The sequence below is a fragment of the Mesocricetus auratus genome, unplaced genomic scaffold (assembly GCF_017639785.1).
Source record: "Mesocricetus auratus isolate SY011 unplaced genomic scaffold, BCM_Maur_2.0 Super-Scaffold_4256, whole genome shotgun sequence".
Lineage (NCBI taxonomy): Eukaryota > Metazoa > Chordata > Mammalia > Rodentia > Cricetidae > Mesocricetus > Mesocricetus auratus.
In genome coordinates this window covers 23,500,514-23,570,317 of record NW_024429182.1, presented here as the reverse complement: position 1 = coordinate 23,570,317, position 69,804 = coordinate 23,500,514, and the positions used below count along the sequence as shown (strand labels likewise).

The following is a 69,804-nucleotide window of genomic DNA, read 5'->3' as shown; positions in this document are numbered from 1 at the left end:
GCAGAGGCAGGTGGATCTCTGGATCCGAGGTCAGCCTGGTCTACAGAGCAAGTTCCAGGACAGCCAGGGCCACACAGAGAAACCCTGTTTCAAAAAAAAAAAAAAAAAAAAAAAGACATGCATGTAGCCTAGAGGAAGCAGTGGAAAGGATTTTTTTTTTAAACCAGGAAACGAGGTTGTTCAAAAGAGAATCTCAAAAACCAATCAAACACATACAACTGGGACATTTAGAAAGTGGCACACACAGCTCCAGAAGGCAGAATCTACTGTCTGTGCAAGGAGGAAGTGACGGCAAAGGTAGATTGAAGTGGCCCTGTGAAGCACAGTTAGTCTGTCTCATCTTCAAGGAAACTGTTTGCATTAAAGATTTATTTCTTATGGGTGTGTATGTGCATATGCATGCGGTGCCTCTGGTGGCCAGAAGAAGGCGTTAGATACCTTGGAGCTGGAGTTACCGGTGGTTGTGAGCTGCCCAACATGAGTGCTGAACTCAGGTCCTCATGTGAGCAGCAAGTGCTCTTAAGGCTAAACCAGTTCTCCAGTCCCCTCAAGGAAATGTCTGTTGACAGTTTAGAAGAGTCACTAAGTCCCTACAGCATACACACACGCCTGCACATGCCATGGATCATGTAGAGACCAGAGGACAATTTGCATGAGCGGTTCTCTCCCTTTGCCATGAGGTTCTTAGTAATCTAACCAGCATCATTTACCTTGAGCCATCTTGCTGGCAGCACCCATGTTTTTCTAATGATGCCACCTTCCAAATGCCTTCACTTCTTTCAATTTTTCCATTGATTGTATCCTCTGGTTCCTTGCTAGCACAAAGTCTTTCCAACCTTTAGTCTGCTTCTGTGTCTTCCCGGTATTCTTCTCAGTGAAAAGATCCCAGGTAAGTATCTTATTTGTTACCCTGTTAGGTCTAACCTCATCTTACTTGGAAATTTTTTTTTTTTTTTTTTTTTGCTTGGAAGGGAAATTAAACTTTACTACTAATGCCTTGATTTGACAAACCAGCTAAGAGGCCAATGATTGTTTGAGATGGTCTTGTGTGGCCCAGATTGGCTTCCATGTAGTCAAGGATTATCTTGAACTATTTTTTTTCATGATTTATTTATGTGAGTATTCTATGTGCATGTACACCTTTATGCCACAAGAGGGCATCAGATCCCATTATAGGTGGTTGTGAGCCACCATGTGGTTGCTGGGAATGAACTTAGGACCTCTGGAAGAGCAGCCAGTGCTTTTAACCTCTGAGCCATCTCTCCAGCCCCTACCTTGAATTTTTAACCCCCCTTCCTTGACCTAGTGAGATTACAAGCAAGTGCTACATTGCTTGGTTTATCTGGGCACTGAATCAGGGCTTCATACATGTTAGGCAAGCACTCTGCCACCTCAACTACACCCCAGCCTCTGTGGCAAGGGTTTTTGTTTGGCTGGTGGCGGGCCACATCTGGGACATTTCCCCCTTGATTCCTTATTAAGTTATGGACAAGGTAATTGGATAAATAAGAATTAAAACAGTAAAAAGAAAAGACTACCTTATTTTTTTTTAATTTTATGTGTGTTTTGCCTGCATATATGCTCGTAAACCATGTATGTGCAGTGTCCTCAGAAGCTGGGAGACACTGGATCCCCAGAACTGGGGTTACAGGTGTCTGTGAGCTGCCATGTGGGTGCCAGGAATCAAACCCAGGTCCTCTGCAAAAGCAGCTGGTGCTCCTCAACCATCATTCCAGGTCCCTTAAGCTTTCTTTTTAAGAAAAGTCATTAGTACTATAATGAGCTGATAAGTATAGCAACCTTTTCCTGAATTCCATATAAAGACGAATGATGAGGCTATCTTTTTGAAATAATACAATCTCAAAAAAGGGGCTGGGGACTTAACTCAGTGATAGAGTCCTCAGCTCCATGTGTGTACATGTATATATGTACGTAAAGGTTGGAAAGATAGGCTAGCAAGGAACCAGAGGATACAATCAATGGAAAATTGAAAGAAGTGAAGGCATTTGGAAGGTGGCATCATTAGAAAAACATGGGGGCTGCCAGCAAGATGGCTCAATGTACATGTGTAAAGAGAAGCTTTTTCCTTGAGAGGAGCCTTCCCGCCAGCCTGGTTCTAGAGCTGCATCAGTCCCAAATAAACACACAGGAGGCTATATTAATTATGAAGCTGTTGGCCTTGCTTGTTTCTTATTGGCTAGCTCTGACTTAAGTAATTACCCCATAATTGTTAATCTAAGTATGTTTCTTACCGGAGAATAGTTCCGGGCTTCCTACCCCATGGCGTTACATCTTGACTCTCGTGTTTCTCTTACCCAGGGTCCTTCTGGACTCCTAGTCCCTCCTATCTAGATTCCCAATTGGCCAGACAGTGCTTTATTGACAAATGCACAGGACTTCCCCAACATACATGACATTGGTTAGATTACTAGGAACCTCGTGGCGGAAGAAGAGAACCACTCATTCAATTATATATATATATATATATATATATATATATATATATATATATATATATAGAGAGAGAGAGAGAGAGAGAGAGAGAGAGAGAGAGATATGGCTCAGCAGTTAAGAGAACTGGCTGCTCTTCCAGAGGTCCCAGGTTTGACTCCCAGCACCCACATGGTGGCTAACACCCACCTATAACTCCAGTTCTAGGCAATATGACGCCCCCTTTTTGACCTCCACAGGCAATGCACACACATAGCACACGGGCATACATGTCTGCAGAACATCTATACACATACAATAAAAATAAATACAACATTTTTGGGGGGGTGGATTTTTCGAGACAGGGTTTCTCTGTGTGGCTTTGTAGACCAGGTTGGCCTTGAACTCAAGGTGATCCACCTGCCTCCTGAGTGCTGGGATTAAAGGCAAGCACCACCACCTGGCTAAAATAAATACATCTTAAAGATACATATTATATAACACATTGGGCATTGTGGCACAAGGCTTTAATTGCAACACTTGGGAGTCAGAGACAGATGGATCTCTGTGAGCTTGAAGCCAAACCAGCCAGAGTTACAAAGTGAGACTCTGTTTCAAATAAAAATCAAACAACAGAGGGGCCAAAGAGATGGCTCAGTAGTTAAGAACACTTATTGCTCTTGCAGAGGACCTGGGTTCAATTTCCAGAACCCACATGGTAACTCACACCTATCTGTAGTTCCAGTTCCAGAGGGTTTGATGCCTCTTCTGGCCCAGGGGACTGGGAGAGCCTGAGGATAACTACACCATCCCAGCTGTCGTTGTCAATGGCAGTGGCAGACACTGTATAATCCCCATGAAAACTACCATTTATTGAGTCCTTACCATATGCAAGAAATTTACATCTAGCAATGTATTTAACCTTCACAACAATATCATATCATGAATATTCATCGTATCTTATATCCAATCCCATTGCTACATTTAAGGAAGGAGCCCAAAGATGCTAAGAACTAATCAGGACTGGGGGTGTCACTCGGTGGAAGAGTGTGGGGATGTGGGAGATGTCCCTGGCTTTGAGCCCCCATATCACAAAGCAAACAACATCAAAACTCACAATTAGGGCCAGCAAGATGGAGCAGTGGGTAAAGACACTGAGCTTCAAAATAACCTTAGTTTGATCCCCAGCCTACTAGAGGTTCGAAAATACCTATTAATTCCCTACTGTATGAAGATTGTTTAGGAACTGGATTCAAAATCCGGAAAGCACAAAATGGGGGCTTCATAAAGCCACTTCCTACTTCATTCTTCTAAGGAACATCCCAAGCTTCTTGTGAGACCTGTAATTTCAGCTAGGAATTTACCTTTAGGTCCAACCTAAGGGTGAGTAACATTTTCCCACCTCTCCTAACCATTCCAGAATCTGTTAATGAGCCAGTTTAAAATAATGTCATATTTCAAGTTCATTTCACAACTGGAAGAAATGTGACCCCCAAAAGTCAGACATTGCTTGACAGCGATGCAGTCCCTGCAGACCCAGTGGTAAACAGTGGGTGAGCTCACTGCATCTGCACCAGAAGCTCCTGCTTTCAGATGGCAACCCCAGCTCTCCCAGATCCCACCCTTCAGAGCCCCATAGTGTTTTCCTTCCACCTTCTTGAACTGATCTCCCTGTCTCTGTCTCTCTCTCTCTCACACACACACACATACATACACATATCTGTCTCTCACACACCATTACTGTCACACAAACACAAAAATCTGTCTCATACTCACACACACACACACACCTCTGTTAGTCCATCCATCTGTCCGTCCGTCTCTGTCTCCCTCTCTCTCTCACACACACACACCAGGAACCCTAAAGGACACAATCCTATGACTTCCTCGTGGCCTGACCTCTCCACATTGGTTGTCATTTTTCTTTTCTAAGAACAGAGTCCTTAGAGTCAAGGATACGGGAATCCAGTCCCTATAGTTTCTCAAATGACTTCATGAAATCTTAAAAATCAAGACCAGAATCTAGACTGGTCTTTTCCCCTCCAGGCATTTTGTTCTTTGGCAATGAAGTCCATCTTTCTCTGAAAAAGAAAAAGGAAACTAATGGATCCAGTGGGGCAGGTTGACATGCTGATCAGAAGAGGCCATGATTCAGAGAGCAAGAGTCCTGACCTATCATTTCTGCTACCTTTTCCAGTGCTGTCGCCTAGGAGTCTGCTTGTTCAGCCTCAGACTCAGATTATCTGTTAAGATATCACTTCTCATGTTGTAACCCTTGCTGAAACTCCAGGTTACACACATGAGGCTTCCAGAGGACATCATTTCCTCATTGCAACAACTACAAATGTGAGATGCTACTTTAGTGAAATAATTTGCATATTATACAACTTGCCCCCTAATTCCCCTTGGGCTGGGAAGATAGCTCAGTGGTTAAAGCACTTGCCAAGAAAGCACCTGAGTTCTGATTTCTAGAGCCTGCATAAATACTAGGTGGTCATGACATCCTACTTGTAATTTCAATAGAGACAAGAGATCCTCATAGCAAGTTGTTGTATCTATATGAGTGTTTTCCCATTTCATTTGACATTGCTGCCACCAAAATATGAGGGTTCCAAATATTACATCCCCATCAACACTTTTGTTTCTAAAACCTTCTCATAGCTATCCTGTACAAAGTGGTGTCTCATTGTGGTTTTGATTTGCATTTCCCTGGTGACTAATGATGTTGAACATCTCTTCACATGCTTACTGGCTACCTGTATCTAACTTTCTGGGGAACTGCAACTTCAGGTCTTGTACCCATTTTAAAAATCTGGTGCTCTGATTATTCATCACTTTTTAAAATGTGTTTTTTATTTTATGTGCACTGGTGTTTTGCTTGCATGTATGACCATGTGAGGGTGTCAGGTTCCCTGGAAATGGAGTTGAGAGCCACTATGTGGGTGCTGAGAATTGAACCCAGGTCTTCTGGAAGAGCAACAGCCAGTGCTCTTAACTGCTCAACCATCTCTCCAGCCCCTGGTTCAGTTCATCGCTTTTTAAACCGTACAAATAAGTACTATAAACTGGGCAATGGTGGCAGAGGCAGGTGGATCTCTGTGAGTTCCAGGATAGCCAGGGCTGTTACACAGAGAAACCCTGTCACAAAAAGCAAAAACAAAAGCCAAACAAGTAAGTACCATTAATATATAGTCCACACACAGTAAAATTCACGCACAGTAGAGTGCTGGACTGTACATGTGGTAGTTTAGAAAATGTGGAAAGGGAACATGGGTGAAGTTGCCAGAGCCCATCAATCACCTCTGCTATTTCAGTGTTTGATACCATTCACGACATGGACTAGTTTTTTTTTTTTTTTTTTTTTTTTTTGGTTTTTCGAGACAGGGTTTCTCTGTGGCTTTGGAGGCTGTCCTGGAACTCGCTTGGTAGTCCAGGCTGGTCTCGAACTCACAGAGATCCGCCTGCCTCTGCCTCCTGAGTGCTGGGATTAAAGGTGTGCGCCACCACCGCCCGGCTGGACTAGTTTTTTTATTTGATATATTAGTTTAAAAAAACTCCTAAAATTCTACTTAGCTTGGGTCAAATATTAAATAAGATAAAATATTTTGATATATGGCTTAATAAATTATTCATCCAACAACTGAAGATAACATAACTTTCAGTGCAAATGCAGACAGAATCAAGTCGTGACAGCAAAATCTACTGACTGGTGCCAGCTCAGCTAACTGGAAATGCTAACTCTACATATACTTAATTATTGAAAGAAAGTTACAGAAATTTACTTAAGCTCTCATTTGATAAATGAGAGGCCAGAACTTTTTCCTTTTGCAAAATTTGTTCTCTTGTACAATAACAATGGCTAAAATAAATGGCACCAAATTTTTGGCAAGTCTTGTTTAATTTAGCATATAATTAAAATCTCATGTAGCCTTATTGGTTTTAGTATCCAGCAGAGAGAAAATATTGAAACTCCAAGAGATTTTGAATTAAATAGCTACAGCAGTTTTGTTTTATTAGTTCTGACTGTGTGAAAAAAAATCATAAGGACAACTTTGGAAAAATTGAGTTCTTTTTAGAGCCCCAAATGACTTTTAAAACAATAAAACAAACTATAAACCCTACACAAGTGATATTAAAATTATGTAGTTCAAGAAATCTGACATTCACAAATGTGGTTGTAATTTTTTTTTTTAACTACAGCAAAGTGGCCATGGATCTATTGGGTTTTGAAAAGGCAGTGTTATACAGTTTAGCAGAATTAAGTGCTTCGGTTTGCTGGTGAGGGTTATGTAGTTGGGTTGGAATGTCAGAGTCAATGCCTCTAAGGTCTCCACCCACTTCCCAGGGTCTGTGGCTGCAGCAGGGGAAGTACAGATGCACCTTTAACTGGCAATTACTTAACAATCCTGCATTAGTGGTTATTTCTCTAGCATCTCAATATTTACTTTCAGAAGGGTTACAGATTTATGTCTTTTGGGCTGGCGTTTGCATCAAGCACAGACTAAGCCGGAACCATAAATCCACACATTCCGGAGGAGAAAGAACAAAATATTGGGGAGATATTTCATGAGGAAGACTGGTTCCCTGCTAGCTCACTGAGGTCCCAATGTTTTGGGTATTCAAATACCACATTTGAATTTCAGATAATACCGATCTGTCGTTGGTCCCCAGAGTCTGTGTCTTTCTGAGATCTAAAATACGGAAGTCTCCATCAGGCCAGGTGATGAGAAGGGTAGGTATAGTCACCTGCGGAGACGAAGATTCTGTGAGAACCCTTTCCTGAATGTCTCCAAAGACAAGATACTAGTGAAATTGTATATAGGTCTAATGAATAACTAAAAACCAAACCACACAAAACAAAAACCTTTAAAATTGAGTGGTACCAGGTGTGGTGGCTCAGGCCTATAACCTGAATTTTTGGAGACACTGAGGCAGGAGGATCTCAAGTTCACGTTCATCCTGGACAACTTAGCAAGACCCTGCCTCCCAATAGCAGAGGCGAGGCTGGAGCTGTGGCTCAGCTGATAGGGGTTTTTCCCCTAATGTGCATGAAGCGCTGAGTTTGATTCTTAGTACTGCATAAGCTGGGAGTAGCATCTGCTGGAACCCCAGCAGACTGGGGAGTGTAGGCGGAAGGATGGAAGGTCAAGGTTGTTCAACTTTGAGCTGGAGGTCAACCTGAGCTACATCCGAGGTCAACCTGAGCTACATCCGACCCTGTCTCAAAAGATTAAATTAAAAGGATCAGAAAGCATAACCCAGCTGTTGATTATTTGCCTACCATGGGTAAGGCTCTGGCTTCAACCCCTAGCAATACCCAACTCCGTGTGAGTGAATGCTGTGTGTGGGATGTGCCCACAGAGGCCAGAAGTGGGTGTTGGATTACTAGAGTTACAAGCAGTTGTGAGCTTCCAGACATGGGTGCTGGGAACTGAACTTGGATCCTCTGGGAAAGCAGCAAGTGTTCTTAACCAATGAGCTGTCTCTCCAGCCCCACTTTTAAAAAGTCATTTATTTGTATGTGTGTGTGCCTGCTTGAGTTTATGAGCACCGTGTGCATGCAGGTGCCCTCGGAGGCCAGAAGAATCTGGGATGGAGTCTGGGTCCCCTGCAAATGACTTTTAACTATTAAGCTATTTCCCTAGTCATTCTTCCATTTGTGTATGCACGTGTGTGGGTCCCTAAGTGCCACAGCCAGTGCACGTGTGGTCAGAGAGACGCCTTGTCAATCAGCCCTCTCTCTTCACCATGTCCCAGTGACCAAACTCAGGTCCTCAGGCTCCGAGCTGAGTGTCTTTACCCACTGAGCCATCTCTATGACACAGCACTTTAGATTTTTTTTTAATATATAAAACTACTTAGTCTTTTCCAGTTTTTTTGGTTTTGTTTTGTTTTTTGAGACAGGGTTTCTCTGTGGCTTTGGAGGTTGTCCTGGAACTCGCTCTTATAGACCAGGCTGGTCTCAAATTCACAGAGATCCTCCTGCCTCTGCCTTCCAAGTGCTGGGCTTAGAGGCATGAGCTACCAATGCCCGGCTTCTTTTCCAGTTTTTATACTGAAAACTTTCAAAGCTACAGTGAGGTTAAAACTATAGCACAACAAAGACCTTTATGTCCTTCACCTCAACTTGCCAATTGATATTTATTGGGTTTGTCTCTTTATGTCTACACACACATATATTTATAGTTATATACATATGTGTAAGTATAATGTGTATCATGAACTACTTGAAGGTTGCAGATATCATGACCCACATCCTTAAATACTTCCATTTGAATACCTTAGTAGTGGGTTTTCCAATATTTAACTCACAAGACCAAAATCACACCTACACAGCACCAGTGAACTACTGCCATCTATGTACAAGTCATTTTTCCCCTTTTACCGCAAGTCCAAAGGATTCTGTAAGACCTCATCAGACTATCAAAATCCTTATCTTCAGTTTCACTCAATAATGGTGTCTCATACGTCTTTCTTGAATGAATTATTTCATTTCCTGAATCAATAAAACTTTCTACATTAACCCTTATCTCATCATTATTGTGTGCGGTGAGTGTTGTGGGCACTCGTGTCACGCTCCAGTGGAGAGCTCGCTGTCCACATTTTATTTTCACCTGGGGTCTGGAGTATGAGGTCTTCAGTTTGCAGCATAGGGAGGCAATCTCTCATAGGCTGAGCCATCCATCTCACCAACCTCAAATGTTTTATATTTGTCCTCCAGTTTTCCCATCCACCACTCCCTTATTCCACTTGAATTCAATGAATTTAGAAACTCATAATTAGCGGGGTGGTGGTGGTGCTCAACTTTAATCCCAGCACTCAGGAGGCAGAGGCAGGGGGATCTCTGTGAGTTTGAGGCCAGTCTGGTCTATAGCGCTAGTTCCAGGATAGCTAGGGCTGTTACACAAAGAAACCCTGTCTTGAAAAACCAAAAGGAGAAAAAAAAAGAAAAACTATATTTCATCATACTTTCTAGGCATATGGCAGAGGATAACGATGGGATTAGTTCTTCCACAGTGAGTTCTGTGGATCAAAACTCAGGCGGCCAGGCTAGCACCTTGACAATCTATTTTTGAAGCTTAATCACCCCACGTTGCCCAACAGAAGCCCCCTCAAGCAGTCTGTTGTCCCCCTACAGTGTCTGGCACAAGATGTATTTGAGCTCACCGGAAGTGTCCCACGGTTCAGGTCTCCAGGTGTTCACAGGTGTCTTTTCCGTTTCAGCCCTGTCCCCTCTCTTCATTGGGAGTCGACGCTAACTCTATTCCTATCTTCTACTATTCATGCAATGGAGTGAACACAGGGAGATACATTATTTTAACTCAAATAACAGTGCTTCTCTCACTGGTCTGTCTGCTCTTGTAGCTTGTGTCTGCCATTATTCTGAAATCTGTCAGTGATTCCATCCCCAAGCAGTTAGGAAGCTTTATGGCAAGTCCCAAATGTTTCAGATGAGAAAAGCCTATGGCAATAAACGGACCGAGGCTGCATTAGGTAACCTATTCACATGCTGTTCTAACTTGGGCTCACTCACACCCTAGGTTTGTTGACACCTACTTATCTTTCAAACATCATTTCCTTTGGGAAGACTTTCCCTTCCCTTTCTCATATTGACTCTCTCCTTTCCCCCAAACTAGGGGCTGTCCCCTAAAGTTTTCGACCATTAGGCACGATTTCTCCCTAGCATATATGTTACTGTGTTCAATTTGCTTCCTGCTTCCATGAGGACAGGGGCTACCTCTCTCGTTTGCTAATGACACACAGTAGTTGCTCAAGAAAAAAAATGTATGAAGTGAAACTCGAACCCAGGTCCTCCAACTACCCAGTTTTCTCCTCTTTTGCCTGGGCCAGTCCCGTAATAGCTGAAGATGGAATTCTAAAGGGTAAAATGTAAAATCTCAACAGAAAAAAGTTTCTCTATTAATAGAAAACCTTAGCAGAGACTGTCCAACACAAGGTGTGGTCACCGCAGGGGGCGTCAATCAAAAAAATGCCCCTTTGCCCCAGAGGCGAGTGAAGCCGCCCAGGGCCGAGGCCACACTAAGCAGCTCGCTACGACTTTCAATAGAAAACATGTGTAAAACCTCGGAGCCTGACTGCACACAGCTGTGTCCCAAGGCGCCGGGACGAAGGTGCAGGAGCAGCGCCTCCCACCCCCCGCCCTTCTACTGGATGGAAGAACATTGCATAGCATCTGCCGGGCGCTGTATGATCCAGGTCTTGCCTTGATTCCCGTCTGGAGCAGATTTTGCCAAGCATCGGGGGAGGTGGCCGAGTTCAGGGGCTTCCAGGTAGAACACGGAGCACCTGCAGTCTTGTCGGTACCCGTCTGGGACGCAGTCGAAGGCTCTTCTTGGAGCTCTGAGCAGCAGAGGGCCCAAGCACTAGACAGTGCCACCGTTACCCCAAGGAGCGCAGCCTCCCTCCCGGGAGGTTGCTCTGGCTCCCGGAGGTGCCATCCTGCGGACGACCTCCTAGCCCGTGGAGTCCCATCGCTCCTCCAGCGGCCAGATGCTGCCCGAGTTTCCGCAGTGGCGCCTTCCCGCTGGGATCCGCGTTCCTGGCACATGCCTTGTGCTCACCTCTTCGACGGTCTCAGTAGGACTCTCAGTGCCTGGAGCGTCAGCGGCGGCGGGACACCCCGGAGCAGGGTCCCTGGAGCTCCGCAGCCGGAGCGTCTCGGGGGCGGGAGCAGGGCCGGCGGGGGCGGGTCGGGGCAGGGGCGGAGGCGAGTCCGCGGCCCGCGCCATTGGCCGCAGGGCCTGGCGGCAGGAAGGGACCCGAGCGGGGCCCCACCCCGTGGCTGCCCGAGCCTATCGCCGGGAGCGCGGAGCGCAAATAAATGTAGCGCGGTGGCGCGGACCGGCAGCTCTCTCCGAGGGGCTGCGGCGCAGCCATGCAGTTCCCGCACCCGGGGCCCGCGGCTGCGCCCGCCGTAGGGGTACCGCTGTACGCGCCCACGCCGCTGCTGCAGCCCGCGCACCCGACGCCCTTCTACATCGAGGACATCCTGGGTCGCGGACCCGCCGCGCCCACGCCCACCCCCACGCTGCCATCCCCCAACTCCTCCTTCACCAGCCTCGTGTCCTCCTACCGGACCCCGGTGTACGAGCCCACGCCGGTCCACCCAGCCTTCTCGCACCACCCCGCCGCCGCGCTGGCCGCCGCCTACGGCCCCGGTGGCTTCGGAAGTCCTCTGTACCCCTTCCCGCGGACGATGAACGACTACACGCACGCCCTGCTCCGCCACGACCCCCTGGGTAAGGCGGCCGGGGTCGGCGGGGCCCGAGAGCGGGCGTCCGTGAGGAAGGCGCACTCGGCGGGTGGCAGCGCGCGGGAGGCGGCGGGGGTGGACGGGAGACTCGGGAGAAAGTTGCGGCGAAAGCACTGAGCTAGCGACTCGCGGGTACGCGCGGGCACAGGAGGCGCGGGCCCCGGGGACGCGCTGCCGGAGCTGGGACGCTCGGCCACTCTGATTGCTTTCGTTGCACCTTGCAGACATCAGGGCGAGCGTAGTCGGGAGAGTGTCTGGGGCACCCAGGGTGGTAATGGAGGGCAGCCCTGGCCACGCGTGTCGACCCGGGTGGGGCCCCCTTAGCGGGCTACTCCGGGAAGAGGACGTCGGGGCGTCCCGAGCCTGGCCCCTGCAGCGCAGGGATAGCTGCCGGGCCGGGCGGTTCCTGGGCTGGGCTTGGTTCAACAAGCTTGTGCAGTGAAGGAGCCTGACCCTTTCCGTTCATACAGGAAATCTTGAGCTCTCGATAGGAGAAAATCTGGTTTCTGAAGCTGTTAAGTGTTTTCCTGGCTGCATGAAGCAGACCCTTCCCCCGGAGTAGTGCACGCTGCTGATTATTTTATCGACATCCTCAATACAGACAAATTCAGGAAACACTCGACGTCTGATAGCCAGGATCCGTTTTTCTGATATTGTTCATTTCCTCTGTGTGGGATGTGACTTTATGGCAGCTAAAATAACCAGTTGCTTCCTCTCTGCCTCCTCCCCTCACCCCCTTTGGAGGCTGTTTTGCACCAGACTGAAGCCTGACGCAAGCAAAATCTCGAAAAAACAATTCCAGCTTTCAAAATGTTTAGGTGTAGGCCTGTTGACAGAGGGGCGGACATACCGACGCACCGCCACAGCTTTGGAGTAGGAAGGTGCAGACCCCTAACAGTTAGGAAGGGCGACGCAGACACAGTGACTGCATGAGAATTTTCGGGCTTGTCCCCACAATGTTCCTAAGAAATAAATAAGCAACGGTGACTGGGTTCGGGGCCCGAGTCCCTCATCGTCCGTGCGGTCTGATTCCCTAGAGGGAATAAGGAGGTGGGCTCACCGAATTTTAAAGTCAACACTTTCGAAGTTTCACTGGGGACCTTGGAGACAATTAATATTTTAATGAATTAGTATTTTAATGTCAGCGTTTTAGGACGCAGCCTCCGGCGGCTCCTGTTCTCACTGCTACCGGGATTTGGGGTGTGGGTGTTAACAATTTTGTATCTAAAAGGTTATCAATATTTGTATTTTTAAATTTCAGCCTGCAGGGTGTGTGGCTGTCCCCCACTCTGATTCCCCTGTGGGGCAGGAACGGTCCTGGGGCAAACGTTTTCACGGAGAGCGCCCTGGTTTCCTTGGGTTTCTGCTGGGCCTGAGCAGAAGGAAGCTTTTTTTTTTTTTTTTTTTTTTTGAGACAGACCAACAGGAAACACATTGACGGAAATGTTGCCATAGCCCACGGGGTGGCTTTAACTGGCCGCCCCCGCAGGCCGAGTGTGAAATCAGAGGAGGCCGAGGTGTGCTCCAGCCACGATTGGAGGCCCCACTCGAGGCCTAACACAAGCGCCCTGCGAGCGCTTCTGTGTAACCAGGTCTTGGGAAGTGTACCAACCCTGCTCCTCCCCTACGTGCGCACACTCAATCCTTTGCAAAAAAAAAAAAAAGTTGTGTACATACAAGAGCCGGTCAGTTAAAGAAGATGTTTTAAGCCCGGCAGGGGTCCTTTGGGGGTTGAGGAGATGTCTTTGCATTAGCCACAGGTGGGATGGGCAGCTAGTGCGTGTCTTGCGTGTCCAGAGGTGGTCTGCGTGCTAAGCAGTTGAGCTGACTTTGTGTGCTTTGGTAGGGACTGTTGAATCCACCCGTATACCCGAGAATGTATGTGATGGGAGCATGTCTGCTCTTTGGTCAGGTAGGTCTGGGACTGCCCAGGGGCTCTAGGGCAGCAGTGACCGCCTTTCTTCTGGCCCACAGGCAAGCCCCTGCTCTGGAGCCCTTTCCTTCAGCGGCCGCTGCACAAAAGGAAAGGCGGTCAGGTGCGGTTCTCCAACGACCAGACCATCGAACTGGAGAAGAAGTTCGAGACTCAGAAATACCTCTCCCCACCCGAGAGGAAGCGTCTGGCCAAGATGCTGCAACTCAGCGAGAGACAGGTCAGCTCACTGGGTCCCTCGGCCCCAGCGGGCTTTTAGAAACCACCGGCACCCTGGGCATGTTCCGCCCCTCCCCGACTGCAGGACGGCTCCTCACCGTAGCACCAGCCAGTCCCTTCTCCCTTCCTCCCCAGGTTCCTCCGGATTTGGGACTTTCTATAAACTTACTTTCTTTCCTGTAGGTCAAAACCTGGTTTCAGAACCGACGAGCTAAATGGAGAAGACTGAAACAGGTATTGACATGGCTCTGTTTCTATGGAAATAGATGTTTGTATCACGCTATCTAAATGCGGAGACCTGTTATGGGTTGTATGCAAAAGTCATTTGAAGAGACTGTTTAACCTCTTCACCTTGATTAAAAGGGCAAATAGTCCTGCTGAAATTCAGGATGAGTTGCTCAGGTGGCACTAATGCTAAAAGCACCTAATGCAGTTCCTATATCAATTATGCTAGGGTTTCACACGCTAGCCAGTAAACCGCCTGGCTAATTGTTTTATAAACCCCATATGTTGTTTATCTCATTAACGCAGGAAAGATAAAGTAATTGACAGTAAATTACTTAAGTAGTTATCTTTGGGAGAAAATTGTTTCTTTTATTGACACAGCCATAATAAAACCAGGCAGGACTCAAGGGTAAATATAAAGACACAAACACCTTTAAGTCTTATTTGCACTTTTTAAAAAGGAAGAATTAAATATCAAAGAGTTGAAAAATTATTGTCCATCTTTTGCTAGCTCTTAAAATGAATGTAAAACATATAAATAAATCACCATGCCTATTTGGTAAGTAGCTTACACTTCCTAAGAAGTCTTTCAGTAACTTTGTTAAGAAACATGAGATATGTATATATGTATGTAAAGGTTAACTCATCTTCCAGAGCAACCCTGCTGACTTAGAGCTAAGGATTTATTTCTGAGGTCCCAGACTGGATGTTTCCAGAGTTATCTAACAACCACTGAATGAATGGCTCACCTGGCAGTGCCTTAAATAACTAAGACAACTGCTTGAAACAGTTTGCTAAGTGGGGAAATTTAATATAGATTTTTAAATTGTATTGGTTGCACTTGATATTAAAAAAAGATGCTGCCCCCAAAGAACATTTTGAAACAACAAAAGATTTCCCATAGTTTTATTATTCCTAAGTATTTGAGGATTCCCTTTTATCACTAACCTTGCACAGCTTTTGCAAATTTGGTCATTTGATGAAAATTACAATGTTTCTATATAATGTTTACATCTACACTAGACACCCACAGGCTTAAACACTCACTGACTGGACTCGGTTCTTATTCAAAGGCTTACAGACATTTTCCCAAGGACTTTTAAAACAGTGCTTTCTATGAAATATGGGAAATATTTTTCCCCAGAAAAATTTTCCGAGATTTTAAGCGCATTACAATCTTTTCAACAATATTATTTGGGTCTGTGATTTTTCTTTGCCATGATTTTGTACCTTGGTACAAATGGTTTTCCTTTTGGATTCAGTCTATAATTTCACAGTATATTTTTTTTCCTTTTTTCTTTTCTTGTGGGTGGACCTTTGTATAACAAAACAGCCATTAACATTTGTTCATTTTAAAATGCTAGGAAACCCTGTTTGGGGCAGTATTTAAAGAACGAGGACTGTGCAGTCTGGATCAACTGAGTTTTTTTCCCTCGTAAATTGAAGATCTTGACTGAGATCATGGGTCTATGTCATGTCTAATCTCTCTCCGATGTGACTTTGCCCCCTTCTTTCCAATGGGGAAAGGAATCACAAGTGTATCTTCTTAGGAAAGAGATTTTAGATAAAGACTGTTTATCAGCTAATTTGTAAGCATGCTAAAGGCTGGGAAAAAACCCATTTTGGTTTTTATGTCTGATCTCACCGTCTGTATTTTCATTCCCTCCTCATTCAGGAGAACCCTCAAAGCAATAAAAAGGATGAGTTGGACAATTTGGACACTTCTTGTGACCAGGGCCAACACTCACCCAGTGAACAGAATAAAGGTGCCTCTTTGGATAGTTCTCAGTGTTCACCCTCCCCAGCCTCACAGGAAGACCCCGATTCCGAGATTTCAGAGGATTCTGACCAGGAAGTGGACATCGAGGGTGACAAAGGCTACTTTAACGCTGGATGATGGTCACCGGTGGAGATGTGTTCAGACCGACCGGACTTTCAAATGTTCTGCTACAGATAAACTGGAAAACTATGGGAGAGAAAAAGAGTATCGTTCTTCTAGTGCTCTGAGACTATTTGGTGTGCTGGCTAATTAACAAATACGCATCGAAACTTGATTTTGACTTAACAGATGGTGTACATACCAGCTTTAAGTTGTTTTGATAAAGTGACTAAATGTATCCCCATTTAAAAAAAGTGAATGATTTCTATTTATGAGAAGTAATTGAACTTTTGTTTAAAACTTAAATTATAACTTTAAAGGTTTTAGTAGGCTGTTCCTGAGTGACTTTTCCTAAATCTGTGGCTATACCCTCAAGAGGTACACTTAGAAAAGGGGCCCCTGTTTGCGGCTCCTTGGAGCACTTTCAGAGGGCACACTCGACTTTTACATGACGGCTCACATTGCCTTAACTCCTAAACCATTCGGGAGCACTTGGCTCCAGGCGTGCGTTCTTATAAGCAAGATAGCTGATAAGGTTCTCAACATCTTGTTTTCCTCTGCCGGTGCCTCTCTTAAGGGATGGCCCAGTTCCTACAGGCAGGGAAACTGGCTCATTTGTGACTGAAGGTAATCCCACGTGAACTAGAAACAGCAGGGCAATTAAATGTAAGTGATTGTAGATAGTGTGTTTTATAGAAGCAATGTCTATAGCATGTATATAGAATTATTCACTGTAAAAACCCTGCCAAAATGATCTTTAATTTTTAAAAAAAAATTTATTTGAGTTAACTTGCATTACCCTGTTGGAATTCTCATTCTTTGCTTAAAAAAAAAAAAACACAAAAACAAACCCTAAACACACCACTTGAATTGCTTTGGAGTGTGTGTGTGTGCTCGAGTGCGTGCTTGGCACAGGTCTGGGGGTGGGGGGGCTGGGGCCCATGGGTGGTGGGGTGCCCATCTCCTGGAGTGTGAATTCGAGTTTTCCTAGGGGTGTTAGCCAGGGCAGGGTGTGTGTGTGTGTGTGTGTGTGTGTGTTTCAGACCAGGGGACCAAGCAGGGCCGGTTGGAGCACCATCGATTGGGGTGTGAGGCCACTGTCCTTGACCAGCATGAGTCAACAGTCACCCTCACCCTGGTGGTAGACCAACTGCTGTGCTCTGTGCAGGATGAGGCAGGGTTTGGAGGAGCAGGAGATTTAGAAGATCTGGGAACGATAAAGCCTGTAGGCCTAGAGAGAATCTGAGAGTGAGGGGCTGGCAGGTGTGAGAGACCCCGTGGACGCAGCACTCTGCCTCCCTGCACTCAGCGTTTCCCTTAGGTAACTCCTGTGGGTGCTGGGCTGCGACAGCAAGCAGAAGCATCAGGAGTGTCGGGAATGTGATGGCTGAGGAAAAGGGGTAGGGTCCTGGATGATGGGTAATTGTGGGAAGAGTGCCGAGCGGGTAGATGTGGTCAACTTGCATCCAGCTTCCTGTCAGAGAGCCCAGGTCTGACAGCCCTCCCCAGGGACCTGTTAAGGAGAGGCCCAAGTTAGCCTCCATGGAGTCTTCAGTAAAGAGCCTGTGGCAGAATCTGTACAAGAAAAGCTGTTGCTCCCCGTGTGTGGACAGCCAGGTAAAGACCGGTCCTCACCCTGCCTCATTAGAGTCCAAGAAGGGCCATGGAATTGCAGGTGAATTAGGTTTCTGGAAAATACTGAACTCTTGTCCTTAGGCAGAGGGAGGGCATGGGTAGGCTGGGAAGTTAAAGGTCTATGTTGGAATTTTAGTTCTTGGTCTGGGAACTCTGAGAGAATGGCCCAATTGAGCTACACAACCCACTCTGGGTCTCCCTGCCCATCTCAGTTCATGTCCCTCATCTCCTTATTGTCAGAGCCCAAAGGAACCTTCCAGAGGAAGTTTTGTTCCCAATCAGCTGCAGGCTCCAAGCTCCAGACCTGCCTAACAGGTTACATCCAAGTTTCAAAGGCCACAGTCAGTCTGGTCTGAAAGTGGAACTGTTTGATGCAAGTTCTGGAGAATGAGACATTCGTATGGAATTAATATGATCCCGAAACCCCTGTGTTTCATGGCTGCTGGAGATAACCTCTGGGTAATGTTTGCTCTCCGGAGGAACTGTATCATGACCATTAGGCAGAGGGACAGCGGCTTCTGTATTGATTGACACTAGCAAAGCTAAGGGGTGAAATCTTGTTTTAAAGTGGGCAATTCGCTGAAAGCATGCTGTTTTCCAATTGGAAGCTAGCCCAGGTTCCCTTCAAGCTGTTGACGTTCTCACTCTAAACATGTCCTTAAGAACTGAGTGGTGGTTGGAGGAGCTACAGCATTCTCAGGACACAGGTTAGCATTAACTTTTTGTAAAGCGCTCTGTTACAGACTGCCAATGGATATTTACAAACTCTTCCTACAATCCAGACATTTTTCATTTGTTTGCCCTTTGGCTATTTCATGTTGAAGCGGCATGGATGACCTTTATGGCACAGCTCCTGTCTTGTTTTTTAACTCTTTATCAGGAGATTCAACTTGAAAAACGGTTATCATTTAGCAGAAAGACAAACAGAAAAGCACATTTCTGTAAGCAAAACGTTAATGATTGGAAGAATTGTCCTAATTTCACCGTGACAGTGTGTGATTAATCCCCTGGGTCGTGTACTTATACTTTAAGTTATTCAGTTCATTGCTCTTTGATATCCAGAATCCTGCCTAACTTAATAGGGTATTGATTTTGCTGGATGATGTACTTTGACTCTTTACACAACATCACTTTTAAGGATGACTAGCCTGTTGCGTACTATTTTATTTAGAGAACTATTGCATAAGGTTTCTTTTTTTTTCTTTTTATGGTTTTTCTCAGGGCAAAAGCTGATAAGACATCTTGTGGGAAAAGCGGAAACAATCGCTGATAGTGAAAGTACCTGTTCTCTTTCAACATTTCTGACAAGCTCTTTCGTTTGTGGTTTTATCACTGTGAATATTCAGCTTGGTTAAAATGTGGACAGGACAAGGATTCAAGAAAACAACATCAGATCTTCCACTGTGGCTATACTGCCTTGTGGAAATGATTTCTCCTTAAAATCCAGTAATTTGTGATCCAATGGCTCTGTGAATGATGGGAGGTTTTTTTTTTTTTTTTTTTTTTTTTTTTTTGGTTTTGGTTTTTCGAGACAGGGTTTCTCTGTGGCTTTGGAAGCTGTCCTGGAACTCACTCTGTAGACCAGGCTGGCCTCGAACTCACAGAGATCCGCCTGCCTCTGCCTCCCGAGTGCTGGGATTAAAGGCGTGCGCCAACAACGCCCGGCATGATGGGAGGTTTTACATATAAAACACCAGAGAGAATGTGGGACACCAGCCATCATATGAATAGGAGCTTGTTATCTTGTGGTCAAAATATTTACACTCTACTAACAATCACTTTTCATCCATTGGGTTTTTTTTGATACCCCAGGTGGACCTGTAAGTGCACAGTATAAGTTTGTTCCTTGAGATTTGTTTGTTTGTTTTGGTATTGTTAATCTAAGCACTTGGCAGATTCCTTATCAGAACTTCAAGGTCCACGGAGCAGGCTTCAGAGATGGCTTAGTAACCAGCATGGAGGCAGGCAGGCAGGAGTCCCCTCCCTTGATGCCTGGGGACGTGAATTCGAGCTTCTAGTCCTTTAGATGCCACTCTTGGAAGGAGGCATTCTACCTGGAGCCAGGTGAATGCCATGGCCGGCAAGTCCCAGGAGTCTAGGCGGAGTCTTCAGCAGTTGGACACACACAAATCTCTTCAGACCGAGACGCAGTAGGAAGGAGAACTTGGAGCTGGCATTTCCTGTCTGCGGAGGATCATGACTTTGGAGCATCCGGCAGCCACCGCGAGCTTTTCGAAGCTGCGGGTGGTTCTCCTGCACAACTCATCGTTCTTTTTTCTAGGAGGAGGAGGAGGTCATTGATAATTTAGGGTGATTTTTCCAGATTAAAAACCAGTGGGGGCTGCTTTCCATCAGAGAAAGTTTAGTCAAGGTGTTATTTTCCAATCCTTCTTTAGGATCGCTTTTAATTTGAAAAGGGAGATTGTCATTACAAAAAACGACTGCAACAATTAAAAAACAAACCCTTAAGACATGCAGATGAGCAGGCACAGAAGAGTTAACAGCAGAGAGTGTCCTCCCAGTATTCAAAAATACTTGTAGGGAGACAGCTCTGCTGAGCCTGTCTCAACCTATATATTTTATATATTTTATAGCTTAATCATGACCTCATCTTCCCCACACTTCCTTTTTTGCCTTATTCATCCTCCCGCACCAATGAAGCCTTATACTCACTTAGTTTATTTAACCATTAAGGACAGAAAATGAATACTCTTAACTCTTCAGATGTCAGTGTAAGGGACAATGTTTTCTTGAAGTTTGTAGGAGTGTTATGCTTCTAACCCTGTGGCTACGGGACTTGAACTGTGTGAGGAATCAAGATAAGCAGTACCAGGACTTCACCAGAACATCAACAGTAGCAGAACCCATAGGGTCTGGGCACCTGGCACCCCTGGGGCACATAGATGGGGGCCTAGGAGAGGATGAGGGCAGAGTCAGCCAGGGCTCCTATTTGATAAAAGGAAATGGGATGCTGGCCCATAAAGAGACTTGACCAAGAAGAATTCAAGTCTGGCGGGGTGGTGGTGCACGCCTCTAATCCCAACACTTGGGAGGCAGAGGCAGGCTGCATAGATGAGGCTAGGTTTCAACTCCTAATCCCCTATGTTGGGATTACAAGCAGGAGTCCCCATGCCTGGTATTTTTTCCTGAGTTATTTCTTCTGTCCCTTCAGGAGATAGTAACTGAGAGTTAGAATTTTTATCTGTTTTATTCAGGGCTGTACTTTCTACCCCGGAATATAGTAAGTACTGGAAAACTGTGGGATCAACAGCATTAGGTATGCTGTAGGGATTATTATTATTAGCATTGTTATTGTTATTATTGACAGAGCCTCAGTGTGTAGCCCTGGCTGTCCTAGAACTCGCTCTGTAGATCAGGCTGACCTCAAACTCACAGAGTCTCCTCTGTCTCCCAAGTGCTGGCAAGAAAGGCACTCGCCACTAACAGCCGTAACAGTATCATGTAATGTCTTTGTTTCTATCCTCATGGCAACACTATGAGGTTGTTTCTGTTATCAGCTTCATTGTTTTCCATGTAAAGAAACGGTCACAGAAAGTGAATCTACAGGTCTCACGTCCTCAGTCATTGCAACAGTGGAAATCTACAGGTCTCATGTCCTCAGTCATTGCTGCAGTGGAAATCTCATTTAATCTTTTTTTTTTTCTTTTTTGGAGACTTGATTACATGCAGCCTGGGATGACCTTGAACTCCTTCACCTGTCACCTGCTGGGGTTACAGGTATGAACCAGGTGCTGGTAAGGCTCTATTAATAAGACAGCTGTAGTGGAGTGGGATTTGTGTTGTTCGGTTCTAAAACTCATCTGTCTTAATGTAAGTCTAGATTTAAAAAAATAGGGATAGGGAATTTTTGTGGGTGTAGCACATTATTCTGCCTGGTAACTAAACCAAAAGGAACACCATTTCCTTGTTTTCTGGGAGAAATGACCATAATAAAATACGTGATCTTGCTTTAAACTTTTTAGAATGAGTGTTTTAAGTTAGTATACAAAGTCGCAGGTTTTATCACGGGATCTTCACATACGTGTGTGTCGTTGTCGTGTGCTCTTTGTTGTGCATTGTCTTCCCCATTCTGCTCCGTTGGGAACCCTCCTGGCCAGCTCCCTTCCTCCCTTGGGTTACTTCTTACCGCATTTACAGCCTTTCTTCTCTCTATTCTCTCCTCCTTTAGGATCCCTTCCTCTCTCTGTACTACTCACCAGTTGGTTCCCCGCCACACACTCGTCCTCCCCTCCGAAACAGGGTCTCTCTATTTATTATAGCCCTGACTGTTCTGGAACTCTGTGTTAGATCAATCTGACCTTGAACTCACAGAGATCCACCTACCTCTCCCTCTCTAGCTCTAGTACTGCATGCTTTCAGGTCTGGGTTCTTTGTACATGAGAAAAAAAACGTTTTTTGGATATTTTTCTGAGTCTGGCGCATTAATATAACGATTTCCAGTTGTATCCATCTTCTTGCAAATTAGTGTTGTTTTTAATCTTCCTTTACAGCTGTGTGAAACTCCACTGATACACGTGCTATATCTTTCAGAGCATTCAAAACTTGTCTGCCCCTGGTCCATGCTCTTCCATGTTCCAAACTGCTCAGTATATTTCTTTGGTGTCGTCCATCGATGACATGCTTTGCAGAGAACTCTCAACATTACAGTACAGAGGCTTCCTTCTAGTCACCAGCATCTAGCACTGTATTTGGCATGTAGTGAGCTTTTAATAAACATTATACAAGAGAATGAAAGTGAAAGCTACGCGTCTTCCTCAAAAGATAAGAGAGGCTTTTTCTCCCTACCCAAGGCCGGCATCATCATTCCATTTCCCATTCTCTGGCCACAGGAAACACACTTCTAGGTGGCTCCAGGAACACAGCAGTTACTCCCGTGCCCTAAAGCTAGACAGAGTCCCAGGCTTTTGAATGGTGGGGAGAGGACACAGAAGTCTGTAGAAGCCTAAGTAAGCATCCAAAGAGCCTTCCCCATTTTTACAGCACACGTTTTAAGAGGAAGTGCCTCCGTGGTTTTTATTGGCTGTCTTTCCTTTCAACTTGGCCATTTCATTCAAGGACCAATTCATGCTTCTCGATTTCAATCAAGAGTTTTATTGAAAATATGTCAGTTTACTTAAAAAAGGAAAGACACCATCTAGGGTGGCTTGTTACTACTGTCTCACCAGCATCACCATTTAGCAAGTGGAAGCAGGAAACACAAATGTTTTTCAACAATTTCTGAAAGTATTTCACTAATTACAGGGAACAGAAAGCGTGTTTGTGTCAAGTTTCCGTTTTTCTTTGCTTCGAGTGGAAATCCACATTATGACACACTTTCCATTAATTGTAAATTAGACCAGGCTAATTCAGTTAATGTTTAAAAAATGTCTCCCGAGTTCAGCTGTCCAGAGGAAGTGGTCTCTTAGACACCTGCCTCCCATAATGATTTGATGTTAGGTAGGTGGAGGGAATGAGGCAGCTATGATGCCGCATGGTGGTGGTTAGTGAAATGAAGGTAAAATTGTTAGCTTCACCAAGCAATTACTTGATCTCATTAAGGTCTTTCAACTCACTGGAACACCCTTTGCCAGAAGCAGCTGCCTGCTGTTTAGTTGTTATATCAGGCATTAAATACATAGTGCTAACAGTGACCAGGGAATTTAAGCCTCCAATTCTCAGTATGTATTATTCATTGTTAACCATCCTGTCTGAATGCAAGGTACTGAAATACTTTTTTGTCTGCATAGCATTTTATTTGTAAGTACCACGTTTACAAGTTATATATATTTTCAAGTGAGTTCCAGGACAGCCTCCAAAGCTACAGAGAAACCCTGTCTCGAAAAAAAAAAAGTTATATATATTTTCGAATAAGTAAATTTTTAAAAACATAATTTATTTTAATTTTATTTTGTGTGCATTGGTGTGAAGGTATAATATCAGGTCCCTGGAACTGGAGTTACAGACAGTTGTGAGCTTCCCTGTGGGTGCTGGGAATTGAACCCAGGTCCTCCGGAAGAGCACCCAGGACTCTTAACCTCTGAGTCACCTCTCCAGTCTGTTAGATGTTTTTATCTGCTTTTGGTCAAGGTCAAAGTCTAGGCTGTTAGCTCAGGATGATTTTCTTCCTTTTACCTCCCCGTACTGGAGCTATACATGTGCCAACACCACCCTGGGTTTATGTGCTCCTGGGGACTGAACCCAGAACCTCATGCATGCTAGGCAAGATGTCTGTCACCAAATTACAGCCCATCCCTCACAATACTTGAGATAGTTTATCTAAGTATAAAAACCGTACCACAAAATCCATAAATAGCATTTCACATTTTCTAATGAGACTAATTTCTATTTAATGTTTTATTAGTGAGTATTAATTATACATAATAGTTGTTTCATGCTGACATACATGCACATAATGAATTTGATCATATGGAATCCCCATTATCCACTCTTGGTCCCCTCTCACTCCTATGATCCCCTTCCTTTGCTTAGCTGGCGTCTTCTACCTTCATGACTCCTCCACCCCCCCCAAGCTACCAAAGAGTTTCATTTGGTTTATTTACAGAAGCATGGGTGAGGGATTATTCATAAAAAGCATGGGCACTTTACTAGTGACTACACTAGTAAGAAAGACAGTCTCTTCCTTGCCCATCAATAACTAACTGGTAATAAGCTTCAGTGGAGGCAGGCATCCATGGCAGGATGTTTAGGGGCTCTACTTGTAGAGACCCTGTGCATGTAATCACAGCTGCAAAATAAACCCTACTAAGCAGTCACTTTCCATTCTGTGTTCCCTTCAGCCCCTGACAATCTGCCTGCCCCCACTCCTACTTGCTCTGGCCTTTCAAGAGATTGTTCACATTGTAGCATCTAAGCAAATAGTAAGTACTTCACTACTTTTGATGGCTTGGTAATACTCCATCCTGGTAGTACATAAGCTTTGCTTATCCATTTCTGAATTGATAGAACTTTTAGTTGTTTCTTGCTGTTAGCAATTATGAACAGTGATGCTATGGATACACACGAGCAAACATTTATTTATTTATTTAGGCTTTTCCAGACAGGGTTTCTTTGTGTAGCCCTGGCTGGCCTGGAACTAGCTCTGTAGAACAGGTTGGCCTTAAACTCACAGAGATCCACCTGTCTGCCTCTGATTCCCGAGTGTTGAGATTAAAGGCATGTGCCGCCACCGGCCCAATTAATCTACTTTTATTTTGTTGCTTGTGCTTCTCATTTTACATCTAATGATCTATTGTCAAAATTCTGTATACAACAAGGACAGATATTTTCTCTTAAAGTGGTTTTGAAACAATAGAGATAGAATTGTGTCAAATAACAAGATGGTGTGGAAGAAAAATCTTAAGTGTATTCACTGCTGTAAAGAATTGGACCGACTTAAACTAGGTATTAATCAGTGATACTTCATCGTCACCACCTGGCTCCTCCTTCTTCCAAAGATTGGGGGCTCCCTGCATAATGGTCACTTTCAGGTCTAGGAACTTCAGGAGACAGAAGTTTCTCCAAAGACATTTGGACCACCTCCGTGTATATGCTCATCCATCCCTGGCCTGATCAGTAGCTCTGAGATGAACTATGATGACTGTCAAGGTGTAGGCCACATACCCAGTCCTAGTGGAAGGCGTGAGTGAAGGTCATCTCCACCGGTGTCCTGTGAGTTGACAGGGGATACTCAGCTTCCTGGAGGAGAAATTAGGGAGGTTTTACCAGAAAATGAGCAAGTAGACGTGTATAGGTATCTCAGTCAGGGATGCTATTGCTGTGATGAAATACCATGACCGAAAGCAACTTGGGAGGACAAGGTTTATTTGGTTTACACTTCCACATTGTAGTCCATCATCAAAGGAAGTCAGGACAGGAACTCAAACAGGACAGGAACCTGGAGTCAGGAGCTGAGGCCATGGAGGGATGCTGTTTACAGGCTTGCTACCGGTGGCTTTTTTTTTTAAATTGATTTTTATTTAAATTTAAAATAATCTTATTTTACATACCAATACCAGTTCCCTCTCCCTCCTGCCCTCCCATTTCCCCCCCCCCCCAACCCTCCATCCCACCCCCATCCACTCCCCAGGGAGGGTGAGGCCTCCTATGGGGGAATCATCAAAGTCTGTCAGATCATTTGGGGCAGGACCTAGACCCTCCCTTGTGTATCTATCAGCCTACTTTCTTATAGAATCCAGGACCTTCAGCCCAGGGATGGAACCACCCACAATGAGCTGGGCCCTGCCCTATCAACCACTAATTAAGAAAACACTCTAGGGGCTGGAGAGATGGCTCAGCAGTTAAGAGTACTGACTTCTCTTCCAGAGGATCCAGGTTCAATTCCCAGCACCCACATGGCACTCACAATTAATTGTCTGTAACTCCAGTTCCAGGGGATCTGACACTCTCACACAAAATATATACAGGCAAAACACCGTGCACATTAAATTAACAAGTAACTCTTTAAAAAAAAAGAAAGAAAAAGAAAACACTCTACAGGATTGCCGACAGCCCAATATTAGGGAGCCATTTTTTCAACTGGGGTTCCTTCCTCTCAGGATAACTCTAACCTGTGTCAAGCTGACATAAAATGAACCAGCAGATTAGGTAAAAATGACCACTTTTTAACCTCAGACGGGAAAGTGCCTTTTGCACAGCTGCTGAGTTTCCAACAACTGCCGGGGTCACAGCTACAGCTGTCTTTAGTAGACAGCTTCCCATGAGAACTAGGCAAAAGATGCTCACGGACTCATCCTTCATGTGGGGCACTAAAGCTTCCACCCTGGAGCCAGGCCTTCTGACTCCAGTCCTCAGCCTGCTACCACTAGGCTGCCCTGCTATGTCCCCATCCTTCCTAGCAGCCAATCTCCTCTACCTGGACGTGACCCTTTCATTGAGATACAAAGTTTGTGTCCAGGGAGGATGTTACAGTATTTCAACCCTCCCGACACCCAAACACCCAGGGGCGTATAACATCTATCTCCTGTAAAATTCTGAATCCAGAGTATAGGCAGAGGTCCAGCCCCATCTCCCATTTCAACTGAACAATCTTTTGTATTGGTGGAGGACCTTCAGCTCCTCATCCAACAGCAGGTGAACCGAGTCCATCCCTGGGCACAACTTCCACCTCCCTGAAAGGATGGCAAGCACTATCTTTTTTTTGGGGGGGGGAGGGTTTCGAGACAGGGTTTCTCTGTGGCTTTGGAGGCTATCCTGGAACTAGCTCTTGTAGACCAGGCTGGCCTCGAACTCACAGAGATCCGCCTGCCCCCACCTCCCGAGTGCTGGGATTAAAGGCGTGAGCCACCAACGCCCAGCTAACAAGCACTATCTTGTCTTCATACCTGAGGATGAATCAGGTTTGTCTTCTCCATTTTTGCACCTTGGCAGATGCTGCAGGGCTGTTCTGCCTTGAGGAGGAATGTCTCATGTGCAACGTCTACTTAGAATCGTTATCACGGGCACTTTGAACAAGATGTCCCCCATAGGCCTCTGACATTTAAATACCTGGTCTCCTGTGGGTGGCTATTTGGAAAGAACTAGGTTTGGCCTTGTTCGAGGAGGTGTGTCACTATGGAGGTGCTCTGAGGTTTCAAAAACCTCCTGCCAGGCTCAACGTGCTCTATGTGCTTCCTGCTTAGAAAGCAAGATTTGAGCTCTCAGCAGTTCCTTTTTCCAGGCCCTTGTCCCTCCATTTTAAAAACTAACCTTGTGAAACTTTTGTTTTCTTGAGACAGGGTCTCACTATGCAGGTCTGGATGTCCTGAACTCACTATGTAGACCAAGCTGTCCTGGAACTCATCACAGAGATCCACCACCCAATTGAATGCTTTCTTTACAAGTTGCCTGGGCCGGGGTATTTTAATCAAAGGAATAGAGAAGTAACTAAGAAGTAGGGTGTGGTGGTGCATACCTTAAGTCCCAGCGCCTAGGAGGCAGAGGCAGGTGGATCTCTGTGATGAGTTTGAGGTCAGCTTGGCCTAAATAGTGAGTTCCAGGACACCCAGAGCTACCACAAGACAGAAACAAAACAAAACAACCCCCAAGAGAAAAGTAACTAAGACAGAGGTCTACAAAAAAGCATTGCAAACAGACAGGATTTCCTCTTGAGACTGGATGCCTGGAAACCTGTGTATTTCTAACCCAGTTTTTAATGAGTGTATACATTTTAGTGTGTGTGTGTGTGTGTGTGTGTGTGTGTGTGTGTGTGTGTGTGTGTGTGTGTGTGTGTGTAGGCTGGAGGTCGATGTCAATATCTTCCCCTATGTTTTTGCTTGTTTGTTTGTTTTTCAAAACAGGGTTTCTCTGTGCAGCTTTGGGTGTCCTGGAACTCACTTTGTAGACCAGCTTGGCCTCGAACTCACAGTGTGCACAGATTAGTGGACTTCTTGTAGGAGTTGGTTCTTACCTTTTACCACATGGGTTCTGGGAAATCAGTTAACTTAGTCACATCAACAAAACAGTTCAGTAGAAGAGGCTGGCTGGTTGGGAGACTGGAAAAAAACAGCCCAGGTTGTCAGCCTTCTCAGAGTCATTTCATGGGTTCCAAAATTTTGTGGCTTAAAGAAAGACCAGATCCAGAGAGTGTGGGTTGGGAAATAAAGGATTTGGGGGTGAAATAAACATGAGGAAATTGGCACATTTTCTCTTTTGGATAGCTATAAGGCACATTACCACCTTAAAGTCTTCGAGAGCCGGCTGGTGGTGGCACATGCCTTTAATCCCAGTACTAGGGAGTTAGAGGCAGGCAGATCTCTGTGAGTTTGAGGCCAGCCTGGTCTACACAGTGAGTCCCAGGATGGCCTCCAAAGCTATAGAGAAACCGGGTCTCGAAAACCACCCCCAAAAAGGGCTTCAAGAATTCCATTGGAATAGAGAAGTACATTTAATTTCATCTAACACAATGCCCCTAAAGATTTGTTTAGTTATAGATGCCTTTGCTTATGTAGGGCCCGTTATTTCTTTTAGAATTAATCTTCTGTGAAAACAGTTTGGGAAATGGAGGTCTAGAATGATGGTATTTTGTTTCCCCTGGGACTCTCCCAAGTCTTTTGGGTCATAAGGCATTGCTCTAGCAAAACGTATTTCTTTGGGATAATACCAGAATCCCTGGGAATATTCCTAGAGTACAAGGTCACCCTAAAGTTTGACTGCTGGTGGCACTTCAGAATGACCTTAGTAATCAGTGGTTTATCTTATGTACTCTGACTGCAAGGTGCAGGCCTGAAGCACAAGCCTGATATGCCAACTGCTTAGATGGTAGAGAAGAGAGAATAGAAAACTGGAGGTCTGTCTGGACCGCAGAAGGAGTTCAAGGTCACCATGAGCAACTTAGTACAAGTCTTTTTTTTCAGAGCTTAGAAATGCAGATGATGTCTTTGGATGCCCACTGATGGCCCTGCAAATATGGAGCTCTAGGGAACTTTGCTCAGCTGGTAACATTTTGACCCTCATGATGTCAACATCTTTGGTCCCCAGTAAAGTTACTGAAGCCTGTGTGCTGCTGCTGAGGACTTAGGGCTAGCCCAGGGAGGAGTGTTGGACACTTAGTTTCCTTCTACTTCTCCCTGGATATAAACACGAGACATCTCTGAAGAAATAAAGTTGCTTTATGATAGGGAAAAATGGCTGGGGCTAGCAGAGGCTAGGAGAGGCTGCTTAGATGATTGGAATGCAAATATGAAACTTCATATCAAATAAAATGTCTATTAGTCTCTAGAACATCCAATGATCAACCCTCCCTCCTAACCTGTCTAAAGTTGGTACCAGATCTCTTTTTGTCTCTGTAGTTACAAGTGGCTTTGATGCTGTGGGTGGGCCCCAACTCTATAGGTGATGCTGCTATCACACAGTAGGGCTTTTTTTTTCTAGCATGGCCTCGTGGTTGAAAACTATTCTTATGCCTCTTATTAAAAGTCCAGGTCCTGGTTTGTCCTATGGGTTTTAAGAGTGAGACTTCAGGTACCATCCTTCCATGCCCCAGTGGTATTGTCACCTCTTCAAACAGCTTTTATTTATTATCATTATTGTTTTGTTTTGATTTTGTTTTTTTTTTTTGAGATAAGGTTTCTCTGTAGCTTTGGAGGCTGTCCTGGAACTTGCTCTGTAGACCAGGCTGACCTCGAACTCGCAGAGATCCCCCTGCCTCTGCCTCCTGAGCACTGGGCAAACAGCTTTTATATCTGCTGTTCTTGTTAGTTGACCATAGCAGTGACCAGCTAGCAAGCTGGCTCCCTGAGCCATGCAGATCTTTGGTGCACATTGATTGAGCAGGTTTGGAAAACATACCACTTGTGTCAGTGAGTATGCAGTTTTTTTGAAAAGTTGTTTTCAGGAAGCAGGATTCACGGGTGAGGGTGTGGCTCAGCTGGTAGAGTATTTGCCCGAGTCCCGTCCCCAGCATGCATAATCAGACCTGTAATTCTAGCACTTGGGGAGTGGAAGCAAGAGGATAAGATGAAAAATCAGGGTTTGTATTACCTAATATCCACACAGAATTGTCCCGTTAAGTACACAGGATTGGAACTGAGGACTATGGACTCCAGCCATGTGCTAAGTCCAGAGCTTGCCAATATCTGGTCCTGGGCTATCTTAAGTCGCTTCTCTTCCAATGATCTTATGTAACAGGCCATCAGTGAATGGTCCTTGAACTTGGTCAGCTCAGCTATTACTCAGTTGAAACAGATTTCTTTTTCTTTTTTTACCTTTGAAAAAAATCTGATTTTATTTTCTTAATAAAAAAGAAGTATGTTTGTGTTAAATTTACAATATTTAGCTTTCCATTGATCTCTCAAACCACTTTTCTTTTTCAATTTTTAGAATGTAGACAATTAGCCAGGGATGCTGCCACATGCTTGTACTTGGGAGTTGGAGGCAGGAAGATCAGGAATTCGAGGGCATTCTTGGCTACATAAGTGAGTTGAAGGCTAGCTGGGTCTATAGGAGACTCTAACTCAAAAACAAACAAAAAAGTTGTCAGCAATCAAGTGTGGCAGTTTCTTACCTATGCTGTGAAATCACAAACTTCTCAGGAAAATAATAGCCAGTGTTCATCAGGCATTGTCTACACACCAGGCACTGGCCCAAACCTCTGTGCACCTCTGCCACTGGACTTTTAGAATGTTTTATTTTATTTTATTTTATTTTATTTTACACACTCCTATTCTCCCATCCAAGTACCCACGGGCTGTAAATCTTCATTTTTGGACCTCAGTTTCCTAATGTGGAGTAGTTACACGGCTCTTTCAAGGCCATGATAAGGATAATGTTTTATTATTGTTGCTGTTGTTGTTATTTTGTGTTTTGGAGTAAATGTTCCAAGTTGCATAGCTGCCCAGACCTCCTTATGTGTCCAGGCTGGCCTCCGGCTCACAGTGGCTGATGTGTCTGAAGAGCATACAGCAGGGCTGGTTGGTACACCCTCACTCTTGGGCTGCCCGAGTCATTTCCGGGGCCGCCAGCCAGCACTTGTCTGGGGCATATGAGAAAGCAGCCTTGCCAGGGCTGGGCTTCAGTCAAATGATTAAAAGGGGTTGACCCACTTCAGCTCCCAAGACAGTGTGTAAAGGAAATGAGCCCCAAGGATGAACTTCAGTGGCGTGACGAGGGGCTACTGTAATTGAACAAATGGGTTGTTTATCAGCTTTCTATCTGTCCCTAACAAAACCATGTGAAATGGGGCATTAAACTCCCGGTGGTTTAAAAACGATGACAAACACTAGCTAATTTACTGGAGTAGAACATATTGAGCCAAATATTTAGTTTTGCATTAAATCTATATCTGGCATTTTCATTAAAAGGGACAAAATGTAGACTTTATTGATGTTCCAGTGCCCATTTCAGATTAATGCTTAACATTGAAAACTGGGCATGAAATTGCAAATGTATCTGCAAACACATCCAAAGGGGCAGCTAAGTGCTGTGTGCTTACTCCCAGCCAACCTTGCTGAGGCTTCGGAGTGTTATTGCTGGGCTTATTTGGCCGCCCTTGCATCAGCTGTGCTAGGTAATATCCCTGATTGCTTAGTTAAATATCCTTCTAGATAGAGGGAAAGCATGTAGCAAACGAGGGGGCCTTACCATTTTTGTGTAATGAACAATTAAGTCATAATATACTTCTTGATTCATAATTGATATTCCCAGGACAATTAGGTAGTATCCTCTTGAAAAACAGAACCTAAAACAAAAATGAAGCTTGTCCCATTATGAGATAAGAACTTTCATTTTTCATAACCTTAAATCTTAGCTAACATCTTCTTTATGTTTGTATATTCAAACGGCTAAGGAGTTCTATTGTGCATCTCACCATTTAGAACAATAAACCTCAAATGATGTGCAAACAAGAAACACTGCATCTGGGCATCAGGAAGCAGGCTGGGCCATTTCTATGGAAATGAGTTCTGGAGTCAGATTCCTTGGGTTCAGATCCCAGCTCTGGTGCTTACTGGCAATTTCTGATCAGCAGATCTACATGAATTTGGAGCAAAAGAAGGCTAGTTCCTCAAAAGAAGGGGGGTGAGGTCCCAAGAGAAAAAAGTAATTCAAAGGGTGGCAGAGCAGGAAACTAATAGACTTGTTAGTCAACACTGTTTGACTCAGGCTAAGCCCCTCAGTGGTTCTTTAACCCTAAATCTTCTTATGAATAAATAAGCTAAAGTATGGATACTGATACCTCTTCTCCAAAACGTAAGCATTAAAGCCACTGTGGACCTCAGTTGCCCCTCTGTGCCCTGCATTTCCAGGGGTGCGGTTGTACACTGTTCCAGCTGTTAACTGGCTTCCTGACCCAGTGGCTACTCAATACCAGTCAGTGGGAAGACTTGATGGGCTCCCAGAGAGCTTTTTGTCCTCAGAGAAAGGAGAAAGTGGGATGGTTGGTAGTGGCTGTTTCCCTAGGCTGCTGGCCACCTGGCTTACTTGTGAATTCACTCCCTCTGAACAAGAAGGCAAGTGACAGCAGGGACCCAAAGCATGGGCGTTCTTTTTCTCTCTCCCTCCCTCTCTCCCTCCCCCCTCCCTCCCTCCCTCCTTCCCTCCCTCCCTCTACTAGATAGGGACCAAACTCGAGGCCTTTTGCATGCTAGGCAAGGCAGGTGGTCTAGCACTGAGCCATATCACCAGGTCCTCAAGTGCTGACCTTTCTTAAACAGTCTGGCATTCTTTTGTTTGTTAGTTTTGAGCCATGTAGCAGAAGCTGGCTTTGAACACCCTATATAGCCCAGGATGACCTTGAAGTTTAAACCTTTCTCCTCTACCTCCAAAGTGCTGGGATTAAAGGTGTGAAACAACGGTCAGGTGCTTTTGCTGTCACATTACCCTCGTTCTCATCCAAAAATGTGACCAAGTAGGTATAAGAGCAGCTAGCTAAGCCACACACGGTGGAGGGAGCGGAGGGGCATGAGACCTGGACTTTCGCTGCAGCCTGATGGAGAAGTCAACAGCTTTCAGGGAAGGTCCCCAGGAAGCACAGCTTTGTGGGGTATGACTTGAAACACATGAATTCAGTTAAGTGTGTGGGGGTTTATAAGTATCTTTCTATTCTGTGCTAATTACTCAGAAACTGGGGAGATAGCCACAGATTGTTTACAGCACATTTAGAAATTGAGACGCGTCTTTCCTTGTTTTGGTTTTCAACATTATTTTGACTGAGCATGTTCACTGTCTTTGGGTTCCAGAGTATAAGCCTGAGGGGCCTCCTCTGGTGAAGGCTTTCTTGATGGTGACACAGCAGCATGGCAAGGGACAGGGGCCAAATATATAGTCAACAGGTTTTCAGGGTTTTTGTTTTGTTTTGCTTTGCTTTTGCTTTGACAGAGGCTCGTGTAGTCCAGGCTGACTTTAAGTCATTATGTAGCTGAAACAGACCTTGACTCTCCTGCCTCTACTTCCTGAGTGCTAGGATTTCAGGAGTGTACTACCATGCCCAGTTTATGTGGTACGGGGGATCAAACTCTATGTCCCCAGCTCAGCATGTTACTATTCTTTAAAGAGTATTTTATTTATTTGTTTGGTTGTGGTGTGTGTGTGTGTGTGTGTATGTGTGTGTGTGTGTGTGTGTGTGTGTGTGTCGAGGTCAGAGAACAACTTGCAGGAATCAGTTCTCATCTGCAAGCCCACTGATTCAGCCCAAGTTGTCAGGGTTTACCTGTTGAGCCATCTTGCTGGCTTATTTTTACCTAACGCTCATGAAGATCTTAAGACTTGGAGATCCCCTTGATTCAGGTGATGGAGGGATATCGAGAGACAAGGAGACTAGCTGGTGAGACATACCATCTCCATCTGTGATCCAGTGGGGTCAGATCTTTCTAGTTTTGTCCAAGACCTCTCTAGCATAATCAGATCTTCACGTCTCAGCGCCCCTGTCATCTCATCTCTAAAATGGTTCTTGTCTTAGTTGGGTTTTCTATCACAGCAATTCTTACAAAGGAAAACATTTAAATGGGGTGCCTCATAGTTCAGAGGTTTGGTTTAGATTTTAGCATGGCAGCATGCAGACAGACAAGGTGCTGGAGAGTTAGCTGAGAGTTCTGCATCTGGATTGGCACAGGCAGCAGGAAGAGAGAGAGACACTGGGCCTGACTTCAGCGTTTGAAACCTCAAAACCCACCCCCCAGTGACACACTTCCTCAAACAAGGCCACACCTACTCCAACAAGGCCATCCCTCATAAGAGTGGACTCCCTACGGGCCTATGGGGACATTTTCATTCAAACTACCACAGTACTCACAGCAATAGCCCTGCAATATTGCTGTGGGTACTAAAGGGATCAGTGTCTATGAAGCCTTTAATAGAGGGCGTCACATACAGTAAGCACTGAGCAAATGTGAGCTATTGCCATCACTGTTATTTGTAACATCATGATGACTTCTAAAGGATCAATAGGGCTCTTTGATTACTGGGTTAGAAATAGCACTGTTTCAAAGAGTCTTTCTTTTAAAAAATATTTATTTTAAATGTTATTTATGTTTGTGTATGTGTGTGTGTTTGCCAAAAAAAAAAGTAAGAGTTAGCTAATAGCAAGCCTGAGCTATTGGCTGAGCATTTATAAGTAATATTAAGGCTCTGTGTGGTTACTTGTGGGACAGAAACTTCTGCCTACTGGCAACCTGAGCAATATCTAAGATCTTGTTCACTCGATGTCCCACGGCCTCCCAAGGAACACACTGCTAACACTGTTCAAAGATGACTTGTAGCTAAGGAAATAGCTCAGTGGGTAAAGTGCCTGATGTACAGGCATATATACCGAGGTTCATTCCTCAGCACCCATGTCTGATGGTTTGAATGAGAGTGCCCCCATAATATCGGGTGTTTGAACACTTGGTCCCCAGTTGGTGGTGCTGTTTGGGAGATTGAGGGGTTGTGGTTTTGTTAGAGGAATTGTGTCACTGGGGGTGGGTTTGAGAGCTTAAAGACCTTGTGTCGTGTCCTGTGTGCTCTTTGCTTCCTGCTTGTGGCTTAATATATATGCTCCCAGCTTGCTGTTCCAGCCCTCATGTCTGCTTGCATGCTTCCCTGCCATAATGGTGATGGACTCTCACCCTTCTGAGCCTGTAAGCTCAAATAAACCTTTCTTTGGTTGCCTTGGGCATGGGACTTCTGGGAGGAGGAGACAGGAGGATCTCAGGGTTTCCTGGGCAGCCAGTCTAGTCAATTAGTGAACTTTTATTAGTGAAAGATCCTGTCTGGCCTGGATAGTTTTATGTCAATTGACACAAACTAAAGCCATTTGAAAGAAGGGAATCTCTACTGAGAAAATGCCTCCATAAGATCGGGTTGTAGGCCAGCCCAGTAGGGATTTTCTTAATCAGTGACTGATAGGGGAGGGCCCAGCCTACTGTGGATGGTGCCATGTCTGGACTGGTGGTCCTGGGTTCTACAAGACAGCAGGCTGAGAAAGCCGCAAGGATCAAACCAGTAAGCAGCACTCCTCCATGGCCTCTGCATCAGCTCCTGCCTCCAGGTTCCTGCCCTGTTTGAGTTCCTGTCCTGACTTCCTTTGATGATGAACAGTGCTGTGGCAGTGTGAGCTGAATGAACCCTTTCCTCTCCAAGTTGCTTTTCGTCATGGTGTTTCATTGCAGCATTAGGAACCCTGACTAAGATACTGTCTTAAAAAAACAAGGTAAACTGAGCAGTGGTGGTACATGCCTTTAATCCCAGCACTCGGGAGGCAGAGACAGGCGAATCTTTGTGAGTTTGAGGCCAGCATGGTCTACAGACTGAGTTCTAGGATAGGCTCCAAAGTTACAGAGAAATCCTGTCTCAAAAAAACCAAACCAAATTCCAATAAGGTAAAGAGTGTCAGAGGGAGGCACCTGACACTGACCCCTAGCTTCCATGGGTTTAAACCTGTGTATATACAATATCACACACACATTCTCACCCCCAAACAAAACAAACAAAACCTCAGTTCTCACCCTCCCCCCAAAACAAGAGTTGTTTAATGAAAATTAAGTTCAAGATTTTAATAATAGTCAGTCTGGATTGAAGAGATGTCTCAGTTAATAAAGTCCTTGCTTTGTAGCTCAGGTTTTTAAATCTGATCCCCAACCTTCACATAAAAGAGTAAGTGTGGAGGCCTGCACTTGTGGTTCCACAGCTTGGATGGTGGGGACAACTGGGTTCTGGCCAGCCAGCCTAGCCTAACTGGTGCTCCAGGTTAATGAGAGACTTTGTCTCAAGAAAAGGAATGGTATTCCTGAAGATGACTCTCAAAGCTGTCCTTTGTCCTCCACTCCTGTGCATATATAGGCATTTGCACACACATGAACATGACACACATAGAGATAGTCTGGGTGATGAGTATATAACTAGCAGTGTTTGAAACAAACTCGACAATAAAACTAAATGCTATTATTTACAAATGCCAGTTGATTGGATCATGCTATCCCAGCAGGCATGATGGAGACCAAAATGGGAAAGTGGCAGGCACCCTTCAGGGCCTACCTCCCATCTCTTTGAGATTCATTCCAAGTTCTTCAGCTCTCTAGGATCGCCCTTCTTCAAGGCCCAATTTTCTAAGGCTCCCCAAATTCTTGTATAGCCAGGTTGACCTGTGTTATTAACAGCTTAATTTGAATTGATATTAATATTAATAGCTTAATTTGAATTCTTAGTTCTAAACACAAACTCAGTGGCATACATCTCGGATCTGTGACTGTGAGTGAGGAGGCTGTTGGAAGACAAAGGTCATATACTACCTTTCAAACTACCCAGGTGTCATAGTGTTTTGTTTGTTGTTTATTTGTTTGTTTGAGATAGGGTTTCTCTGTAACTTTGGAGGCTGTTCTGGAACCCGCTCTTTTAGACCAGGCAGGTCTCGAACTCACAGAGATCCGCCTACCTCTGCCTCCCGAGTGCTGGGATTAAAGGTGTATATCACCACCACCAGGCATGTCTTAGGGTTTTATTGCTGTGATGAGACATTACAGCCCTGGCAACTCTTATGAAAGAAAACATTTTTGGGGCTGGCTTACAGCTCAGAGATTTAGTCCATGATTGTCATGGTGGGAAGCATGGTGGCATGCAGACAGATGGAGAGGTAGAGAGACATCTACAGTTGGATCCACAGGCAGCAGCAAGAGATAGTAAACCACTAGGCCTGGCTTCATGAACCTTCAAAGCCGCCCCTTCCCCCAGTGACACACTTCCTCCAGCAATGCCACGCCTTCTCCAACAGGATCACCCCTCTAATAAGGCTACTCCCTATGAGTCATGGGGGCCATTTTCACACAAACCACTACACCATGTTATCGTATGGAAATGAATACTTGGTATGAGTATGGTTTTTCATTTATTGATACAAATTCAAGGTCAATTTTGTGATATTTATATTTCCCCTCTTGTTTAAGTATTGTGTTTATACTGATCTTTTAAAACATAATGCATAATTAAATACAGACTATAGATGGTTACTTATAATAGTCAGAACTTATAGTTAGGTAAGTTAGGTTTTATAGATATACAGAAATATATTTGAGATAGATAGTCTTCAAACCTTTTAAAGACCTTCAGAAAATGGCGTTTAAAATGGTTTAGGGTTTTTCTTGACAATGAGAAATATCTGCTCCTGGCAGCACCAATTACGTCTGAGAGGAAGATGGGCATTGAAGAAACTCGTTATGGAGTTTGCTTTCAACATGGCAAGATTAGTCATTTGGGCAAGAAACTGCTCTTTCCTGGACTGCTTGACTGTTGCTGTATAAACTGGACATGTAGGACCCACAGGAAAGTGACTGCTGAACTCAAACAGTCCTTCAGGGTTCCTGCTTCATGGAAGAGTCTACGAGACTTTCTGCAGGACACAGGAAAATGACTGACAGACTACCAATGCAGATGTACAACTTGAAATTTCCTGCTTTGCTGAGAAGTCTTCCAGACACATTGTGGCCTCCTATGGGCTGAAGATGGATGCCCCAACGTTACAGAGGAACTTCGGGTGACTGTCCAGGCAGCGAGATATCTCTGTCCATTCTAGTGTTTATATATTATTCTTCTGTAGTATTTTTTTTTTTTTTTGGTTTTTCGAGGCAGGGTTTCTCTGTATCATTTTGGAGGCTTTCCTGGAACTCGATTTGTATACCAGGATGGCCTTGAACTCACAGAGATCCATCTGCCTCTGCCTCCCAAGTGCTGGGATTAAAGGCGTGTGCCACCAACACCCGGCCTCTTCTGTAGTATTTGATGGAGTTGAAGACAGTTATAATTATAGTTTTCCTTAGTTATGATAAAAGATAAGCTACATATAAGACCTTAGACTCACAAAGATAGGATAGATGATATTTTCTTTAAGTCTTACTAAATGTTAATGGACAAAATATTGTAACTATGTGTTTACTTGATAACTGTTCTATTATATATAATTTGACTATGTTAAAGTTAAAACCTTTCTTTTTATTTAGACAGAAAAGAGGAGATGATGGGGAAGCCCTGTGTATATGTCAATAAAGCATTGTTGGCCAATAGGGAAGCAAGATAGGTGGGACTAGGAGTTGAGGAGGATTCTGGGAAAGAGACACAGGTAGTCATGACGTAGCCGCCATAGGAATAAGAGGTCCGGATCCTTTTCTCCAGTAGGAGAAATACTTAGATTAACAATTATGGATTAAATACTTAAGTCAGAGCTAGCCAGTAAGAAAACAAGCAAACGGCCAACAGCTTCATAATTAATATAGCCTCCTGTGTGTTTATTTGGGACTGATGCGGCTCTGGCACCAGGCTGGCGGGAAGGCTGCACTCTACACCTTGTAATGGTTGGTTTTCATTGTCAACTTCATGCAGCCCAGAATCACCTGGGAGGGAGGAGTCTCCATGGGAATTGCGCACATTGTGTTGGCTTACAGGCATGTCTGTGGGAGGACATCATAGTCAATTGTGTGAGTGGTTCCCAAAAGTAACCCCCTGCCTAGAGAACTTCAAGAGCAGGCCTCCAAACTTACTCTTTCATGTTCTCAAGTAATGGGTTGCTGGAGTGGAGAAATCAAACTGAGAACAAGCGAGCAAGTGAACATGCGTGCATTTATTCTCTCCCTTCATTCTTGACTGAGGATAGGGCCAGCCATTTGAAGTCCCTCTCTTGGCTTTCCCATAATGATGGCCGACAACCTGGAATTGTGAGGTGAAATAACCCCCTTTCTCCCTCAAGTTGCTTTTTATTTCCCCAACTCCCGTTTAGCCAGTTTTCTTTATACCATATAACTAACAAAATAAATTCATCTTCAGAGAGAACTTTACATAATTACTGTAAGTGAGAAATCAGTATGACTCATCATAAACAGAAAGAAATCATAAAAAAAAAACCAGTGAAAGTGAAACAGTGTTCATACTCTCTAGCTGGGATCCTGTGAAGAAACTGTAGGCTGAGAGCAATGGCATGTTCCCGGGATCCTGGCTACGGGGGAAACTGAGCTGGGAGAATCTCTTATTTTGTTTCTAGGAATTTGAGATCAACTCATGGGTGGGTCTCATGGGGAGAACCATTGAGACAAAGAAATGTTTCCTCTTTGTTATGAAGTAATGGGTTGCTGGATTCAGCATCACCTATACAAAAATTATAATAACAGAGAAGATGAGCATGGGCCCTGTACAAGGATGATATGAAAATTTATCAAGATATATATATATATAAATTTGATACAGGGTCTGGCCTTGAACTCCACATGTAGCTAGAGAGGACCTTGAATTCCTGATCCTCGTATTTCTAACAGTGTGAGTCACCACAACATTGACACTTAAATAGACTTAATACTTATAAGTACCAAATGCAGATATTTTTTCATTGACTTAATAGAAAGGGACCAGAGCCGAAGAGGTAGCAACCCCTTGATTTACTCACAAAGATTCATTATTCCACAAGTAGCTGCATCCCAAGATAGATGGTCCTTCTGTCAGACTGCTCAGATCTCTCCTGCCTTACCGCAGCATCCAAGCCACTCCCTCCCTTACTAGTTTGGGTTTCTTAAATTCTCTCCTGCAGCTTTTCTTCAAGTCTCATGGGCCTGTGGAACCCACCTTGCCTGCCATTCATTCATATCAGCACAGAGGCCGATTTTGATGGCATTCTTCCTCATCCCCATCTCCAAAGACTCTCTTCATCTTCACTTCAGGGATGGATAAGCAAACTGGCCTCCCTGGCTGTTGCAAGGATCAAAGGATCCAATGAGCGATAGCGTCCTGCACGATGGCCGACAGTACTCAGAAAGGAGTAGTGGAGCACCACTGAGACAGTAAGGCTGACCTCAGTGCCAACTCCTGTCAAAGACTCCGTTCCTCGAGACAGGGTTTCTCTGTGGCTTTGGAGACTGTCCTGGAACTCACTCTGTAGACCAGGCTGGCCTCGAACTCACAGAGATCCACCTGCCTCTGCCTCCCAAGGGCTGGGATTAAAGGTGTGCGTCACCAACGCCCGGCCCCTCTAGAGCATTTTTATTACATCATTTATTTGTGTGTGTGTGTGTGTGTATGAGAGAGAGAGAGAGAGAGAGAGAGAGAGAGAGACAGAGAGAGAGAGAGAGACAGAGAGAGCATATGTGTGAGCATGTGTAGGCCACAGTGCAGTGTGGAGGTCAGAGGATAAACTTTGGGAGTGGCTTTTTCCCTTCCACAGTCTTGTGGGTTCCTAGGATTGAACTCAGTGTCAATTGCTTGTTACCAGCTGAGCCATCTCACCAACGTAAAATCCTTAAGAAAGGCTCTCAGCTATGTAGCTCCAGCGTTCTTGGAACACACTCTGTAGACCAGGCTGTCCTCAGACACACAGAGGTGTGGGTCACCCACCACCGTCCAGCATAAGCTCTTTTGTTTGTTTGTTTTTGTTTTCTTGAGACAGGGCTTCTCTGTGTGAACTTGACTGTCCTGAACCTCCCTCTGTAGACAGGTTGGCTTCAACTCAAGAGATCTATCTGCCTCTGCCTCCTGAGTGCTAGGATTAGTGGTGTGAGCCGCCACCACCCAGAGTATGTTCTGTTCTTTTTTTTTTTTTTTTTTGGTTTTTCGAGACAGGGTTTCTCTGTATTGTTTTGGAGGCTGTCCTGGAACTCACTCTGTAGACCAGGCTGGCTTCGAACTCACAGAGATCTGCTTGCCTCTGCCTCCCGAGTGCTGGGATTAAAGGCGTGCGCCACTGACGCCTGGCTGAGTATTTTCTGTTCTTAAACCACCCCTTCCACCCTTGCTACTGCCAAACTATCACTTTTCTGACTAGTGGTCATTGATTTTCTGGAATGCCATTTGTGTCTGCATGGGGCATCTCAGCCCTCTGTTAGGTAGTTCTGAGAGGAAGTGTATTTGGAGAGCATATCCTAGTGCTTCCCCACCCCTACCCCATGCTCTTGGCTTCATGGAAAGACCTTTCGACTTCCTCTCCTATCTGACGTGAGTAGGGAGGCAGCTTCTAAGAAGGGACATGGCCTTACGTCCTCAAAGGGCCTGAGTTTGGGGCTATATATTCACATAGGAGATTCAGTTCCTCCAAGGAGGCCTCCCTTGCCTTGAACCCTAGGTTCTTGGAAACCAGGCTCCTCCTCTTAGAAAAAGACACCCCATAGGAGTCATACAGTAAAGGGAGGCAAACATTCTTTTGGACAGATTTATCAATTTAACACAGCATAGTGGTGTCAAGTTACCAGGGTCAACAGGCAGCAACCGCATTCCTCTGGTGTTTGATTAGTGAGACGCATTAACTAAGCCAAGAAAACCCTTTCTGATTAATATCGTGATAAACTTTTTGTTGTTGTTTTGGTGGTTTTTTGGGGGGGCACCGCCAAAGCTCCTTTTATTGAATCTTCTCAGATGACGGCCCCTTTGAGTGGAAAGTGACTTATCTAAAGGTGGCTTCTGCCGGCACACAGTCATCAGGATTAGGTAGCTACTGCTGAGCTTCAGCTTACTTCCTTTCCCCAAATGAAAGACAGGAGGCCATGAGGTGAGTGAGCCGGAGTCCTGAAGCGATGGCAGGAAGAGGAGATGCTGTTATGGAAGCTGTGTTTGTTGTCAGGGACAGAAGTAGCTGAAAGCACCCCAGTGGACACTCATCCGTTCCCGCACCAGTGGCCTCTGGGGCCGGACAACTCTGCTGTAGGCAAAGTGTTGATTCTCTGCTTAGTGATGCCTGCCAGGAGCCTCTTCCTCCGTCTCTCAGTGTGATAAAGTTTCGATGTTGTAACACGTCCCCTGGGGAACAAAACCACCTCTAGTTGAGAACCATATACGAGATGTACATTTATGAGTCTCAAATAACCAAGCACAGCTATTCTCCCTAGCTTTGTCTAGGACATCATTCAGATGACGGAATACTGATCTCCTCCAGGGCCCCTCCTCATGCATGGCTCTTTGCATCAAGACCTCTCATTTTCACTGCCCATCGTTGGTTTCCCTTTTCTCTCCTTTCCCCTCTCTCTCACTCTACAGGCAGAGCTGTTCTGAGCAACCATTCAAGGAAAGCTTAACAATTAACCAGGGAATTCTTTTTTGCTGATGTCTGTGACACCTTGGACAAAATCCAGACAAGAGTCTCCTAATCACCCTCAAATAAAACGAATGCTTTGTTTGTTATCTGGGGGTCTTACTGTACTGCCTAGGCTGGCCTTGAACTCCTGGGCTCAAGTCATCCTCATGACCCAAACTCCTGAGTACTGGGATTAAAAATGTGTGCTGTCACACCCACAGATGTAAGTGCTTTTTAGTTAAAACGGAAATCTAAGTGTGAGAAACTTGAGTGAGTTGAGAGCCCTGTGAAGGAATGGCAGCTCACTGATGCTGAAGATAGCTCAGGTGCGTGCTACACTCAGTCAGGGCCCCGGGTCCAGTCTCATTCCGTCTGTGTTGATGCCACGTTGTAGATGAGGGCACAGAGATTTACTGGAATCTCCAGAGCTGAAGAGGCAGCATGAAAATTTGAACCAAGGCAGCATGACTCTTGGTATACTTAGCCCCGGTTCATTTAGCAACAGTCCTTAAGGAGTAGAGGGTCACTGAATGAGACCTGAGACGAGGGGAGGGGTGGCTTTTCAGGAGTTGTAAGAAGGCATTGGCTGGGTTCTGAGGCCCCAGCTTTCAGTGTCTGGGCCCATGCAAATCACCAAGTGAATGCGGTCCCATTTCTGTTTCCATCTGTCTTAGCGGAACTGACCCTGCTTAGCGGTGTGGAGTATTGCTTTCCCAGTTTAGAAAGTTCATTTACTGAGGGCAGCTGAACTGAAGAGTATAGTTCAAGTGGGTGACCCAGCGGGCAGGTGTTGGAGGCAGGAGGTGGGGGCAGGGAATGAGGGCTGCAGAATTGAGAAAAGGTTGAACTTGTGAGTCCTTTAGGAACATGAGAGGGGAGGAAAAAAACCAAAAACCAAAACCAAAGGGAACAATCCAGAGCCTTGCTAGTACCTCCATCTTTAACTTTTCTAAATTCTGTTCGAGGTTCATTTTGTATTTTCAATATAAAACCAAAAATTATAGTTTCTAGTTTTTTGGTGGCACAAAAAAAAAAAACTAAAAACAAAAAGCCCGTACGAACTTGAAAAGTACCACCATTCCCTCCACCGCTGCAAAAGTTAAGTGTGTGTCAGAAAGAGAGAGAAATGAGGAAGCACCGAAATATAACCCGCAGTCCCACCACCAGCAAATCGCTGCAGTTATTGTTAGCCTTGTTCTTGCAGGCCACAAAGACCATCTTCACACAAGTTGCCATCAGATGATTGCATTGAACAAGATGAGAAAGAGGAAGAAGGAAAGCCCTAGAACGAGTCACAAAGAACAGATGAACCTTGGTGCTGGCTGCTGTCGAGGGCCTCCATGGAGCAGAATGATCCTTCCTAAAGATGGGGCTCCGATAAGGCCCCTTCTTTGCCACTGACCAGAGGCTGCACCCACACCCGAGCCTGGAGCAACTCCTCCGTAAGCCCTTGGAAATTCTTGTGTTCACCCTAGAGCTCCCTCCAGGAAGCAGTCACCCGTGCAGGCCTGAACACATTCCTGGACACTGGGTCATGGGCACTGCCTCAAGAGCCATGGTCTTTACAGACTTTGAAAACTCCAGCATTCCCTGGCATCCATCCTTCTTGGGCCTTCTAGAAGGTGGTGCTTCTAAAGGCAGAAGGGGAATGAAGTCCAGCAGTCACCAGGAAACACTGGTTTAGACTGAAATATGTCAGGTGTCCGTGTGACTGCTATATAACTAACTCAATGCACACACAAATACATGAGCATATACTTTTGACATATAGTTTAAATTTCTTTTAGCTTTAAGAGAGAGATTTTTTTCTCATACAATGGTATAAAAATTTTGATTTCAATAGAAAAAAATCCATCAACAGAACACTCAAAATCTCTAAGGAAAAGAAGGCTGGCGGGAGCCCAGTGTTGGTGGTGCCCACCTTTAATCCCAGCACTGGGGAGGCAGAGGTAGGGGGATCTCTGTGAGTTTGAGGCCAGTTTGGTCTACAAGAGCTAGTTCCAGGACAGCCTCCAAAGCCACAGAGAAACCCTGTCTTGAAAAAACAAAACAAAACAAAACAACAACAACAAAAAAAACCAAGAAGACTGGCAGACACACACACACACACACTCCCCACAACGACAACAGCCTGGCTCCTCTGTGGTGTAGAGCTAGTGACCAGAGGAGGCAGATTCCTCGCTTGAGAAAAAGCCTAAGAGTTTGGCACTGAACAAGGCATGCTGTGTCATATGGCTGGCTACCTCTGGCTGGCTTAGAGAGTTGCCTTGAGATTCAGCAGTTGTGCTTGCTGGGGCCCCCAGGCAGCTATTCAGTCTCCCAGGCTGGCCCACAACTTCAGGCCTGAATAGAAGAGACTCCATTAAGAAGTCCCCTGTGCTGCCAGCAGGGTGTAGTGCCAACCTTGGAGAATCCGAGGTTGGCACCTGCATGAGCTGTGCATCCGTCTGGCTGGTGGAGGTCTTCCTGATTCCTGAGTTGACGCTAGGTTCCCTGCTGCATCCTCATGAGAAGGCCCAAGAGGGCTACCTGGCTCACCGGAAGCCAAGTGCCACTGCTGCCTTCCCCATAGGTTAACTCCCATAGGAGGATGAGGACGCTCTGGCTGAGCTCATGGAAGCTCTCTGAACCAATACAGTAAGGATGGTGTGGTGGCTGAAACCTGCACCACCAGCATTTAAGAAGCCAAGTCAGGAGAACTGTCATAAGCCCAAGGCCAGCCTGGGTCAAAGAGTGAGTGAGACCCTATGAAACTAACCAACAGACACCAAAGAACAACTATAATAACAGATACAATAAAATCCACTGCCCCTATGGAGGTGGAGGCATGTCTAAGACCTGGGCCTTGCACAGTCAGGGGGGAAGGAGTAAGAGTATGCCACTGACTTAGGTTAAACACAAGTATGTGTGCACAAAAATAACCAAAATTACCCTTTACTTGTCGTAAAGCTCACACCATGAAAATTAAGCCACTCTCCAACCTTATCTATCTCTCCAGTTCCCACACCCAGAGGCAGCTACTATATTGATTCCTTGCAGAGAAATCCATTCATATACAAACATGCCACCTTCAGTCTGTTCTCTGTGATCAAAGCGCACTCCAATGGATTCCTGGGCCTGCCACTCCCCTTTCAGGCTTGAGAACAAATGGGGTCCCTGAAGTGCTCCCCTTCTCTCTTCTTGGGGGAGGGTTTTTTTGAGGCACCAGGTCTCACATAACTGAGGCCTCTGGTCACTGAGGCCTAAAACTTCTGACCCTCTTGTTTGTACTTCCCCAAATGTTGGGATCATAGGCACTGGCCTGAAGCACTGGGGACTGAACTCAGGACTTCACGTGGATTCTAGGCAAGCATCCACCAGCTGAGCTACAGCCCCAGCCCCTCTGGCTAACTAGCTCTTTAATCACCAACCACATGGGTGCTCTCGATCTTTCTGTAACTGATCTTTCTGTAACTCTTTTCAGGCCTTTGATTTCAGTCCTTCAAATGAGCTGTCTCTAAATGTCCTTCCGTATAACACCATCAGAGCCTTGTTTTGAGTATTCTATGCAAATTCAGGGGTTGATATGTATCTCTGTGATTATGTATTTAATCCAGTTGGACTAGAACTTTCTGAGGGTAGAGACCCTGGCATCCCATGCACTGGCAACACACACAGTCCTGGCCAACAATTTGAACAATTTTTTCATAGTGTTTTCTTTTTAAAATCACAGTTATTTTGTGTATAGGGTATGTGAGGAGCATTCACGCCACAGGGTGCATGGAAAGGCCAGAGGACAATTTTTGCAAGTCAGTTTTCTTCTTCCACTGTGTGGAGTTGAACTCAGATCATCAGGCTTGGTGGAAAGTGCCTTAACCTGCTGAGCCATGTCACCAGCCTAGATAAGTATTTTCCTCACAAATACTTCGTGAGGAAACAGATCAAGTCTTGAGTGGTGGGGTTGAGGAGAATTATGGATCTCTTGTTTTTTAACTTAAAAAATTTACAAAGAGTTTTAGATGAACACAGAGTATAAAGAACACAATAGACCTCTATATTCACTACCTGGTATTATTAGTTGTCACAGTTTTAGCACATTTATATGATTTCTCCTAGCCTTCTGAAAACACAGAAGCATTAATTACCATTTATTGAATGTTTAATATGTGCTGGACGTTGGGCTAAAAGCTTTGCCTATATATTGTCACTTCATTTTCTCAACAACTCTGCCAGGTGACTTCTTAGCCCCATATTAGTGACAAGGAAACTGACACGGTTTAAATCAATTTAGGCTGTTCCCTAGCTCAGGCGGATGCCTGTGTATAAGACTCATGCTTTTTTAAAAAAATATTATTTATTTATGTGCATGTGCCTGCATGATTTTATGTGCTCCTCTTGTATGCAGATGCAGATACTCTTGGAGAGCAGAGGGAGTCGGATCTCCCAGAACTGGAGTTACAGGCAGTTGGGAGCACTGGGAACTGAACCATGGTCCTCTGCAAGAACACAGTTTTTCTTAACCACTGAAGCCTCCCTCAAAGGCCATGTTCTTGACTATGAAACATTGCTTGTTGTAATTTTAATCAGACATACTTCCTTTCTATTGCCTTTTCTCCTGCATATCTCTATGTTTTTTTATTTTTTAGCGGAAAGGATGTCATGGTTGTAAGAGACTCTGGAATAACTCATGTGGGGGACTCATCTGAGCTCAGATCCAGCATAAACGTCACTACATTGTGACCCCTGCCTGAACTCTAGAGCCCCGAGAAAAGGGCTCTTTCCTCCCAATCGGCTTCCCCTGCTCACCCACCAAGCCCTAGGTGGGTGGGCAAAGGCAGAGCTCGTGGTGCCTTGAGGCTTCGATGATGCCGAGAATGGAAAGACTGTGCAGCATAGGAAGCATGCATGACGGTTCAAGGCACAAGCTTGACGATGGTGCGTAGCGAGACTTGCGAGGTTTCCTGCAGGCACCTAACTGAAAAGAATGGGAATTGGTGACAATTTCCAGCTGGCTTACTTCTTAGACTTCATAAGTTTAGTCATCTTACAGTGGTGAAGAAAACACTACCACCTGGGTAGCCCTCAAAGAATAAACCCAGAAGATTTCCGTACGAAACACACTCACTGTTTTCATTTTTGCATACGGAGTATTAATAGCTTTCCCTTGGTGAGAGCGAGTGCGTGCAGGCGCTGTCCTGAGCCCTCTTCACACATTGCCTTGTTCTGTTCTTTTCACAGCTCTATACGGCAGGCATATTTGTCTCACTGTTACGCAGAGGCACACGGGCAGTTGAGCTACCCAAGGTCATCTAAGAAGTGGTAAAAGTGGGCCTTGAACACCTGCCCATACATCTAACGTCTTCCTATGTGTGTCTGTTTGGATGAAAAGTTGCTTTCAGCCAGGCATGTCTCCTGACCCACAGCATAAGCGCCAGGCTATTATTAAAATATTCCCAAGACTGGAGTAGTAGAACATACTTACAGTCCCAACACTAGAGGGTCAAGAGACTCACAAGTTTGAATTCAAGGGCAGCCTGTGCGGTGTAGTGAGACCCTGTCTCAAAGGAGACAAAGGGCCAGGGTGGGGTGGGGCTAGCGATGTAGTTCACTGGTAGAGTGCTCGTCTAGCTTGGGCGAGGTCCTGAGTTTGATCCTATCCCTGAGAAAAACTTTTTCAGTCTCCTCACGGTTGGAACTGTCCAACCTAAACTAGAGTTAGTTTCTTTTTTTTAAATTCCAGCTGCTCTCAATATGTGTGACTCACTGTCAGGAATCGTCCTTTTTTTCTTATTAAGTAACCCATGATTTGCACCCATGTCACAAACCCCAAACCAGCCGTGCCCGCTTACCTGCCAACCTCATTGATCAGCAGAAATGCTCACAGAAGGAACTAGCTTAAAAATCTGGTTTTTTTGTTTGTTTGTTTGTTTTGTTTTTGCTGGGCGGTGGTGGTGCATGCCTTTAATCCCAGCACTTGGGAGGCAGAGGCAGGCAGATTTCTGTGAGTTCGAGACCAGCCTGGTCTACAAGAGCTAGTTCCAAAGCCACAGAGAAACCCTGTCTTGAAAAACAAAGAAACAAAAAAATCTGTAGCTTTGGAGCCGGTCCTGGAACTTGATCTGTAGACCAGGCTGGCATTGAACTCACAGAGATCTGCCTGCCTCTGCCTCCTGAGTACTGAGATTAAAGGGGTGCATCACCACAGGCCAGCTAGTTTTAAAACGTTATAATAATTTTCAACCCGATAATCTCCTCACTGTACTCAAGAAAGGACAGTGATCAGAGAGGACAGGAGATGGGACATCGCAGAACTTCAGAGATCTCAGATACTTACTTTAACGAGGGAGAGAATCTCATTCTGTGGAAGGCTGGAGTAGGAGGCAGTGACTCTTGGCTATGGTTGGGATCTTTTATGTCCCCCAGAGACCCACGCACTAATGGCTTGACTGCTTGTGGCACCACTGGGTGGTAGAAAGTTAGGTCATTAGGGGCATGCCCATGGGAGGGGTTATTGGAAGCCCAACCCCCTTTTCTTCTCTCCTTTATGCCAGACGTGAGGTGAACAAATTTTCCCTGTCACATGCTTTCTGCCTCAGTGTAACACTGAAATCTCTGAAACTAAGAGTCGAAATAATCTTTATTTCCTTATAATTTCCTTTACCTCTGAGACCTTGTTACAGTAATGGAAAACTGTGGAATATTCCTTGACACTGTGTAAATATATGTGGCTGTGGTTGGTTTAATAAAGAAGTTGACTGGCCAATAGCTAGACAGGATAAGATTATGCGGGAGAACCAGACTAAGGACACTGAGAAAGAGAAGGGCAGAGTCGGAGGAGTCACCGGCAGGACACAGAAGAAACAGGAGATGCAAGATGACAGGTAGCACCACGTGGCAGAATGTAGATTAATAAAAATGGGTTAATTTGGCCAGATAGTGTTGGTGGCGCATGCCTTTAATCTCAGCATTTGGGGGGCAGAGGCAGGCGGATCTCTGTGAGTTCAAGGCCAGCCTGGTCTACAGAGTGAGTTCCAGGACAGCCAGGGCAACACAGAGAAACCTTGTCTTAAAAAACAAAAAAAGGAGAGGGGTCATTAATTTAAGTTGTAAGAGTTAGCTAGTAACAAGCCTGAGCTATTGGCTGAGCACTTATAATTAATATTAAGTCTCTGTGCATTTATTTTGAAACAGACGGTTCCAATAAAATCTCCGTCTACAGAACACACTCTAGCAGTCGACACCCATGATCCAAAGATCCCAAGTATAACCAGGACTTACTTTCAGCTTGGGTTCAAGTAAAATAATGGATCTGTAACTCTTAGCTAGCATTGTGTTTCATTTCACCTTCTAATCGGAGGCGCCTGCATGTTTCTTCCAACCACCCCATAAACTGATTTTATAAGACAAAGTCACTAAACTCACAGCAATAAAACTCATATTTGCTTTGGACTTACCATTGACTATTTTAAGCACTTTATAGGTGTTCTTTCATTTAATTTCACAACCAACCCGTGAGGGAGGTCATTACTGGCATTTTACAGGTGACAAGTCAGAGGTTTGCGAAGGATACAAAGTTACAGTTACAGTTACAGTCTAGAGAGGTAAGGTTAGAAACATCCTATTGCATGCTAGTATTTTCCAAAGAATAGATTTTAGTTTTTTTATTTTAATTTTTAAAAAATTAACTAAATTAAATTAAATTTTTTTGTTTGTTTTTGAGACAGGGTTTCTCCGTATAACAGTTCTGGCTGTCCTGGAACTCCCTTCGTAGACTAGGTTAGCCTGCCTCTCTGCCTCCCGAGTGCTTGGATTAAAGGTGTGTGCCACCACTGCCTAGCTGGGTTTTTTTAAACACACACACACACACACACCAACTGGTTTGTTTGACTACAGTCATCATTTCATTATGTACATCAAGAGACATATGTTAAGAAAGGAAGCAAAAGGGAGCAAGTAGGCTAACTGCAGACCTTCACCTCTCCTTCCGCCCCTTCAAATCCAACCCCCCCAGTTTTATCCCCAGTTCTATGGCAGAACACCCACTGTGGTCTCCCCTTCCTCCCTGACCCCTTTTCCAACAGATCTTGCAGACCTCCATCAACCTTCCTATCCCTGTTCATCCCAGTATCCCTGCTTCCAGTATCAGCGGGCATTCCCTGGGAACTCACCTGCCACTCAGGCCGGGGAAGCAGGCTGGAAAGCAGCAGGTCTTCACTGCTCCAAGTCTAGTTCCCCTTTGCAACCCCAGCTCTGTAGCAGACCACCTGCTGCAGCTTGGCCTGCATCCCTACCTTCATCTCCAGTTCTTCTCATCGGTCATCGCCTTACTCCAGCAGGCACTCCCTGGGAACCCAAAGGCTACACCGGCCAGACAAGCAGGTAGCCTTACTGTGAATCACCACCTCTCCCTCCAATCTTCCAAATCCAATTCCCCAGTTTCAACCCATCTCTGTTCATATTAGTTCCATGACCCTCCCACCCCATGCCCTCATCTCCAGCTGATCACACAGATCATCTCCTCCAACCACTGATCATCCTGTCGTCCCAGCCACAAAATACTGCAGGTATTCCCTGGGAGCCCACTGGTCAAGGCTGCCAGAGAAGAAATGAGGCCAGCTAAGCAGGTGGGTGAGATCCACAGATCTTCACTCTCCCTCCTGTCCTTCAAATCCAATGCCCCAGCTCTGAGCAGACTACCTGTTGTGGCCTCTCCTCACTCTCTACCCCCCCCCATTCCCAGGGAACTAAGCAGATTCTAATGGAACACCCCACTTTCTTCTCTCTTGTGGACCACCCCCACCCCAGTCCATCCCCATTCATAAGCATTATCTCCCAATTCCTAGAAAATATTGTACCTGGAATCTTCAGTGGCCATACCAATCGGGGACCTCAGACGAATTTCTTGCCAGACAACACACAGCCACCACACCTCTAAGAGCCAGAAAGGGCAACAGAAACCAAGGAACAAAGCACCCACCCGACAGAGACAAGACTAGATATCAGCACTTAGAATTCCAGTCTTCCCAAACCTAGAAGCCTATATACCAATGTGAAAATAAGCAATAACAGCTAGTAAAATATGCCTCCACCGGAACCCAGCAAACCTACCACAGCAAGCCCTGGGTCCTGAGTATTGCAACAGAGCTGAAGCACAAGACAAAGACCTTAAATAGACTATGAATACGACGGAGGCCCTTAAAGAGGAAACAAATAAATCCCTTAAGGAAATCTAAGAAAACCCCAACAGTGGAAGGAAATGAGTAAAATAGTTCAAGATTTGAAAGTGGAACTAGAATGAACAAGGAAAAGCCAAACTGAGGAATAGCTGGAAATGAAAGACTTGGGACCATGACCAGGAGCCTCAGAGGTAAGCCTCACCCAACAAGAGATGGTACAAGAGATGGAAGAGAGAGTCTCAGGCATTGACAATATGATAGAAAAAAAATGAGTATGTCAAAGAAACAAAGCTAACACACACATCTGAGGGTCAGAGATGTTTTTTTCATGGTTTGACTTTGTATGTGCTAAATCAGTTTTAAAAATCAAACAAAACAATAACAGCAATGCAGAAATGTACGTATTTTGCAATGGAAGAACGACCCTGGTAGGTGATGAACACTTTCTTGGGCAATGTTTTTGTCTAGTTCTGATGACCAATGCATTCAAGGCTATGAAGACCCAGTCTGTTAGTTAACTTAGGTATTAATTATATTTGCACTGTTGTGACTATGGACATTGTACTGTTATGATTGATGGAAACAAATGCTTATTTTGGCTCATGACTTAAGAGGATTTTAGTACATTGGGATGGGGAGAGGAAGGCAAGTGGGGCAGTTCATTTCATGGCAGTGGGAGTATGTAGAGGAGGCTATTCACATCATGGTGGACCAGGAAGCAGAGAGAGCAACAGGAAATAGGGGCTAACTTCAAAGGTGCAGCTCTAGTAGTCTACCACCAGCTGGGCCCCATCTCCTAAAAGTTCCACATGGTTCCACACTTGCTCTATCGACTAGGGAATAAGTGTTCAAAGCATGAAGTAGTGGGGGGCATTCCGATTCACCCAGTCCAATCGGTAACAATAGAGAGGGGTTTGTTTCTTACAGACCATAATGTCTTTCTTTATAAAATGCTTATGTGTTCTACAAAGTTGTTGTTTTTGTTTGTTTGTTTGTTTGTTTTCTCGAGACAGGGTTTCTCTGAGGCTTTGGAGGCTGTCCTGCAAGTAGCTCTTGTAGTCCAGGCTGGTCTCGAACTCACAGAGATCCGCCTGCCTCTGCCTCTCAAGTGCTGGGATTAAAGGTGTGTGCCACCATGGCCCAGCATGTTCTACAGAGTTTTATCTTGCAAAATATCCAGTCCCCCACCACACACTGGCTTCCACCGGAATTTCTGGCACATAAGAGTTGGCCAGTAAATGTTGATGAATGGAGCCAATCAAGGCAGGGACACCAATTGAAAACAAACTCATGCTATGAAGGTATGTCCTGTTTTCTATCATCTTTTCTTCATCCTTCATCACTTGCTAGCAAGTGTATCATTTCCTTGCTAAGAAGAGCTTTCCCCTCATAGATTATTGAAGCTCTTTTTTTTAGGGAGGGGTGTGCTGGGAACTCAACTAAGGACTTTTTGTATACTCTAGGGAAGCATTTTATTACTGAGCTCTACTCCAGTCCATTCCTTATACTCTTAATTAAAAATAATAATTGTTACCATTATTGTAGGGGAGACTCTGTGTGTGTGTATGTGTGTGTGTGTGTGTGTGTGTGTGTTTAGATCAGAGGATACATTTGTGAAGTCAGTTCTCCCCTTGCACCTATATGTAAGTTCTGGTCATGAAACTCAGGTCATCAGGTTCTCATGGCAAGGACTTTACTGAACATTTTGCCAGGCCTATTCTTTTTGCATTCTGAATTCTTGTTATATTGATTTCTGACTTCCTAACTCAACATGTAGTTGGCTGATGGGTGGATGGGGAGTCTCACTTGATCTTTTCCTAGCTGAGCAAATAGTTGCATGAGGAATGGGAAGGAGGCTACACAATCAAGGAGAAACTCCTCCTGACAGCATGTCTTAATTGCACACCAAGCTTCCTAGTGTATTATTTTCCTGAAAGGGGATCCTTAAGACAAATTGTGAACAGTACCAGAAGCTACATTGCAAGGCAGAAAGGCTCTTTTGTGTTTGGTTTAAATAGATAGAAATAAATTATAGATCTACCAGCCATTTATTTGATGGGATACTTCCACTTTTGCCTGGCTTAGTCTCTCTCTCTCTCTCTCTCTCTCTCTCTCTCTCTCTCTCTCTCTCTCTCTCTCTCTCTCTCTCTCTCTCACACACACACACACACACAGAGAGAGAGAGAGAGAGACAGACAGACAGACAGACAGGGAGGGAGGGAGGGAGGGAGAGAGAGGGAGGGAGGGAGGAGAGGAGAACCTCTTTGTACTAAATTTGAGAAACGATTGTTTCCTTGTAGTTCTCTGAGACACGTGGGCTTTGGAGTCTAGTTGACGCATTTGTCTGAGGTGGCAGTGTAGTAGACGCTGGCAACTGGCTACTCTTGTTCATTGACGAAACTCCAGTTGTGCTCAGGGTTGCAGACACCCTTTTAAGAACAAGTATCTTCCCCAGCCTCCTAAATCTGGAATGTTCACAGTCTAGGTCTGGTCTCTGAGAGATAAGTGTAAGTTTCCTGCGTGGGGCGTTTCCAGGAAAGCCATTGTTTTCTTAACAAAACAGATGAGTGCAATTGGCACATGTGTTCTGTCCTTTACACTTCCCCTTCTTCCTGCCTGGAAATGTGGACCCCATGGGGGCGGGGGGTGGCACCCAGCTGTTGAGGAAGAAAGTCAGGCACCAAGAGTGACAGATAAAGAAGCTGCAGGGGCATGTGAGGCCTCTTTCTTAGGCAGCTGCCTCGGTCCCACCTCAAGACCTTAGTCACAAGAGAAGCACGAAAGCTCCACTCAGGGAAGCCTTTAGGTCAGTCATTTGGGGTCCAGTGTAATCCTAACTCACACAAGCGGAAAAGATAGGGGGATATGAAAATTGCAGGCTTTGAGAAAAACTTAGTGTACCTTGAAGATATTAGGAAGCAACGGTGCCCTGTCACAAATACCACTAGGCTTTGGACCGTCTAGATTTTTCAGTGGTTATTTAATTTCCTTCCCTTGCTCTTTCCTCCTTGCCTGCTTTCCTCTTTCTTCCTTCCTTCCCTCCCTCCCTCCTTCCTTCCTTTCACTCAAAATGTGTTAAGCAGCTCCTGTGCTATCCATATGCCATAATCACACAGCCAGTCTTTCTTCACTCAAATGATTATGTATTCCTTATTGTCCTAGATAGCTTTATGTCAACTTGCCATAGGTAGAGTCATCTAAGAGGAGGAAGCCTCAATTAAGAATATGCCTTCATATGATCAAACCTGTAGGGCATTTTCTTCATTATGGGAGAGGGTTCATCCCACTGTGGGTGGGGTCACCCCCAGGTTGCTTGTCCTGGGTTTTCTTTTTTTTTATTTATTTTTCAGTTTAAATTTAGATAAGAAACAAGGTTGCTTCACAAGTCAGTTCCAGGTCCCTCTCCCTTTCCCTCTCCTCCTCCTGTGCCCTCCCTTGTCCTGGGTTTTCAAAGAAAATATATTAAACAAGCCACGTGGAGCAAGCCAGTAAGCAACATCCATCCCTCCATGGCCTTTGCATCAGTTCCCGCCTCTGGGTTCCTGTCCTGACTTCCTCCAGTGATGAATAGTGATATGGAAGTGTAAGCCAAACAAACCCTTTCCTCCACAAGTTGCTTTGGCCATGGTGTTTCATCACGGTACTGGTAACACTAAGACCCTTGGTAAAGAAATCAGGTCAATGGAAGCAAGCATGGAGGGCAGTGAGAGCATGAACAATGCTGATCGACTAGATCTGGTCTGGTGAGGTTGTTGTATTTTTGGACCTGAGGTTTGATCTGAGTCTAGAAGGATACACAGGAGTTTGGCAAAGGCAGTGGACTGAGTGAGAGGCAGAAACGGCCAGTGTGGGGGCCTCAAGGCTGCAGAGCACTGCACTTTTAAGGAACTGAAAGTCGTCCCCTGTGACCGAAACATTGAGAGCAAAGGAGTAGCCCAGAGTCGCTCTGGTGCGGCAAACGGGGTCGGTTTGTCTTAACTATGTGTGCCTGCGTCCTAAAAACAATGGAGAGAACCTCAAGATTCTAAACTCTAGGGGTGAGTCTGAACTTACTTGAGTTTGAGAACCCAAATGTCATTCTAAACATCGTCCGCATCAGTTGAAGGATATGTGAGTGACATGTGGAAACACTCGGGACTGTCTTGTTGTGGAGCAAGAAGAATAAAACAAGTTGGATGAGGGGAGGCATGGGCTTCCAAGTGGAAAGATGACTTAGACAAATTGTTCTGAAGGCTGGAAAGGCAAGTTACAGGAGGGAACTTGAGGGTTTTGAGTACATGCGATGGATCTGAGGAGGGCAGTAACAAAAAGGTGAGTAGGGTTCGATTGAGGAGGGTTGCCCTGAGGAATGGGCAAAGGCAGGGAAGGAAGGAGGGAGGTGACTGCAGAGAAGACTCCTCAGGTTTCACTAGTGAGATGCACAGGACAGGGCAGATGCTGCAGGCAGGAGACCAAGGAGGAGGCTGTGCTGCATTATCAGAGCCACTCAGCTAATCAGCCCTAGTGAAAAGGAGTCGGTCCATTGGGTCCATATGATGTACAGCTATCAGGCGCCTCTGTGCCTCTCTCTTCCTGGAGACTCACACACAGTTTCTTGCTTTGTTTCTCCTGGAACACCAACTCACTCCAGGAGGCCCTTGGCTTCTGCTTGCCATTCACCAAGGTGTGTGGGAGTTTTGGGCTGCCATGTATGGTTGTTTGAATGAGAATGGCCCTCACAGGCTCATATAGTTGAGTCTTTGGTCCCCAGTTGGTAGAACTGTTTGGGAAGGATTAAGGGGGATGGCCTTGCTGGAGAAGGTGTGTCACTGGGGGCAGACTTGTGCCATTCCCAGACCCCGCTTCCTATTTGTGGATCAAGATGTGAGCTCTCGGCTGTTGCTGCTGCCATGCCTTTGCTTGACCACGGTGGAACTTGAATCCTTTGAAGTTAGAAGCTCCAAATTAAAGGCTTTCTTTTATAAATTGCCTCGGTTATGATGTTTTACCACAGCAACAGAACAGTAACCAAGACATCACAGAACCTGCAGGCTTGAATACACTGTATCTTACAGTTCCTGGCCCCACCACCATGAGCCGGTCTCTTTGTTTAGCAAAATAAGAAGCCATACCACTTTATGGTGACAAAGTGATTCCAACCAATAGAGTAACATGATAAATCTCACCCCATTTGTGCTGGTAGAAGCCCTAATGTTTTACATCGTTCCCAGTGTAATATTAGAATCAAATATACCAGGTCATAAATGCTGCTAAGCCTCACACTGTATAGATTTGTCAGCATTTGTTTAATTGTTTTCATTTCCCCACCATTTCCCTTTCTCTTTCCTTGCTTTCCTCCCTGCCTGTTTCTTTTCTTCCTTCCGTTCAGAATTTGTTGAGTGGTGAGATGTTACTCGCATTATTTCTACATTTGTTCGGTAACAGATTATTATCTGTTGCCAGAATGAGGACAAGGACTGTGTTTATCTCATCTCACCGTGTCTATTCCCGTATAATAAATTACCTCAAAACTTAGTGGCTTAAAACATAAGGTGACTCCCGCCAAAGAGGCAGATCATGTCTTGCTCAGCCATCATCAGAGAGGCTTCCTCCTGCAGCAGATGGGAACTAAAATGAGACCCATAGTCAGATATTACACAGGGAATGAAAGACCTCGGATCACACAGTCCTAAATGGATGTCTTCATCAAATCCCTCTCCACAGGGCTCAGGAAACCTCTTGGAGAGGAGGTAGAAAGAGTATAAGAGCCAAAGGGGATGGAGGACACCAGGAAAACAAGGTCCTCCAAATCAATATGACAAAGCTCATATGAACTCTCAGAGTCTGGGGCAGCACGGGCTGGTCAGCACCAGGTCCTTCATGTATATATCTATGGCTTCCAGCTAGCTTAGTGTTTTTTAAGTGGGATTCCTGAGTGTGAGAGGAGTGGGTCTCTAATTCTTGTGCCTTCTCTCTGGCTCTTTTCCTTCTGTTTTTGTCTAATTCCAATGTGATAATTTTTGTTTTATCTTATTATATTTTATTTTATTTAAGAAACCAACACCAGACATTTAGTAACCTCTGTGGGTTAGGAATTTGGAAGTTGGCCTGGGTGACTGTGACTTTGAGGTCTGTCATGAAGTCAGTCAGGATGCTGGCTGATGCGTCGGTCCTCTGAAGGGCTTCCAAGATGGCACATTCTTGTGCTTTTGGATTATCACATGGGCAAGACCACAGAGCTGCCTGAGTATCCTCACAGCATGGTAACTGGTTTCCTTGGAGCAAACGATCCATCACTGAGTAAGGAGGAAGATGGATGCCTTGCCTTTGATGACCTAATCTCAGAAGTCAAACATGGCCCTTGCTGTATCTGCTTGTTAGGAGCGAGTCATTAAGACTGGCCAACATTGAAAGGGAGGGGAATTAGGCTCTCTTGCTTTATAAAATGATTTGTAGATGTTTTTCGGAACTACTACAAACTGTTCTAACCTCAGCACCTGAACAGTGCCTGCCAGCTATTGGATGTTTAATACTAGTTTGTGAAATAGTGTTGTTCTCTCTCCCAGACTTGGGCACTAGCAGTGAGAGAGTGGGCCTCACTCACATTAAGGAACGGACACTTGAACTTTGGTGCCTTTCTCATGCGTCCCATCAGGAAATGGAGTGTGAGCACCTGTTCTTTCTTCGGGTGTTGATGTGAGCCTGGGAGAAGAGCTCAGGGGGCCCACTGGGTCCTGAGAATAGATGCCACTAGTGAGTTAGAAGTCTACCTCCATAGTTACAATATGAATCTCTAATTATTATCTTGAGGCACAGATAATTTGCATATCTACTTCACCTATCTCTGAAGACTTGGCATCTCTTGATCAAACAGGTGCAAGTTAGAGTGGCTATTCTGGCACGCATGCCTCAACAGGGGAACGGAATAACAGGATGCTCAAGACAGCCATCTCCTCTCTTCTTTTCTCTTCCTTTTAATATCTTCTCCTTCAGCTTCTCCTCAGCGGGCCATGGCGGTCCACATCTGTAATCCAAGAACTCGGGGGAAGAGGCAGAAGTATCAACAGTTCAAGTTTAGCCTAAGCTACATAGGGTATTCCGGGCTACCCTACACTACACGAAACCCTTTCTAAAAAAACGAGCAACCTTTCCTCTTCCCCTAGTCATTTGCCCTCATTTAGCTGTAAGAGCCAAGGATGGTGCCATGCACCCACAGACAAAACTTCTCAGGAGGCTGAAGTGGGAGGATGACTTGAGATCAGGAGTTCAAGGTCAGTTTGGGTAATTTAGTGAGACCATGCCTAAGGAAGAGGGAGGTAGAGAAAGTACACAACACAATAATCACTGTAGTGATACATCATTTATGATTTATTAAAGTTTTTCTGAGGATTCAGAAAGCAAAGTCAGCCACAATCCATAGAAGCCAGGCACACATCTCTAACCCCAGCAGCCAGAAGCTAGGAGGTGGTGGTACACACTTTTAATTCTAGGACTCAGGATTAAAAGGTAGATGGATCTCTGTGAGCCCAAGGCCACCCAGATCTACACAAGATTGACCCAGTCCTAAAGAGAAACAGCTCACACAAAGATGATTTCAGCACCTGGGGTCACACACCTTTAATCCCAGCATGAGGGAGGTATATAAGACAGGAGCAAGTCATTAAGTAGGAGACATTCATTCTCCAGTCACACTGAGGAGAGGCAGCAGTTCAAGGCTTGGTGAAGAGCTTGTGGATCGGTCCTTTCAGCCTGAGCTAGAGGTGAGAGCTCGTGGCTGGTTGCTTTGCTTTTCTGTTCTTCAGCTTGAAGTCTGCTTCCCAACATCAGTCTCTGGGTCACATATTAATTCATGTTACAAATCACGTCTATCTGGCATTCGCTTCTTTTATTCTGTTACAGCATGTTCTTCCCAAGGCCATCAATGACTCCATTGCCTTACCAGAGCCATATTTTTCTTGGTCTTGGAGCATCTGACTTGTCAGCCATGACCTTTGAGACTTTGTTTCTGACTTGGTGCTGTCACATGTTTCTGGCTTTCTGAAGCTGCCATAGCTGGAGGTCAGAAGAGAGAGATGGATGGGACAGTGAGGTTGGTATCGCTCTGACCGCTGCCTTCATCTTCCAGGGTTGCTCTCCCCATGTGCCTGCCTCAGTTCCAATTTTCTCTTTTTGTAAGGGTGCCAGCAAGTCTGAATTACCTCTTTCCCCGCAGCTCCATCTTAGTTGACTGACATTTCTGTTATTCCTATTTCCAAATACATTCATGTGCTGACGTTCTGAAGCGTTATTCATCAATCTTCAAGACTTTGCTTACACTCGGTCCTGTCCTTGGCCTCTGCTGAGAAAATCCATCCTTCATATCACCTTACAATTAAGGATACCCAAAGGCTTTTGCCATGGAGTTTTGGGGCGACTGGTCCAGTAGCCGAGCTGATAATATTCAGATGTTTTAAGGTCCCTTTAAATTTATAACGTCAAAACTGGATTTATCTTTCCTCAGTGTTGTTGCTTCTCAGGAGTGTTCCAGTCTCAATTGGCTCCACGGTCCATTTGGTTAACGTGAATACCAGAGAAACAAAGTGGTCAGACACTAGAGAGTTCTCACCTCTACCAATGCTCAGACCAAAGGGGGGATCCTGTCCTCAGACTGCATCCTCAGACTGCTTAGACTGCGCTGTTCCTCAGACTGCACTGCTCCTCAGACTGCATTGAGCTCCTGTCTCCTCCCACTTTATAGTCCTCTCCCACCCAGCCCCATCACTTAGTGCTGTGATTAAAGGCATGCCACTCTAAGTGCTGGGATCACCTTTGTATGAGCTCTGTTTCTCTTTTAGACAGATTCAGTCTTGTATAGCCTAGGGTCGACTTGAACTAAGAGAGATCCCTCTGCCTCTGTCTCCAGAATGCTGGGATTAAAGGTGTGTGCCACCACCACCTGGCCTCTATGGCTAACTAGTGTGGCTAGATTTGCACTCTGATCTTCAGACAAGCTTTGTTAGATCATAAACAAAATATCACCACATTTGCCCTCTTCAATACATCTTGCTGGCATGAATGTGTAGGACTGTTGTCCTACTTTGGTTGTGATAGAACACTGACCAAAACTAACTTGGGGAGGATAGGGTTTATTTGTTTTACTGCACATCATGAAAGGAAATCAGGGTAAGAGCTCAAGTACGGAACTGAAGCAGAGACCGTGGAGGAACACTGCTTACAGGCTTGTTTCATCTGCTTGTGATTAGGCAGCTTTCTTGTACCTCTCAGGACCATCTGCTCAGGGGTGGCACCGCCCATAGTCAGCTGGGCCCTCCTGCATCAATCAGCAACCAAGAAAATGCCCTGCAGGCCAGTCTGATGGAGACAATTCTTCAACTGATGTTCCCTCTTGCCAGGTGTGTCAAGCTGATAACCAATATTGGCCACCATATCCCTCAAATCCAGTTGACCAAGAAAAATACAAATTTATCTTTTTCCTCTGTTATTAAGTTAATGATTGATTTATATTTTTATTTCGCCTGATGGCAGAAAACAGTTTTATAAAATTTTGAGTAAATGACAAATTCCTATACTGTGATTTTTCATTTATTACTTTAAGATAAGTTATATTTCATATATTTATATTAATATCAACAATATTTGAGGCTATCAGTACTTTTGTGGAAGCACAGTTTTGCAATATGTGAACTTTTGGCCAATGCATTATTTATGAGCCTTCACGACAGTTCCCCTTATCCAACCTTCGTAAGACACTCTAGAAATCTGTCAGTCTATCATGTAGTCCCATACAGAAATCATGGATAGGAAGGGAGTGCGTTATAGTTTGAAGGAAGGGGCTGGTGAGATGTCTCAGCAGTGGAGAGTACTGGCCACTCTTCCAGAAGACCAGGGTTCAGTTCCCAGCATTCCTACGACAGCTCACGACCTTCTGTAACTCCAGGGATTTGTCACCCTTTCCTGACCTCAACGGGCTCTGTGTGCATGGGGTGCACAGACATACATATAGACAAAACCCGTATACATAAAAACAAAAAAAATCTCAAAAAATTGAAAGTTTGATAGCTGTCAAGTTGTCTTTTAAAGAGTTTATGAGAATTTATGTTCTCACAAGCAGCACTAAACTGCTTATTTCTCCACATCTGCACCAACAGTGGACATCATCAAACTTAACAATATTTCTGATACCTTGTTTCTCTTGTATTTTTCAAGTATGGATAAAAAGAACCTTTTAAAATTATATTATGTTGTAGTATAATATTACTGTTCAATTTAATATGAATACTTTTTCATTCAAATAAATAAACGCCACTTTTAGGAATTTGTACAAATTCCTAGTTACAAAATTGGGCCAGAATCATTTGGGTGGGGAGATGGAGTGCAAATAAGAGTAAGATGTTTATTACTAAGGAGTCTTAGGGGGAACTTTTACCTTAGAATTACTATCTAACATTAGAATTACTGTCTAATATTAAGAGTCTAAGCCAGCGCTACCATAAAAAATATTACAGGAACTTCAAGTGCAATTCAATGACATATTTTAAATAAAATATTTGAAAAATAATATTATTTCATTGTGTAATCACCATAAAAATGTTAATGAGACCTCTTTTTCTTTCTACTTTTTGGTATGTTTGTGTGTGTGGTGTATGTGTGTCTTAGGGTTTCTCTTGCGGTGACAAAGGAAAGTATTTAATTGGAGTGGCTTACAGTTTCAAAGGTTTAGCCCATTATCATCGTGATAGGACATGGTGGCATGCAGACAGACATGGTGCTGGAGAAGGAGCTGAGAGTGGAGAAGGAGCTACATCTTGATCCCTCAGGCAACAGGAAGTAGTCTGAGACACTGGATGTAGCTTGAGCACATAGGAGATCTCAAAGTCGGCATCCACATTTACACACTTCCTCCAACAAGTCCTTACCTATTTCAACAAGGCCAAACATCATAACAGTGTCACTCCCTTTGGGGAGCATTTTCTTCCACACCACTACAGTGTGTGTGTATGTGTGTATGTGTGTGTGCACGTGCATGCGTGCATGCGTGCATGCATGCATGAATGCAGACACCCATGTGAGAGTGTGCTGAGGCCATAGAAAGATGCTGGATGTCTTCCTCTGTCACTATTCACCTTATTGCTGTGAGACAAGGTCTCTTGCTGAATCAGTTCAGTGTTTCAGCTTTGTCCTGGATGGCCAGTGAGGCCCTGGGGCCTGCCTGTCTCATTCCCGCAGTACCAGGCTTGTAGACACACACATAGCCACAGTCCTCCCATGATTTTTATGTGAGTATGGAGAATTTAAGCTCAAGAGCTTTCTTAATGAGAGATCTCACCCACACCCTCCATTTTGAGACAGGGTCTTGTGTTCTCTTCTATCTTAGATGACTTTGAACTTTGATCCTCCTGGGTGTGTGCCATTGTGCCCACTTGTATGCTATTTTGGAGGTCAAACCCAGGGCTTCCTGAATGCTAGGAAAGCAGTCTACCAACAGAACTGCAATATCTGACCCAATTATATCTTTTCTTCTAATTCTTCTCACTCCAGTGAGCATTTAACATAGTCACATCTCAAATGGTCAATAGCCACATGTGGCAAATGATAAGAAGTGGTAAAGACAGTTGCTGTTGTTAAAACCTGGATAGATTAGCCTGGTGCATAACAACTTGCCCAATTTTTGAGGCAAAGTTCAGTATCTTTTAGAAAGGAGGTACTTAACTGGGACTTGTTTTTCTTTTGCTTTCTTTTTTATTTTATTTTATTTTGTTTTGTTTTCGGGTTTTCAAGATAGGACTTCTCCGTGTAGCTTTGGAGCCTGTCCTGGAACTCGATCTATAGACTAGGCTGGCCTTGAACTTTCAGAGATTGCCTTAATCCTAGCACACAGGAGGCAGAGGCAGGTGTCCACCACTGCCCGGCTCAAGGTTTGTTTTTCTAATGGAACTTTTTTTTTTCATTTTTTCCAGTTGAGTGTTTCATTTCTTATTTTATGTAGATTTGCCCAGAACACCTCCCTGTAGCCAGGAATCATTGTTAATCATGAAACAGAAAACAATTCATACATTTTGTTTTTCCAAAATGAAAGATGCTTTAAGAATGTGTTTTCATAAGATTTGCCAAAATTTTTACATTACACAATAGCTTCCCCCCTCCCCTCTTCCTTTTGGAGTATTGATGGGTGGATGAAGCTTGGACCAAAACCATTGACAGTGGTTGGGAAAGCAAAACAATGACAGCAAAAGCAAACTTTTGGGGAAGTAGCACTTTCAGGAAGTGTCTCATCTTCAGAGGGTGCTGGGATTTGTGTTGATGGTCAGAGTCTGGGGAGACTAACGACCATGCAGAGGGCCACAGGCCACATTAGAACTAGACTCCCCCAGGCAGCATTTCCCAGGATCTGCTGCTCAGAGTTTGCCCCCACAAATCATCTCTTAGGCAAATGTTAACCCATTTATCCCTCTCTCTCTCAACTGGTTTTTCCGATAGGGTTTCTCTGTGTAGCTTTGGTTACCCAGGAACTCACTCTGTAGACCAGGCCTCGAACTCCTAGAGATCTGCCTGCCTCTGCTGGGATTTAAGGCATGTGCCATCATGACTGACTTCATCCAGGCTGTTTGAGGCAGAGACTTGTTAAGTGGCCGAGGCTGGCCTTGAACTTGGGCTTAGCCTCCTGAGGGTGAGCTTCACACGCATTCTGTAAGAGATTCATAATAAGATGTGTGTAGTCAGAACTGCCCACCAGTTCCCAAATAACCAACTTGAAGCCTTAATATTAATAGTCTACCCTTGTTACTAGCTAACTCTTACATTTAAATTAACACACACACACACACACACACACACACACACACACACACATATTTGGTTTTTTGAGATAGGGTATCCCTGTGTAGCTTTGGAGCCTATCCTGGAACTAGCTCTTGTAGACCAAACTGATCTTGAACTCACAGGGATCTGCCTGCCTCTGCCTCCCAAGTGCTGGGATTAAAGGCGTGCGCCACCACCACTGGGCAAATTAACCCATATTTTTATATATGCTTTGCCATGGTGCTGGGCACTTTTTCTATGCATGGCATGTTCATCTTGCTTCTTTCTGTGTCTGCTAGCTACTTCTCTGACTCTTCCTTTCTTCTTCCCATAATTACCTGTTTGGCTCTCCCCCGACCTTATTCTGTCTAGCTATTGGCCAGTCAGCTTCTATATTAAACCAATCACAGTGACGCATATTCACACAGTGTAAAGAAATATCCACAGGTGTGAAAAGCTGTTTGAACATGGAGGCCCTAATGAATTAGAAGTATCTGTAGAATACCAGTTGGGAAAGCCCTTCAGGTCATTTAGCTCTGCTGAATTGGCTCATGGTTTTTTAAAAATAATTTATCAAACTTTATTTTGACAAGAAGGTATCAGATCCCCTGGAATCAGAGTTACAGACAGTTGTGCACTGCCGTGTGGGTGCTGGGAATTGAAATTGGGTCTCTGGAAGAACAGCCAGGGCTCTTAATCATTAAGCTATCTCTCCAGTCCCCAACTTGCTCATCGTATAAGAGCAGGCAGAGAGAGGGCTTGCTTACCACAGCCACAGAGAGAACTAAAATTCAGACTTTCCAATGCCTCTGTCCGTTTCTCTTTTGCTAGAAGCATAACCAGCATTGATCAAACACTTGCTGAACGTTAGGTGCTGGGCTAGACACTTTTCACAAATTTCAATAACTAAAAAATATCCTCCGGAGAGAAAGCATTTTAGGTTTAAAGGAAAAAAAAAAACACCACGTGGCTTTTCCATTGGCATCTTTCATTTTCTTAAACAGAAGCAGCTAGCACACAAGCCGTTCTCCCATTTCAGATTCGAAGTGTGTAAAGGTCTCTAGGTGGTCTCTGCTGGGCTGTGTTTTGAAAGCTAAATAAGCATGGATTCACAGCAAAAACTCAGCACATTGTAGCTACGGTTTGAAAGGCAGCTATGCTCACCACTATACCGTCATTGCGGGTCAGTTAAGGTTTGGAAAACACCTTTCCCAGCCTGCCTTTCTTAGCTTTTGTTCATTAAGTACTTTTCTTTCTTTCTCTTTTTATTCCTCCATCTCTTTTCCTTCTTTCTTTCCCTTCCTTCCTGTTTCTTTCCTTCCTCCTTCCCTCCCTCCTTTCACTCCCCCTCCCTCTCCTTGCCTTTAATATCTCTCTTTGGTATTAAAGGCAACTTTTGTTGAGACTCCAAATGTTTTGATTTGTGGATACCAGCGTGCGAGCACGCGAGGACCTGAGCATCATCTGAAGGCAACCAGAGGCCCAGATGGGGTAAGGACTGTGCCTAAGGTCAATGGAATAACTGCTGAGATCAGAGTGCTGCTACAGGGGTCTGTGGAGATGGCCATGCAAGCAGCAGGACCTCAGGTCAATCCCCAGAACCATGTAACCAAGCTGGGCATGATAGTGCATGCCAGAAGCAGAGAAAGAGTGTCCCCAGAACTCAGTGACCAGCCACGCTAATCAGCAAGTTCCAGGCCAAGTGAAAGGCTCTGTCTCAAAAACCAGCTTGAGCAGCACCTAGGGAATGACAGCTGAGGTTGACCTCCGGCCTCCAGATGTGCACATACAGATGTGTACACACATGCCCTGTACGAATGCAGAATGCAATCTGAGTAGCAATGGTAGTGCCCAAAGGCTCGGGCTTTTGGTTATTTTGTTCAATCTTAGATTCTTCAACGTCCCTTGAAGGTACCCGGTGGCCCTCAGCAGTTGTCTCAGAGTGAAAAGGGAACCTCTTTTCACATTCAGCACTTCAGAATCCCTTGAGGTGAGGTGTAGATTGTCCAAGGGCCTCACACAGAATATGTTCTCAGAGATACGGGGGTGTTGGTTTTAGAATAACAGCAATCCACAAGGAAAGCTCAACATGGCAGGGCTCGTAGAACTGGGACACCCAGTTCTCAGCCCTTTGGGTCAAGCTTTCCCACCACAGTGACTCCAACAGAGGAGTCTCAAAAGCATAATGTGGAGACTCTGTGAAGGAGAGTGCACAGTATGAGATCCAGGAAGGTGGGATCAGACAGGGGGAACACGTGGAGGGGGGGTGTTCACGGGGGTGGGGATGGGTGTTGTGGGAGGCATCAAAGAAGTGTCAGTGAGAGAGCCTAGGAGACAGGGATGAATCAGAGGCCCCCTTAGCAACATGGATGACAGGGATGAATCAGAGGCCCCCTTAGCAACGTGGATACAGATTCTGAGCCTTGGCTTTACAAGGAGCTCTGATGTTAGTTCTTCAGGCACAGCTATTTTATGGAGGAGACTACTCAGAATTAGGAGCTAAAACCAGCATGCTCTCAGGCCCTCCATCACTTCCCTTGTAAAATGGGGAAAAAAGGGCTCACGTGAGTACCAAAGTCCTGTCTAGATACAAGAACCCTATCTAGGACCACATTAAAATAATAAAATGACATGAGTTCAATTACTTAATTTTTTATAGCCCTAATTTTATTCCCATCAGAGGGTTAGCCAAATAGACTGAACTTAGTAGAACTCTTTGATGCTCCAAGTTCCTGCAGGAATTTGATCTCAGTTTCTCCTGGAGGATGTTAAAACTGCTACATTGGTTTGGAGATTCAACACCAGGAAGTCTAGAAGACAGAAGTTGAGTACAGATCTGGGAAGGTGGCTCAGTGGGAAAGCAGTTGCCATTTGATGTGAAGGCTGGAGTTTGGGTCCCCACACACATGTAATGCTGGCAGTGCGATGGCCTCTGTCATTCTAGCACCCAGGAGGCAGAGACTGGGAGCCAGCTGGCTAGCCAGATGAACTGCATTGGCAAGCTCTGGGTTCAAGTGAAAAACCAGACCTCAATATACAAGGTGGAGAGTGATCAAGGTAGATCCTCTGTGTCAATTTCTCCCCTCTACATTCATGTGCGCAAATCTGTGTAAGAACACCAGCGCGTGTGCGGACACACACACACACACACACACATACAACCATACATATTAAAAAAAAAAAGAATTAGTGGGCTACTCACCAGGTGTTAAGACTAAAACCCAGCTCCTACACGTAGTCTACAAGTCTTGCGCCATCTGGCTTTTCCTTACTTTCCAGCCTGGTGACATTCCCTCTGTGTCTTCTTGACCCCTCAAAGCTGTCTGTCATAGCTATTTTCTGGAGCTCTTTCCTGCTCTCCTAGTTGGCCTAGATGATTCAGGCCTTGCCATTGCATAGGTCAGGTCTTCACTGACTCCCTCATTAAAAGCAGACCGCTCGGTCCTTATCTCTTCAGAGCACCGAATGGTGTTTGCATTACACATTTATTTGTGAATTTATCCTAGTGTTTGTTTCCCTAGGTATGCTGGAAAATTCTAAGTCATGTCTTTGGGGTTTTTTCCCCTGTGTTTACCACTATTTCCTGGTACAGAGTGGTGATTCAGGGAAGATTTGCTTTGTAGTGGAGGAGGAAGTTACTTAGTAGCCTGAATTTGATCCCTAGCACCCAGATAAAAGAACCTGATGCAGTAGCCTGTTTGTAATGCCAGCAGTGGGGGTGGGGGGTGGGGGAGACAGGCAGATCCCTGGGGCTCACTGGCCAGCTTGGTGAGCCCCAGGCCACTGCAAGACCTTGTTTCAAAAAACAAGGTAGATGACATCTAAAGGACACCCGAGATTGACCTCTGGCATTCACACTTGTACACAAACATGTGCATGTATGCCTGCACACACACACACATTCATGAACACTAATACACACATGTACATATATACTGCACACATGAAAAAAGTACTAGTTCCTAGGTGAAATTAAATGAAAGAAATTGTTGTATTAGTGACTGAGGGAATGCATGGATATGTTAGCAGAAAAGCCCCAACACATTGTACACTTACTGGTTCTTTTTGAATGTTTTTGGGACATGGTCCTGCAATGTGTTCCAGGTTGGCCTTGAACTTGGATTCTCCTGTTTCAGACTCCAGAGAACCAGGATTCCAGGCGTGTGCCACCACACCTGGCTTTTATTGGTTGTTTATATATGACACAACCTACACAAATACTCAGTGAAATCGCCCCTTTGACCCTATTTTGGCATTGTGGAAACAGCTATCAGAAACTAGGCAAGTTGGCATTTATTCCGATGTGTGTTTATTTAGACAGAATGGGCCTCTTTAGTAGCTCAATTAAGAACACCCCCTTGCCAGCCACTGCCGCCTCTCAGTTCTCTCCATCTGAATTCTTGTTATATCTCAGTGAAGTTTATGGGGCAAAGGAGTTACCTGAGGACTCAGGGCTTTGCTATCAATAAGAGAGAAATCTTGAGTGACTTTGCCTAAAAATAAGTCAGAATCAAGTCCTAACGTGGGATTACCACAGGGTCACCTGGTCACCGTCGGTTTTGCTTAGGTGTTTGCTGGGACCACATCAAAAAAGAAGTTATTTATTAAGGGCTGAATGGTTCCTTTTAAATTCTGCAGCAATCATGTCCTGCGCGCTCTCTCTCTTTCCCTCTTCTGGTCCATGGAAAGTGTTATCTCAGGCGGCTTTGTGCAGGAAGTTGTGTTTATCGCTTCCTCACAGTGGCAGTTCGTCTGGGACTTAACTGCATGCTATCAGATTGCATCAAAATGTAGGCCTTTGTGTGTTTAACTCATCAAAGGAGTGGTGGACCCCCAGGACTTGCTATCACTTCTCTGCACATGCAGCCATGTAGCAAAACAAAGCCTATCTAAACAGGACACAAGTATTTCTGTTGTGTCGTGGCTCTGCAGGCTCTCTGCTTGCAGCAAAGCTCGGGTTCAGGTGTCTGCAGCGTTTCACTTCTTGTTTTTATATGTATCTCCTTTTAGAATTGCTGTCATTTGCCTGGTTGTGTGCAAGGAAGGAAAACCCCAAATACTACTTACCAGGGAGGAGGCGAGATCACTGCAATCCACAGTGTCAGCTGGGCTGGCAAAACCTCACGTTCTTGATTTTCTCTTGGGGGAATCAATGGAATCTGTGAGGGGTTGTGGAGCCTGTCACCCTGCTTTGAATCCTGGCTCCTCTGGGCTTTTATTTTCCCAACTGAAAATGGAGGTAACAATAGCACCTGTCTCATTGAGTGTGTGTGTGTTTAGCTAGGGTCTTATTTAGCTAAGGCTGACCTGGAAATCAGCATGTAACTATCTGATCCT

The 69,804-nt window shown here is 44.9% G+C and overlaps 1 protein-coding gene, 2 long non-coding RNA genes and 1 other non-coding gene across 4 annotated transcripts; 2 read left to right on the top strand and 2 right to left on the bottom strand.

The window, feature by feature from the left end:
• The first annotated feature begins 11,287 nt into the window (after positions 1-11,287).
• Hhex (hematopoietically expressed homeobox) lies at positions 11,288-16,755 on the top strand. Its single transcript, XM_005063649.4, has 4 exons — positions 11,288-11,690; positions 13,679-13,857; positions 14,040-14,090; positions 15,757-16,755. The coding sequence occupies exons 1-4, from the start codon at positions 11,327-11,329 to the stop codon at positions 15,976-15,978; spliced, it is 816 nt and encodes a 271-aa protein (XP_005063706.1). The 5' UTR covers positions 11,288-11,326; the 3' UTR covers positions 15,979-16,755.
• Positions 16,756-39,610: 22,855 nt separating this feature from the next.
• On the top strand, positions 39,611-39,716 carry LOC121135559. The gene has a single exon (XR_005872661.1). It is a non-coding gene; the product is annotated as a U6 spliceosomal RNA (small nuclear RNA).
• Positions 39,717-41,666: 1,950 nt separating this feature from the next.
• LOC121134274 lies at positions 41,667-43,976 on the bottom strand. Its single transcript, XR_005871344.1, has 2 exons — positions 43,847-43,976; positions 41,667-42,261 (listed from the first exon to the last, which is right to left on the bottom strand). It is a non-coding gene; the product is annotated as an uncharacterized LOC121134274 (long non-coding RNA).
• Positions 43,977-63,723: 19,747 nt separating this feature from the next.
• Positions 63,724-68,014, bottom strand: LOC121134273. The gene is made up of 2 exons (XR_005871342.1): positions 67,670-68,014; positions 63,724-64,354 (listed from the first exon to the last, which is right to left on the bottom strand). It is a non-coding gene; the product is annotated as an uncharacterized LOC121134273 (long non-coding RNA).
• Between the last annotated feature and the right edge of the window lie 1,790 nt (positions 68,015-69,804).

Bases quoted from the DNA above. Each gene is read 5' to 3' on its own strand.
- Hhex (XM_005063649.4), top strand. From the start codon at position 11,327: ATGCAGTTCCCGCACCCGGGGCCCGCGGCTGCGCCCGCCGTAGGGGTA. The intron at 11,691-13,678 runs GTAAGGCGGCCG...TCTGGCCCACAG, and splicing joins GCTCCGCCACGACCCCCTGG to GCAAGCCCCTGCTCTGGAGC. The intron at 14,091-15,756 runs GTATTGACATGG...CTCCTCATTCAG, and splicing joins AATGGAGAAGACTGAAACAG to GAGAACCCTCAAAGCAATAA.